Here is a 72,089-nt window from a genome sequence, read left to right on the forward strand (position 1 = left end):
TTAATCTTGATAACTCTGGTAATCCCCTCAATTTCCCTCTGACTTCCTCTGAGTACAATGTCTCAAAAAATACAGGATGGATTGCCATGAAATTTGTTACAGACATTCAATCCCTCCTCAGGGTGAATCTGTAATCACTTTGGTGATCCCTTGACCTTTCATCTAGTGACAACATCAGGTCAAAATTGCAATCGGCCAAAAACCTGCAAAACTAATGGCTTAAATATTTTGCGTTTAGTACTGACAAGCAAATGTTATCTAACATGTCACTATTGTCACTGTGTTAGTGGGAAATTGCTGATCACACAAACTAACACTAAACAGAACTTAAACATGTATGATATATTTTGTTTCACATTAGCATGCTGACTTTAGCATTCAGCTCAAACCCCCACTGTGTCTAAGTAGAGCCTCACAGACCTGCTAGCATGCCTGTTAGACACTCAGTCTTGTTAAAATGTGATCTTTAAATGCTCAAGGTGGAGGCAGAAATCTCAAAGAGGTTACTGTATCTCAAAACCTGACCAAATAAAACCAAAACCATCTGAGATGCTACCAGGGGTTGAGAAATATAATAAAGCTTACATCAAAATACTTTGTCTTTCAGGTGTTTGAATTGACACCGCATTTCAACATGCTCCCTTCAAAGTTGTGTCAGTAACGTTTTACATCAGTGCAGTTCTTTGATTATTAAAGCTTTGAGGCTATGGAGCACCTCTCTGTTGCTGTTGTTTTTGTTTTTGGTGTTGATTGTTGTAGGAATTTACAAGGTCAAACCTTGAATGTTTTTGCCTATAAGTTAAAGGATAAGTTAACAATTTTACAAGTCTGTCTTAAAGCAATAGTGAAGTGTCCGTATGAAAACTGAAACAGGTTTTGATTGCTGTAGTCAATCTTCCTGTTCATGCTGGCCATCAAAAGATCCCGTCTTAATGCGCTTTCAGTATAAGTGATGGGGGACAAAATCCACAGTTTGTTTGAAGCTTTTATAAGCCTTCAGCAGTCTGAATGAATGAAATCAAGTGAAAATCTTCAAAAGTTACTGTCTTTTTAGTAGAAAATTCCCCTTTTGGGCAGCGTTTCCCTTTTGAACTGCAGCGATAGTGACTAAAAGAAGGAATTTTGTACAAAAAAGATTTGATTTAATTTGTCTAACTAGGGCTACTTACTTTTGAACACATTTTTGCACAGAATGAAGGCTATAGATTTCGTCCCTCATCACTTACATCTTTTAATGACCAGTTTGAACAAGAGGAATGATAACAGCAAGAAAATGCAGTTTCAGTGTTCATATGGGCGCCTGACTAACGTTTTAAAACAAACTTGAAAAGTTGTTTTAAGTCTTCTTTATCTGATAGTAGTCTTTGTGTTGCCTTCATCCTCAGGCCAGAGTACACGTGGAGCCCGCTGCCTTGTAGACATTCCTGACAGCGTCTCCTCTCTCTGTCTGAAGCTTCTCTCCGGACAGCTGGGTCTTAAGCAACATGATCCCCGCTCAGCAGTGCAGCCCCTGCTGACACTCGGTGTGTATATATACAGCATTTGTGTGTGTGGTTGAGTGTGTCCAATACACATGCATGTCTTAGATATGAGAGGTGTCACATTCATAAGATTCTCTTTGAAAAACAGGCCTACAAAGAGAGAGACTCCATCTATATTTGGGAAACCTTACTCTGACATATGTTGAGTTTGCTTGTTATTGTAGACGGGGTTTTTTTTTTTCTATATTTACAGAGTAGCGGATGTGGTCTGGATGTCCAGAGCTATTAGATTGCATCAACGGAATGGCTCACAAACTGCCAACGACGAGTCACCATTCCCTCTTGATGTTTGATGTCGTAATCCCAGAAAAGTGTCTCTGAGGCTCACGATCATGTCATTCAGTCCCAGTGTGTGTGACACAATAGTCCTTGTGAATCCACAGGTTGTGTCTCTGCCTCTCAGGTTATTTGAGTTACTGAGCTTGGGTTCGCCAGGTTTATGATTCTGACTATCACAACCAGAGCAGATAAAGCTAAGGATGCGGATGAGGGGAGTTCTTTCCCCCGTGACTCAGCAGACAGAAATGGGTGTCCGATAAAAAACAAACACAGTTGTCATGGCTACAGACAATTAGGAGAATGATGCCTTTGTGGATAGGGTGAGGGGTGGAAGTTCGTTCAATTTATCTGCAAGACAAGATCTGGGAATCAGATGACCTTTATTTGGATGAAGGGATGATAAAAGGGGAAGAGCCAGTGAACCATGAAGAGCTGAATTTTGGATTTCCTTTTTCACAGCACATTTCTAACTCTCAATTTCCAGCTCACCGTAAAAACCCGGTGACTTCATATTGCCTCAGCCATGGCCTGAGGGTGTGTGTCTGTCTTTGTATTTGCTGAGGTATGTGCTCAGGTATGTGCTCACCTGAGCGTCACACAGTGAAATACCATAGAAGGTTGTTTCCAGTAAAACAAGCCTGTGAATTGCACTTCTCTGAGATAATCCCATTCCTGAAGTATTGTCTAAAATATAAAAGACCCGGTACACCACTGCCAGCATATTCAGACAGCTGCAAAGTTTTTAGCTATCAGAAAACAATAACTACAAAGCTATGACTGTGATACACAATTGGTAGATACTGCTACTATGAGACTGATCTTGGAGGTTGTTAGTAATCAAACTTGGCCTTGCTTAACATCCTGCTGGTCTCTGCTGTTTGGGTTTCGTAGGTTTTTATTTATATGAAGTCAATAGTGTTGTGTCCTGCTGGCGTCAGATTAGACTCTGACGGGAAAAGCGAGCGAGCAGGAAATGACATAACAGGTTGAAGTGAAACAAAAATGAGAAGATTCCTACATTATAGTGGCTTACAGGAAGCAGAGCGATGTCCTCATTCAGCGTGGGGAGCTGCACTGAGTCATGATACATGTCTGAGCGAGCGAGTAGGTTATGCTCCTCCGGCTGTGCTCCCAAATTGAAGTGCGGTTACTATTTGAAAGGCTCAGACAAGATCTTCATGATTTGTAAGGCCACTCAACGTAAGATTTCATGTAAGAACAGATTTCTCATCACAGACTGAATCACAACTATGCCTATTTTTATCGTCTGAACCTCCACATCTACCAAACTGAGACCCTTTCATTTTCAAACCAGGAGAAAGTTTCTTTTATCATTTTGCTATAAAATAAATCGATTATAATCTGGCAGCATCTAGTTTGGATCTGGCACAGTTGTCATCACAAAATATGACAACAAGACCATGAGAAGACTTGAAGAAGGAAGTATGAGTTGTGGTTGAAAAGCTTCTAAGTGGACCTTTAATGTTAGATCATTTTGTTACACATGTTGTTCCCAAAGGTCAAGAATGAATTTACATGCTTAAGTGCATTTACTTTAGTTTAGAATCATTTGGAAGAGCCAGCATGTAAACAGGGCCGTAGCCAGGATTTTAGAAAAACTGAAGCCACAAATGTTCAGTTCAGTTTTATTTCTGTCTGTCAATTTAATCTTGCGAAATGCTGTTTTAAAGCTTCCTCCACACTGTCATAGAAGGATCCTGGGGGCAGAATCTCCTCCTTCTATTTAACTTTAATGATATATTTAGTCATAAAAATATAAGAATCAGCCTTTAAAACCTACCACCATGAGTAATTTGTCTGTAACTGTAGAGTTTTAAGGTTGCTGAAACCCCCAAACAGACACAATACTGAAGACATGACCTCAGTGTCTGCAATTGTAGCTACAGTAGGGCCCTGCAAAATGTTTTTATGTTTACTCCAGCTTTTCTTTACGATTTCTACTTTTTCTTTACTATGTATAGCATTAAAAGTCAATTACATTTTCTCAAATTTTTCCAAATTTTTATTTTGTCCTATATTTTCCTTTCTATCTCCAGCGAACCGAGTTGTTTTTCGTGTTGAGGAAACCTCCTTTAAGAGCACAGTATAAAGATATTGATGTCTGCATCAATAAACATAAATCTCCTGAGATATTATAGATTTCGTGCTGTTAAGGAGGTGAGAGAAGTGTGTGTGGGAGTGCTGTGGAGCATAGATGATGAAATTAGAGTCAGACATGTTTCTTCTGGCCACCCGACCTTCACTTCACAGCAGCCCGCTCAGAGATTACACACTGTCTCACTGTTTACAGTGAACGCCTCTGAATCAGACATTTTGTTCCACTCTGTTTTAAAACTAAAGATTAACTGAAGATGTTTATACAAGTCACGGCCCCACACACTTGTCTTAAATCCTCTCTTTTACTGCATTTATGTTTTCCCTCACAATCTAACAATGAGTTCACTGTTGTTCTGTCCACATAACGACGGCCTATGGAGCAATGACGCCAAGTATGGCCTGACTGTATGCCAGTGCTGCGTCAGAGGATGTTTATAGAGCCTTAGCTCGGAGAGGAAGACACAGTGTGTGTCCAGATCAGCGAGGAAGTAAAGAAGACAACTTTGCATTCTGTAGACAGATGTACACAGATTATGTGACTCTCACTATCAGCTTCTAAAACGCTGCTGAGAGTCACATGGAGTGTTTCAGGATTTAATCATGAAGCACCCTGAAATTCTGCATCAAAACAAAAGAATGGGGTGTCACTGTCTAAAAACAGGATCTCCTGTTAGGTCAGTGGTGGTGGTTACTAACACCTCAGTCCATATGAAACCTCTGTGTGGCCCTCGGCTCAGGGGCCAGAGGTTTGTGTGTGTGTGTGAGATTAAAGTGGTGCCAATTTGTGAAGCAGTATTTTTAGAAAGGAAGCCCATCCGCTCCGGTAAGACTCCTCAGATCAGTCTAACCCTTTGATGCGTTCATTGTAGTGTGATCCTACTTCAAAGCTGCCCGCAGGGACGGGATGGGACGGGGAGGGGTGTGATCTACTATACACTTCATTACTGCTGGCCAGAGATTCAGCTTTCTGTCACCTCTGACCCTCAGGCATTTGTGCTCATAACACACTTCCACTCCATAAGAACCACGACCGGAGGTATTTATGTGCAGGAGGGCTCAGGGCAGGAAGGGCAACGTGTTTTTTCATGTCCCGATTTTTAAGGAAATCAGTCAATTAATATAAATATCAGATCAGCTGAGTCTGTGCTGCTTTTAAAAACGCACCTGTATAAACTGGCATGCAACTTATTTGAGTTTAATGGTTTTATAATCTTTTATTTTTATAATTTTTCATTTGTTTTACTTACTGTGTTTGACGATTCCCTGAAAGGACTGTGTTGTGTATTTCATGGTATTGTATTCTACAGGCACATGTGAGGCACCTTGTAAATCTGCTTATGAAAGGTGCTGCAGAAATAAAGTTTACTTTCTCACTTACTTTTCAAATAGTTTCAAGGAGCTCATAATAAAGTCCCTGAAAATCAATGTGAATGACTGTGTGATTGTCACGGCTGAATGTGATGTTTAGTGTTCTGTCTTCTTCATAGATTTTAACATAAACATAACCAATCTCAGAAATTTAAAGTCTTCTGTTTGCATCTGCGAATATACTGAGAAAAAAAAAACTCATAAGGTGTGGTATTTACAACCATAACTTGACTTTTTAATATCAATCTAATATCAGTTTCTCATTACAATGTAAGGCTACTTTAAAACAACTAATTATTTCATATCAGCTTTTTAACCTGCATTTTACAAGTTTCTCTTCTGAAGGACATGTCATGTTTTCTGCATATGACCAAAGCCATGTTCACTGGGTTTATTGCAGTAGGTATGTAGGTGTGTACCTGCTGTCACATTATTTCCATTGACACAGCCATTATTTCATGATAAAAGGGGCAGTAAAATTGACTTCCGGTGTGTTTTCTCTGCCTTGTAAAGATCAGAGATGTCTGATAAAGAGGCTTTGGAGCAATATGTCATCTAAACACGGCCTAAATATCAACTAAAACAAATTTCAGATTTTGTGAACACTATGAAGCAACAGAAATATGCCAAATTAAATTGGTAGTTTTTAGATGTAATGATCAAGCCTTCCCAGCCCAACAGACACTATAAACTTACCACACCTCGGAAGCAGTTAAGGTGTGTTCAAAGGCACCACTGACTTCTAAGTGTCCCATGCTTCTGACTGAATCTGCCGCGCTTATCAGTTGTGACTAAGGCCAGAAACTCTCCCAGTGACAATAAAGAGTCACATTCCACCTGACAGCAGAGAGGAAAGGGACTTTCCTGTCCTCCACTCCCTTTTAACTGTTGCATGTCTGGCATTTACTGAGGAAATGCTGCTGGTGAAGTGTCCCAGTGGGAGAATTATACTGTTACTAACTCTATAATGTGGTAATGAGATACCAACAGACCTTGACACCAGGTGGTAAAATATTTCTCCCTTAAAAATGACAAATAAAAATAGAGGAGAGCTTGAAATTATGTCAAAAATGCATGAATATTTATTCAAATAAATACACACTCAACACACATTGAAATAGAGAATAATTTAAACAACACGAGCTGTTTGCCAGTAACACAATATCCTGGAAACAAATAAATTAACAAAATGTTGCAACAAGGTTTTAGGAGTCATTCCTCCTAGAAGCGCAAACTTGAAATAGTTTTCGCCAATTCAAGGGTTCAGTCCTGCGTGTAGAGCTTCTCAAAATCTCAGTCTGTCGTTTTAGATGTTGTTCAGGATCCGCTGTCAGTCTTTCCGAGAGCTCGGTCCCCGAACAATCCTTCATCTCTGGACCGGATGACCTCGTCTTCCGTTTGGTCCTCGTATTATTTCTTTATGGTCCATATTGACACTGGAGGGAAATAAAAAATCACGCAATTAGTTTCAAACACCCCCTCTACTTTCAGCTACAGTTTATGTTTATTTTAACTCATATTTATATTCATATATAACGTCAGCTATATTTCATGGTGTGTCTCTCACCATATTAGGAGTGGTTAACTGCCGGAGTCCCCAAGGCGGCTCAGGGCGCCCTCGCCATGCGCCTCTCCTGCTGTCCAGGCGACGCTGTCTCATTGTCTTGCCGCGTTTTAAAGTCCTGGATGGCTTTTCTGTTCTGGTAATCAATCAGGGCCATGGTGATCACTGCATTCCAGCAGTTATCCTCTCCAGGGCACCGGAAATCAATCTCCTTATTGTCTGTGGTTACGATGGTGAAATAGACGAACTTGCCGGTGCGCTCCACGCAGTCCACTTTCTTGATGGACTGCAGCTTGAGCTCCTTGCCCTTGGTGCGCTTCTGCGTATCGGCGTAAATGTTGAGGCTGTCCGTGGTCAGGACGCACGTCTTCCTCTTCCAGAACTGGAGCAGATTGTCGCTCCTCTTCTCCAGCTCTCCCTCCTTGAGGATCTGGCTGATCTCCGCCGCTGACATTTTCATTGTTTATGTCTGGCAGGTTTGTGAACCTCCTGCTGTGTCAACCGAGGAGCCCAAGGAAGGAGCTTCTCTACAAAAGGTTGTGGTAATCCAGAGTGGCGTTGTGAATGAACCAAGGTGGTAGATAACTTTTATACTCTGGCCTGAGCCCTTCCCACTTGACGTCAGTTGGTTTGGGAATGCATCAACAGTTGCCAGTGGAGTAATTCAAGGCTGTGTGTGGGCGGAAGCTGTGGCGCAGGCGGGGGAGAGGGCAAAGGAAGTCCTAACGTGGACCTAATTACACAGCCAACATGTTAATTAGTAACCCACATCCTACCGTGGAGATTAGTCCAAATATTTGCCCACTTTGCACTAAGCGATTCAGTCTGCGCTCTGTGCTTAATTGCCAGATGTGCAATCTAACTGAGCTGAGCGAGCTGAGCACATGTATACACAGTCTGGCCCGGTAAATCATTTCAGAGGGATTTTTGAATTCCGAGTTAATTTTTATGATCCAGACTTTTTCCATGTCAGCCCAGTAATTCATTCCCTTTATAAGACTCAACTCTGCCAAGAAGGTGTTGTACCACCCTGCTCTCTATGACTCTTTTAAAAGTAAGACTAAACGTGTTTCGCCTCAGTGGTGTTTTACATAAATTCTGCTATTCCTGTCTGTGGATGTCAAGCCGCTGAAATGCAGCCTAACAGATCCCAAAGCACAGTTTCCATTCAATGAGCAGACCACATGTCAGCAGCTACAGGAGAGAATGGGTAACAAGGGTCAGAAAGCACAGGCAGTCATGCAGTACCTCAGCAGTTAGAGAGCCAAGAACATACAAGCAGAGTTGTTTTTTCATGTTGAAAAAAGAAAAAAAGGAAAAAGAAAAAGTCAACTATTGTAATGCTCTGATTTTACAGGTGTCACATGATGATGATGCAATCTGAGGGGACTATGACCAATAGTGAAAACCAAAAGGAAACCATGTTGAATGAATCATGCCCTTTGATATCACTTCATAGGTGTGTCCACTCTGTTATCATCCTCATATTTGCCGCTCCCATGCTGAGCCCCTTCACTATAAGAATTGACCCATCGCTCTGTCAGTCACCTGACTCAGTCACATGACTCAGTCCTGGTTGTTCATTTGCAGTGTGATAGTAGCATGCTCACTGTGTGTCACTGAGCTCCTGGAGTCTGTGTGAAGCAGCAGAAGGAGGTGGTAAGGAGGCGCATGTCATCGACTCTTCTCCTGCAGCTTGTCCTGTCCTGCTGGTGGAGCAGCTGCAAAAACCACAGTTCAGATACACCAACCATAGTTGTGCATATGTGTGTGTGTATGTGTGTGTGTGTGTGTGTGTGCGTGCGCATGGTGGTGAACGTGCATCAAGCACCCACTTCAAGCTCTCCTGTCTGCCCCTCTATCAGTTTCCTCTTACAGACTTTTTGGCAACATCTCCTCTCCAGTTTTCCCCAGGAAGTGAAATGTCACTGTGGACCATCTTCAGTACACACACACACACACACACACACACACACACACACACACACACACATACATATTTCAGTTCTCCAGTAGTTATGTAAATTGCTGGGTGCCCTTATGGAAACCACTTTGTGCACCAGTGCGTTAGCGGACCACCCATAAGACTTCACACATCAACACCACTATGATCATACAGACATTCGACAGCGCCAAAGGCGTAGCCATGGTGACTAACTTTAGGCAACCAGTCTGCTAAGCAACCCCTGCATGACTACTGACACTGGCGGCTTTTTGTGGCGGCCGGTTTAATCCTCTGATCTCAAATAAAAGGAAACCACATGTGTGCATGGAGTCAAACAGCATGCTGCCTTCGGCTGAGTGAGGAGGTGCACCGCTGCCTCTTTACTTCCTTCTGCCTTTGTTTAAGGGGCTTTGCTCTTTGTTGCCTGGCAGTGTGTGTACCTGATGTGTGTGTGTGTGTTTGTTTCTGTGTATATGTGTTTCATTTGAGGAAGTATTGTGGTGGAGCCTCACAGACATGTCCAGGCAGTGACTCAGCATGTGGTGGAGCGCCTTACTTTGGAGGAGTCTGCTTGCCAAAGGAGGGCCAGGTGTGTGTGTGTGTGTGTGTGTGTGTGTGTGAGTGTGTGTGTGTGTGTGTGTGTGTGTGTGTGCACTGAATGAAGCTGTTGGGAAAAGAGAGAAAAAAGGATGAAAATACAGAGGAAAAAGAAAATAAGAAGAAACTAAGTTTAGGGTAATAATGGGTAACGTAGACAGTAGACATCACTAGTTACTATTTAGAGTAAGTATGATTCATTTTTAGTCAATTCCTCCCTTAGTTTTTCCTCTTATTGAGTGCTGTAGGTCTTATATCCCTGTAATAAGCTCTCCACACATCATATACTGTAGACAGTGACAGTGGTGGCAGAGCTGAAGCACTCAAAACATCACAAACCACATAGTGTGACTGCTGAATTACAGCAGCAGTAAAAACAGAATGTGTCACTGTTTACCCCTGTTTCTCAGGCTTGTGGGAAAGAACGCCTATTTCTAGAGGGAGTCAGGCTGTGTGATGGATCCCTGGAGGGGTGTTGTGACAAATCAACACCTTCCGGTTCTCGGTGTCTCCTCATAGACAAAACAAACTTCCAGAGACACATTGGAGGGAGGAAATAAGATGATGTGTGAAGTGCAACAATTGAGGAGGTTATCAATCACAAAATGAGCAGACACAACATGAATAACTGAGCACAAGGTTTGAAATAAGAGATACATATCTGATGTTTTGGGGTCTTTTTTTTTTTTTTTAACCTTGTTTACTTCAGTGTGACCGTGCTTTGCAGCCACGGGCACATGGGTGTGACAAGATAGCAGGTGGAAGGACCAGAAAGACCCAGAGTTTGGCAGTCATGTCGGGGCATGAAGCTGTGAGGAGTTTACTGTGAGTCAACAGAAGTCAACTTATTCAATCCTGCTTCAATTTCTTTATGTGGGTTGAAAATAATTAAGTACATATTAGAGAATCAGATGTATGAGATAAGATTCTTTATACAAGATTGGGGCGTTGTATGTTATATAACAGGACTGCAGAGCTCTGATAATAAAAAAAGGAATGAATTGAATCTGTAACAACTAGTAACTTAAAATTTGAAAAATGTACTTGATGAGGTATTATTGGAATATTAGTGCATTTAGTTTTGTTTTATTTTTGTTTAACCTTTAAATTGGTCTAATAAAGATTTTAAATCTCAGTTGGTACACAAGCCTGAAGCAATGAAGTAATAAAGGTGTGGACTCTGTAAACTGTCACACCCAGCATTACACACAGTATTTACAGATTGTAATATCCTCTGCACGAATGTTTGCCTTTACTTCACACTGCTCAAAAATAAATGGAAATTACTGTAAAAGATGATAGCTGTTAAAATTCAAATAGGCTATCCATTTCATTGAAAACATGTATTACATTTTTGTTCATTTGTTCATTTTTATTTTAATTTCTAGTAGGAAAAAACAGCAGAGCAATGTAGAGCATTACCAGATGTGGGCCTGACTCAAGTTAGAAACTGTTTTAAAGCAGTTTTCCTGCTGTCCCACACTGAGGACAAAAGCAATTATAATATAAAACAAGACAGGCAGATTAAAGATAAAACAGAGGAGTTAGACAAAGAATATTGTTCATATAGTATATGGGTTGAAACATACTTGTTTTTAAGGGTGGATTATCAATAAAAGAAGCATTTAGCAAAAAATAATGAGAGTAAATAAATTTTAGATGTATACAGACAACTTACACAGAATTCAGAGGGAACAATAAGGTTGATTATTGAGAAATTAGTGGTTATAATTTTGATCTGTGTAAATGTTTAAATTGTAAAAAGGAGGGAGAAGTTCTGATATGAAGTGGGATTTTGTTCCAAATTGTAGTGTATGTTCAATGATTGAAAAATGATTTTTAACAATAGTTGTTATTCAGAGTGGGTATTGGGTTCAGTTCATTTCAGTTCATTGGAGGACATATAATGAATGAAGTGATTACAATTTCATGTAGGATTAATGTGAAAAGATTTTGGAATCATTCATTTCCTAACCTGGCTTTTGGATTTGCACATATTTCTGCACATTAGTGCAGTTAGCACATTACTCTATGGTTATATATGTTGTGATAGCTGGTGAAAGCCTCTCTCAGAAAGTGAACTATACATAGTCAGCCTAACAATGGGGAGCAGTATGGATCAGCTGGCTGTGATGGGCCGCTGACAAGTACAGCAGAGCCCGCAGGTAACAGCTGCATACTATGACACGTTTACAACTTTGGCCTGTCTATCACATACACACACACATACACACACACGCGCACACAGACACACATCATCTTCTGCTCCTCTGCTCTTTGGTGACATGCCCTTGTGATGAGACTCCGGAGCTATTTGAGGCATTGTTCTGATAAGCCCTGTGCGTGTGTGTCTGTGGCCACGCTGGCATTCAGCAGCGTGGGAAAAAGAACAAATGGCTGATGAGCGCAGTGCTCAGTCAGACACAATGCTGCAGGAGGAACCGTCGGAGAACAATGAAAACAGAGATGGCTGCTGTCATAGACTCGACTGTCTCATGAGGAACTGGGCAGTTATGAGGGCCAGTGGTGGAAGAAGTACTCAGATAGATACTTATGTAAAGGTAGCAATACCACAGTGTAAACTTACTCGACTGCAAGTAAAAGTCCTGCATTTAAAACCCAACTTAGGTAAATTTACTGAAATATTATCAGTTTACTCAACTTAACTCAAGGTATTAAAAGTAAAAGTTCTCATTTTGGATAAAATCGTCCCCTGTGACTCATGTATTAACTATGCTCATAATGATTAATACTATATGATTAATGCTGATGAATCAATGTGTAAGCAGCTTAACTGTTGCAGCTGCTCGAGGTGGAGCTACTTTTAACTATGTTGCATACAGTTAAGTAGTTTAGTTGAGTATTTCCCAACCTTGCGGTGGGGACCCTCCAAAGGGTTACAAGATAAATGTGAGAGGCTGTGAGATGATTATTCAGACAGGAAAGAAGAAAAAACAAAGTTCTGACACACAAAAATGGATTAATTTTTCTGAGTTTTCTCTAATCTTTGATGTGTTTTGTGAAATATTGGAGAGTTTAACTTATTTGGGCCTCAAAAGGTTTTATAAATGGAACCATGAGAAGTTTAGAGGGAAATATCTGTGAACTGCTAACAACTCATAGACATCTGAAACATGAAGCCACAACCATACACTACTTTTTGTAAGAGGTCATAAGCCAAAAATGTTTTGGAACCACTGGTTTAATCTTTAACAATGCAGTGTAACTTACAAGGTCATCATGTAAAAATTTAATCTGAAAAGTAACGAGCAACTAAAACTTTAAAATAAACGTAGTGGAGTAAAAAGTGCAATATTTCCCATTGAAATGTAGTGGAGTAGAATTATAAAGCAGCATAAAAAGGAAGTACATTCCACACTTCATGATGGTAGAGATAGAGATGCCAAAGAGGATGAAATCTACTTCATCATAATCAATCAGCCAGTTTCCTTGTTATATTTCTCATGTAACGACAGATGAACTCATCAAATGTCTTAGTCTAATAAAAGTGGCAATGCAAGAATGTATTGAAAAGTAAAGTAGAATGTATTATAGTTTTATATTTTTTAATAGATGATTCATTCTGATGCATGAACATATAAGCAGCATTATAATACTGCAGGTGGTCGAGGTGGAGGTATTTATAATATCCTGTTGTGTGGTTTTATCCATAACATTGTGTAGTTTATGTAGTGATAATATATCATTCTGTAAAATCTTATCCTGCTAAATAAATATCAATTATAGCTGTCAAATACATGTAGGAATATGTCTGAAATGTAGATGTGCCAGTACCTCAGTGCATGTAATTATACTTGATTAAGTAAATGTACTTTATAATTCTTATTACTCCCGCGTGTATTTCCAGAATGATGTTCAGGCACAGGAAACAATCACATAAATGTCAGGGCATACTAAACGCTCTAATTGTTGTATAACACTGTCATTACTTCAGCACTAAGGTGTGTGAACCACGCATTAAGTAATAACCACACTTCCTTCACACACCAAACAAGCCACATCAAGAGACTCTGGTGAGAGTTATGAGATGTGATGTAGCAAGTTGCTCTGAGGACGCAACACCTCAGTGCTGCCAAACCAACTTTTGCAAAGAATGGCAGGTATGCAGGTCTGCAATCCCTCTCCTTGCCAGGAATGTAGAGTTCACTGTCTGCATAGTTTATATGATAAACCTAGAGTCTTTCCAGAGAACCTAAACTAATCTATGGTGGAAGCAGGGCCATGGACTGGGCTTTTACACTTGACAGTTAAACCTTTTAGGCATTGTGCCATCCAAGTCTGACAGATTACTTTTAATAATGTGCAGAAATGATGCCAGCATAAAGCCAAGAGATACAGTGGAAAAGCAGATTAATTAACAAGGAAATTCTCTTGAATCTTGACTCATTTATGCAGCAAGTGACTGAACAAGTCTGAATCTGATCAATCAGCTAAAAGCCATCAATTAAAGTCATTAGATTCCTTTGAGGATTACCTTGAATTACGTCTTTCTCTGAGGAACTTTAAGACTTAACTTGAATAATGTGATGCAATATTTTGCTGCAGCTGAGCGTTTAAGTCCATAATTACACCAAATGCGTCAATTTCTGCTCTGTAAATTTTCTGAGCCACCTGCATTCACCTAATACCACCAAATAAAGCTGAGCATAGTGCAGCGTGCAAAATGTACGTATATTTAAGCCAGCTCTGCCTCAGATTGTTTTTTTTGCTGTGTGTAACCTAAATCCTGTTCATGTCGTCCAGGTCTGACAGCTTTTATCTCTCCTCGGAAGTCAAGGAGTGTGATTCAGGTTAAACATACCACACCTAGTTCTATGTCCATTCACTGATCCATTCATAAAACCAGACAGAGGTGTTCTGCCCTGTCGCTGTGCTGTGATTGGTCACGAGGCATTCTTTCCCACACATACCAGTCAGGTCAATTGGTGATAATGCAGAAGAGCAAATAAGATTAGCTCGAGTATACTGGCCATTGTTAATAACCACACATGTTGAGCACACATAGATCAACATAAAAGAACAAAGTGCGACTATTTGACAAGTCACTTAAAGAATGTTTTTGATAACGCTGTTACATTTTTTATATTTGTCACTGAGCTCCTTTTAAATTACTTTTTTCTCCCTTTTTCCCACACCTGAGCCTCTCTCAGTGTTTCCTTGCACCTTGTCTTTATGGAACAATGACTCACTGGTCGGCACAGTTTGAATGTTCCCTTCATACTGCCTTGTTTTTCCTCCCACACACCAGAGAGACATGCCAGTCAGGTAGACTGAACATGCCCAATGCATGCTGGGATAGACTCCAGCTAGGAGTAAGTAAGTTAAAAAAAAAAGTACATGAATTATGTTTTGGCCAACAGCTGCCAAAATTACTCCATCACCTGACACCCATGTGCAATTTTCAAACAGCACAGAACACAGTGATTGAGGGGATTTTGAAAGAGGCGATGCAGGAAGCTTTATTGTGCTTGTCACAAAACCACGCTGAAATGTTAGAAACAGCCTTGTTTGGTCACACTTCTGGAGGAGACTGTGCACTGCTCTCCCCAAGAATGCTTCCCTTCCCTGAACACTCCCCCGAGTTTCCTAAGAGAGCTCTCTGCACTAAGTGGCACGTCTTGTTTATGTGTGGCAGGTGCTGCCAGGAGAGGTTAAGGTGACAGCTGCCCTGTTAGCATGTTTTTGTTCATTCATTTGCTCACCATTGCTTTTTAACAGCACAGTTACATTTTTGAATTTGCTCTTGTTGTTCTTTCTAATGACTGGATTGTATAGCTTGACCGATACAGGATTATTGAAGCCAATACAGGTATTGATATTTGATTTAAAAAAGCCAATAATTATATATCTGCCAATAATGATTTCTTTTACACATCCCATGATATAAATAAACATTTTTGATGAGGCTCCTTTAAATTTTTTTTAAATTTTTTGACAGTTGTGACATTTAACAGTTTAAAAATAAACTTCTCTCTGGTGGACAAAAAAATTGAATGGTGACACTGTTTCAAAACATATCTTTGGCAATTCTGTACCTCAGTTTCTTGTCATTTATCAGAAGACACGTACGCTGATACCGATATGTCTGCAGTGAGCTGTATTGGCCTTGCCAAATTATCTGTCAGACTTTACCCCTGACATAGCAGACTTGGGGGGTTTCCATGGAGTGACTCCCATACGCCTGCTGACAAAATCAATATGTCTCAAAATAAGACACGTCTATAATGTCAGTGTGTGCATGGCTGTGAGTTGTGGTGTCAACACCACCAGTAACATTATCAGATTCAGGAGGTAATGGGCTCTTTATCACGCTGCCAGTTCAGCTCATCCAGTTCTGAACCACCAGCACAGCGTCAGCAGCATAAAGCATCTCTCTATTCCCCTCTCTTTCTCTGGAACTCAGTCTGGCTCACATCACTTCCGACCAGGAGGCGACGATACAAAAGACCCCACACAAGCGTACACACTCATATCTGTGCTCACATACGAGTAGAAGCGCTGCCAAAAGCACCTTGGGGCCAAGAGTGGGACGGTGGGTGCAGCTGCAGCTGGGAGGAGTGTCGGAAGAAGACTGCACCCTCTACACTTCTGCTGGATGAAGATGAGACGACGGCAGACGGCCTCACTTAGGGATAATCCCAGCAGTCTGAATACTTTCCTTTGTTCTGCTTCTGTGGACATGTGCGCAGTTCAGAGATCATCTCCCTTTGAGTCCAGCACTGATTTCTTCTATATTTGTTGTTGATTCATGTTAAACATCCTTTCTGTCTGTCTGTCCATGTGCACACACTCACACACGACACAATACATCAAACAACTGAGCATGCAGAGGACGTCAGAGAGCACAGAATGAAATAAAGCCTCACTGTGTTTTCTCCTTTTTTCATTTTCTTTTCATTCCCCCTTCTTTCAACACGACCAAATGAGTTAATTTATCGAATGAATGGCCTTCTCAGTCCCAGACACCCATCTCACTCTCTGGATCTCATGATGTCACCTTTCTAAAATTACACAGTGTGACTTGTGATACACCTGGCTCTGCTTGTTCTCTTAATTTGTAAATTCAAAAATATTTCTAATAATACCAATAAGACAGAACTTAGCATAACTTTCTGTCTAGTTTTCACAGTAGTACTGTTGCACATGACAGGAGTCATTCTGATACAGTTTCAGGAGGCAGAAAGTCACTGACCTACTTTTCTCCACACAGATGGATTCTCCTGCAATAATGTGAACATCCAGCTGTCTGACTGTTGAGTAATTTCATGCAATTTTCATGGAGCTGAAAAAGCCGTTTGCTTCTCAAAGGATAATTAAAGTATTTCAGTCAAGCTCCACATGTTTAATGCATTTCTTAAGAACCAGACAGAGTCTGTATAAAATTACATCAGTGATAATAATCACTATATTTTGGATTAAAACTAAATCTACATCCACATTCTTTAGTGTTAGATTCAGGATTAACATGTTCTTACACCCTTAGTTTTGTTTGTCTAATATACATTTACAGTATATGAAGTCTTTTAAGTGTATTGTGTATTACAACTTAATTGCTGAACTAGTCTAATGTTATATTGGCATACTAGATATATACAGAGCAAATTCTGTCCTCGGATATTAATTAGCTTTTTGTGATTTATGTTAATTTTATCCTGTTGTGATGTCGGATATCTATGTTAAACATTGTCAAAGTTCCAAAACTTGAGGTAACGCTTCATCCTGCTCTTAACATTTTTTGGTTGCTGAGGTTGTTGCTAAGATTTTCTATGTGTTGTTTGCATTGTCCACTTTGATATTTTGGAACAGATTCTGGCTCTGACATGTACGGATGTATTTGAGAAGTTGTCGAGTAAAGAACGAGAAAAATTTGTGAAATCCTACTACTACGACTGTTTGTTTCATGGTTTGTTGTCGTAGTTTCTGGAGCTGGCAGATGGGGCAGCTTCCAGACCAATCAGAGCAGAGTGGGCTCATCGGGAAAGGTGAAATAGCCTGTTTCAGACAGAGGCTGAACTGAGGGACTGCATAAAGGGTCAAATAAGTTACGTTTAAGTAAGGTTTTTTTTTCTTTTTTAACTGCAAATCATGCAAAGATATTCCAGCATAGCCAAAGATTAAAAACACTGACCTGGAAATGTGCATAATATGTCCCCTTTAATTTTCAGTGCAAACTATGAGCAAGAGCATCAGTCTAACTCCACTGTGCAGTTCCATTTCCCCTCTTCAGACACAATCGGACGCCTTGTTACAATGAGGCGATCCTCAAACCCCCACACAGCAGCCTCAGCATGAATAGCGTCTTGTTCATAAGTCTGAACGGCCCAATCCCCCAAATTACAGTAAGAGATTTCAATCTGTTTGTTTGCTGTGGAGGACGTAGGGATCAGAATTCACTGCTGCCTACTCATTCCCTCCATTATATCAAAAACCTTCTTACATTTCTTATCTTTTAAAAATATTATGGACTTAGTATTTTGCTTGTCATGATCTTGATCTAATCCAGGCGTCTCATGTTTTCTCACACTGTTGCATGTTGTCACTTCTGTTCCCATGAAGATAGAAGCATAATCACACAGCTATACTGTAAGTGTTGCTGGACAAGGTGACAGGATAAGAAAGCACCTGTCTTTCAGCACTTAGCAGAAATTCTGGGTTGCTAGGACACAGTTTCGCCATTCTCCTCCAGAAACTTCAGAGCACTCAGTCATTATCTCCCACAATGCATTACAAGGGTCTCTCAGAGGAGCGAACATGCTGTCTCTATCTCCAAGACAGAATTCCAGACATTCTGGTTGCCTTGCCTGATGTTGGGCAGACCGTAAGCAAATTCCTCCAGCCTGGATACCACCCCGCTGTTCCAAAGTCATCAGGCTGTTTGTGAGGAAGAAAGTGGTCCACTGCTCTCACGTCAGCATGTTGAGACTGTGACTCCATCTTTAGCTGTTAAGCTCTTGCCAATTATTCACAAATCATCACCCGATGCCGAGCTGCTCAGTAAGACCAGTCTGTACTGAAGGCCTCTAAGCAGCTCTGCTGGAGCAGTTCAGGATTAAGTGATCCTTCCTCAATCGATATTTTTCACAGCAGGCATTTTGACATGTTATATACACAGTTAATGATGGCTGAATTCCACTTAGCTGATTCAGTTTGAATGTTTTGGTAGAGATCCTTTTCACAGCATTTTGACTTGTCATGGTAGGAAAACCACAGATGTTATTAATATGATTAATGATGAATCTACTCCATTCAAATGTCCCAGTAAGACATCAGAGGGTAAAAAAGGGTGAAGTTTCCATCCAAATGTAGCACAAATTTTAACAAAATTTGCAGAAAATCACCAAGAACAAGTCATGCGTGTTCCATCCACTACTGTTATGCAAATATTAGGAAGAAATATCAAGATAAGCAGTTGGTAGTGCAAAATCTCCAGTCCAGTGCCATTAAACCATCACAGAAGAGGGTGCAATGAGATGACTCAATTAGAAGAGCAGCAGTTAAAACTCATATGATGGAAAGCTATGTGGAAAAACGTGGTGGAATTATGGAATTCATGTTTATTTTATGTGTTCACTCGAGGAACGATACAGTCACCTCACCAGATGTTTTTCTGCTGGAATTTTTCGTCTCCTCAGTGGAACCGAAGGAAGGCTGAGTCACAGTCACACGCTTCATGTACGTCATGATTCACCAATCCATTTCCATTATACAAAACCTTTAGCAATATTTTGACTAAAAAAAAAAAACTGTAGTTCTTTTAATGTGCAAATAGAATATAAGAATAAAAAACAAGTGGATAGCAATGCACTTAGTGAGCCAGTATGCACAATACCAGGTCACTGACACCAAAGCAGCTAAATGGAATTCAACCATTGTTGCTTGTATTATTTATGCTTGCACCTTTACACTGTTATATGTCAAAATATCTTCAATGAAAAAGGCATATTGTGCATGCTGGCACACTTGAATAGAACAGTCATTGTAAATGTTATTAGTTAAACCTCAGCTTTTCCTGCTAAAGTCAAAATGTGTGTTGTGAAAAAGGCCTATAGGTCCTAACAGTTAGTTAAAAAATTGAAAAAGCTTACTGACTTTTACCTGCATATTATTTAAACTGTGTAATGTAAACTGTGAGAGGTCACAAGACAAAATGGTTGGGAACCACTGCTCTACACTACTGGTAAACTCTTGAATGGGACACACACTCACAAAGGACAGAAGACACGCAGACACATTTCCATGTCGCACAACTTTAATAGAATATCTTAACTAACTCTGTACAAATTGAAAAGAAATATTGCGCAAGTAACAAATTGTGAATAAGAACCAGTTAAGGCCATTTCTAGCACACGGTCCAATGTGGTAGATTTGAAGATGTCAACCGTGGCTCTGAAAGATCTGTCCGACAAGATCTACAATCGTTCTTTTAAAAAGAGAAGGGGATGGGTTTTATTTCACTGTCACTGCTATCGATGACCAGTCACCAGGCGAAGGTGTTCAACCAAACGGCCAAAATCCAAGTGCAGTATAAAATACATTGGCAACCTGTTCCATTTGTTTTCCACAGACATTCTACTGAATCATTAGACAGAGATATTTATATATTTTAAACAACTTTAAACGCTGAATTAGATTACATGGTGTTAATAAGAATTGGCAAACAATTTCATAAAAGAGGACGGTTGTGTTTTGTCTTTCATTTTGGCTTCTTGGCAAAGAAAGTCTTGAATCCTCCACATTAACCATCCTGCACCCTGTCATAACGGACTCTAAATGACATTTGTTAAGAACTAGATAAATACCAGAAGAGAGAAACTTATGTCTGCATAAGTCTGTAATCTTAAAGAGAGTATTCACCAGAGTGAATGTGATGACTTGGGCAGCGGAAATCCAACTAGCTGAGAATCAGCCTGTGGAGTAAAATCTGTACTTCTGAAATGTCTGGATAAATTATTCTTATTATCCTTGTTGACACAAGTTGAAAGAGTTTTACAGGAGTGACGGGTAAACCAGGAAGAGCAATATATAACAGCTCTGAGGTACAACCACGTATGTACAGTACCTCCGCACATGCCTGTCACATGATCTAAAGTAGTGTTACATGTGTCCACTCAAGTGCTCAGTTTAAATGCTTGTTAGGCCCAATACAAGCGGGCAGAGGTGAGCAAAATAATGCAGAACACAATTATTCAATGTTTGAAATACATTTTGATAATAAAAAAACATGACTTGGCAGTATTCACGTTTTGTTGACCTGCTAAGCCCAAATAAGATTTGAGCCAATGAGAAATAAGCCTATAACTGCGGCTGGGCCTCAAGGGTTCCCAAAATGCACCACTTCATACAGCTGCATGACACCAGAATAAATAGTCCAATGACATGACAATGAACATTTAAAAAAGTAAATTAAATTCGAAATGATACATTGTATGTCTCTTAAAAAACACCATAACAAAAGAAAAACAACCCCAGTGAAAGATTAAGTCAAATTTGTTCAGCAGTTTCCTGGTAAACTAACACTTCTCTTGTTGGCATTAAAAAACCCTGAGTAACTGATTTATTTCCATGAAAACTAGAGTTGGGATCCATTCCTTTCCTATCTTTTTCCATATGATGATGTTCTGAGGTTCTTGGCAGTAGTAACCTACTCCACTTTACCAAAGAAGAAGACTGTCCCTATGTGACGTTATGCTGTTTAAATTACACTCAAGTCGCTTCCGCTTTGAGGTCGAATGAAGCAAAATTTTAAAAAAAAGGGGTGTGATGGGCGCAAGACAAAAGAAAAAGAAGTCATGCACATAGTAAAAACGCAGTTTGGTTTGCGTTCTATTGCGTTCAGATGAGAGTTCATAAAAGGGCGGAGACTGCAAGAGTAGGAGGACTTGCTGATTGGCTAAGAACTGATTTGACGGACAGCAGGTCTCCACCTCCCCTGATCACCACGGTTACTGCTGTTTGCATTCGGCAGGCTGGGGCTGTTCTTTCTGTGGGGAGCAGGCAGAGAGAAAACCACATTAGACAACAAGTAGACAGACACATAATGAAGCCACTGGGCATTAACTAACAACTAGAAGAGGCTAACAGGAAAGCAGATGCTAGAGAATGACAGCCACTTTTATTTTTAACCTGGTGTGGTACAGAAAAGACGACTATGTTAGAAACCTGGGGGTGGGACTACGAATAGATTGAAAGAGCAAAGACAGGAAAGGAAAAAAAGGAGGCCGTATCTATCCAAGATGTGAGTTGAAGGTCTTAAACACCTCAGACTACAAGGAGAATCAAAGATGTAGTGAAAGAGAGAGGCAGCCACATTAATAAACTAAAGCCAATATATAATGTGTGGGGGACGCCATCCTTATTTCTCCCTTACCTAGAAATGCATGGGGTGAGAATGAGTGATTATGCCTGTAATGGAAGGGAATCCAGGGGGAGAGAGAGACAACAATATGCACAAATTTAATTGTCACATTCAGAAATAACATGCTGAACACAATGAAACGTTGCTAAATATGGTGAACGAGCACGCTGAATTCCTGGAGCAAAACGAATAACTGTTAGGCTGACGGCAGCTATCATGGGAGAAAAATTCAACACAACAAGCTACTACAGAAACTAATTCACGGACAGAGCAGCATTGTTGGTCACTCCCAATAAAACTGCTCACAGTGCACGTTATGTACTCACTCACTATCAGACTGGAATAGCTCATAAATGAAGAATAGCCATCTCAACTAAACCATCAGCCCGACTAGACCACATAAGAAAGGACTCTTTCACCAAGTGTCACGACATAATAGTTCACAGATTATTTCTGAGAGAATAAGTGCAGAAAAAGCCAACACCTGTTGTAAAGTCTGACAAATACAGGATGTTTGAATGAGGTGGAGGCGGAAATTGGACGTACAATAAAAACTGCTAAAATGGCAAGTTTGCTAAAACAAAGCACATTGTACAATAATGTACAAACGCTTCTGAGAAAACTTTGTCTGGTGAAGACATGCTAATGACAGCTACTCCAGTGTAACATACACAGAGTTGTTCTGTACAGATTTTCAGTACAAAACAGTCTCATGACGGATGTCTTGCCTGTCTAAGCTGAACCATGCTAGTTAGCTTAAGGCAGCCCAGGGAAGTCAGAGCTGCAGAACCTCCTTCCATTTCTTTTTGATCTCATGTGAGAGGATCATGATTTCACCGTTAACTAGAGTGCAGATCTCCGCCAGGTGTGTACAGTCAAGATGGCAGCGAAGTTAACAAAAACAGGGATTTATTGACTCACAACAAAGGCCAAAACGTGGCCTGCAACAGCCTGGCTAGGCCCCGTTTTTAGCCTAGCTGATTGCCAGAAATGCCTTTTGCTATGTCGTAACGCATATCGTAAAATGGCAGGACTGCTGAAAAGACCAAAGTCTAAGCTTTACGATAGGCTCATAGGGAATCTTATCAATATATATTTGAATTCACAACACAACTCGCTCTCAAGGTACTGAAATTTGGCCTGAGTTTGATCTACTGTGGTAACAAGGAGTGATTGGTTGTCCCTTGTGAAAACAAGATTCCTAACTGAGGCAGTTGTTGATCACTTGCGGCCCCTACCAGCCTGTTAAGAGGAGTGAAAAGTCAGCAGTCTGTGGCGGTATAAAATAGGTTTTTCAAAAACTGTGAATCACTGCAACCATGAGAAGTCCTTGAGCATATCATAAATAAACTATCATAAATGCACAAAAAATATGAGGCTGATGGGTCCCATGTATGCGAGATTAGCTGCGGACAGAAACACACCTGCGACCAAATGCATGTCCCCCTCCAGGCTTACGCCTGGTGGAGATAATTATAGTGCAACACCAGACAAGGAGAAGTATCAGATGAACTGTGTCAACTTTGTTATAACCATGTCAGGTAATGTTTGCACTCTCCCAAACGTGTACAAGTCTGGGTCAAAACAGACTGAGATGCAAGTCTTTACCCTCATGGCACTCATAGCTATACGACCACACTCAGTCATAAAACACAAATTGGAGGAATACTGCCATATTGCCTTTTTTTTTTAAATTACAAATATGGTTAGGAATAATTAAGACATGGTGTGTGTTTAATGTTTATTCAACTGTGTACATCTTATAATAATTTTGTACATAAGTTATTGCGTACATATTATTTCTAGCAAGTTGCACTATATTGGAGTAACAAGCCTGTTGGGCTGTACTCCAGTAAAACTGAATATTTGGTGCAGGTACCAGAGAAGTGAAAGCCTCTTGGATTTATTACACCATGGTGGACAATTCATTCCTGGAAGCGGCTCAGTAAGTGCTCCATCACTTCCTGTGTTTATGCCATGACGCATGCAAATTTCTCTGTCTTCATTCCCTTCATGAGCACAAAACAGAATTATGTCTTGGTGTCTTTTAAACAAGTTGTGGATGTAATGGACCAAATTCTGATAGTTCAGAGTCGTTTTTAAGTACGTAGTAGGCTTGGGTGGTATCTATTTTTTCATACCTTCCTGACAATTTCACCGGGATATTTTATATTTTATATATATATATATATATATATATATATATATATATATATATATATATATATATATATATATATATATATATATATATATATATATATATGACAGTATATGACAGTATTTGTGCAAAAACAAAAAAACAACATAAAAGCTGAGCTGCTGGTGATAGAAGTCATTGTAGCATGTACAACATTGTCTAGATTACAATGATGTGTGTCTAACATGCAATTAGCCTATTAAGACAAGTCTCGCTGGGTTTAAATACTTATGGACCAAAGAATAATGAATAGATAGGACATAAGTGCCCTTCTTCCACAGATTCTTGCTCGATGACCTGATGACACTTGTTGCCGTGGCGGATACCAACACATCAATGGGCTGAACAGAGATGACCGGTGGGTCGTGGTGGCAGACTGGCAGCTGAATAAAATCATGAGGCTAATAAACTGCTTTTGTAGTTGGAAGAAGTAATCTCAAAATAAAGTTATATGTGGCATTCGGGACTAAACCCAAAATACTCCCAAACAGGGGCAGAAGCATTTTTCTTTTTTACTGGTCTGCAACATTATCCCCACCACTCGAGGCCGCCATCTTTTCAGCTCAGCTGTCTGTTCCACCAGTAGAGACGGACCTCTGATGACGCGTGCTGTGCACTACATCACCTCAATACAGCATCTCCTTATCAGTTTAATAGAAAGAGGAGCGTCTGTATTTTTGACTGTATTAAAATAATCATACCTTCAAGATTTCTAAATACCCTGGTATACTGTAATACCTTGATACCACCCAAGCCTAGTATGTAGTTTGAGACATTTTTCCAACAGTTATTAAGCAGCTTCTCTAACCACTCCACTAAAATTGCCACACAGCACAGCGCTGCTCCAGTGGCTTGGTTGCATGCTCGGCTAAATAAGCTACATGGTTAGCATCACTGTCACTACACCAGTAAAAGCACTTACATTGAAAAACAAACAAATAATGCAAACACATCATTAACAGGTTAAAAATAATCAAATCAGAAAAGAAGCCAGAACTCATACTGACCTTGGGATCAAAGTCTCCCTCGTCATCATCATCATCACCCTCCTCGTCTTGCTCCTGAGACACCAAAACAAGATGATTTAAGTTTTTCAAGCAACCACTGGTTTAACAGAAGTATTTACACGGACTAGTATGATTATATAGTTTGGCAGGTATATCAGGTCAAATACAGTGTTTGGAAGTGAAAATGAAATATCAAACCTCTTCATCTACATCGTCCAGCTCCTCCTCTTCAAACTGCATTAAAAACAAAATCAAATGTGAGTAAAGACCCACATGTGGTACAACAGTGACGACAAGTTCTAGGTTATGTATCGTCAAACTTTTTTTTCAGTCTGCAAACATCCCATCTTGTGGCTTGTGTGTAGGAACATGTTTGTGTTCTAGTGTAACAGCGTGCGTGTGAGACAGAGGAAAAACTCACACTCTCGTCATCTTCCAGGGCCTCTCCAGTGAAATACAGCACTGCTCTGGGAACTATTCTCTCACGGAAGAAATGACCAATCTCAAAGTCTGTGGCTAGGGTGAACTCAGAGTCTTCGTCCTATAAAACAAGAACACAGAGAGACCAGTCTGAGAGATGTAATGGGAGACACAATATAATATGGTGATTTTATGATAGGTAAGCTACATTTTACTCACCATTTCTCCATCTGGTGAAGCTGTAAGAGAAAGGAAAGTATATGTAATTTAAGCCATAAGCACCTCAATACACTGGTTTACAATGACTTTATAAGACAGTCACAGGTGGATGTTACATTTGTTTTATTATCGACTTAAAGCCTTTATTTCTATCTTAATATTTCTCATTCAGTTGTAACCGTCCGAAAGCCCATTTATGGAAACAAGTATGCCATGACATCATAATGCGTGGTCCACAGGAAGTGACAAGCCATTCGCAAACATCTGTCAGCCTCCACCACCCAGACAATGAACTGGCTAAAGGTGACATCACCCTGTGCTTCCTTTCCCTTCAACAATACTGTATTTAAGCAAACTGTTCTGTTACACTAACAAGGTTCCCTACGCGCTCTACTGTATGTCCATCAGTTTTACTCTAATGTCGTATCCCATCACAGTAAGATCAGCTTCAGTTAAAACAGCGGGCTAAACATGACTAATGCTTCATAAGTAAGAAAAGTATCTGGAGAGAGGAAGGTGCAGTGACTAATGTGTATGACAGTTGATTAGTTGTCATCAATAGTCCACTGTTTTACTGAGTAACCGCATAATCTTGCTCTGAAAGGCCTGCATGGATGGCATTACACTGCACACTTTCCTGGTCAGTTGGTGCACATTTTGGCTGATGTTAGTTGCGAGCTTAAGTCAACAACTAAAGTCATTTTGATAAAGAAATAATATTGGCACTCAAAGTTATATTCCTTTATGTAATTTCACTGGTTTGTATTTCAAGATAATACTTCAGATAATACTTGGTGGAACATACAAATATAGCTCAACTGATACCTATAATCAATATTTGAGTTAGTTGTTAAATAACAAAAAAATATATTGCTAATATTTTTTAACTAACATAAGACACAAACATTTTATAGTAAAATTGCTTTTTCAAATGTTTAATTATGACCTCAGAATGTACCGAGAAAAATATTTCACAGTTGAAAAATAAAACTTGTCAGCTCTCCATGGTGGACAAATTTTATGATAGATACTTTTTCTAAATTACCTCAAATATATCTTTAGCATTTTTTACTGACATTTCTTGTTACTTATCCAGCGTAATTTGCACCAAAACCAATTTAACTGCAATATTTATGTCAGCTTTGACGATTTATCAGTCTAGATCTGCTGACAACGTACAAAAACATTCTTACAATACTTTCTCACACATCCTGATAAAAGATACAACTGATTACAAAAAAATGCACTTCCTCTCGGGGCAGCTGTACATATGTTGTATGAGTTCATGTTGTTTGGTTGTGAAAAATGACATGAACAAATTTGTTCATGTCATTTTTCACATTATCACTATTGTCATGTCATTTTTCACTATTATGTTCAATAATTTTCATGTCATTTTTCACATCGTCACTATTATCTTCAATAATCCTGTGACAATCCATCAAAATCAATGAGCTTACAACTGAATCAGTTTACAGCATGTCGGGTCTCTCAAAGGTTCTCGAATCCAATCTAGTAAAATTTCTGTCCAATTTATAAATAAATATACAACAAACCTCATTCTCACATCTATGAACTCCAGTTAATATACACGCATTCTTTGTGTGTGTTGACATGATCACTGAGAGATGGATTATTAACTAATGAACATCTCAACCCCAGAGCTACACACCTGAACATACTTAAAGAGCTATTTATATTCACCAGTCATATCCTCAGACTACGACTGAACCAGTAAGACAAACGTTTGTCAGCCTATGAGAGCTCAGGACAACTTCTCAAAGTCAGAATATGTTCAGGCATGCCTGACAGGAATGCTGACTATACAGGAAAGATGATAATTCTTGAATAAAGAATGACTGCTTTCAAGATATTTGACATAATGGATCAGTCACTGTATTATTCACCTATTGCTTACACAGTTGAACAATTGTAACCAAACTGAAATAAGAGACTGCTGATGTCTCTCACTTTTTGGGAAAATGCACCAATATGGGTTTATTTTTTCAATTAACTCACATCAGACAGAATTATTCTAAAATGTTAAACATTTGTTCCCTTCTCTATTGTCAAAAGATGTGCTATAAATAGACTTTACAAATTTGAAAGCACAAATCAGTCATTTGTAGAATGTTTTGGCTAAATAGGTTATCTGTATATCTAGGTTATCATCGGTGGTTTCACAAGTTTGCCCTCACATTGTTTGTACATGAGTCAGTCATTAACTGCCTGCACCATAAACACACCTAAACTCCCTGAGCTCTTCTGGAAAATAATGCTAAAACCAAAGTTGATGTAAAAGTTCCAAAGTTGAGTGAGCGCAGCTTTATGTATAAAGTCCAACTTCAGTGAGCAACAGAAAAGCCGATTGTTCCACCTACACCCAGCAGAGAGCACATGAACTCAAAAGTCAGGAGTTTGGCGCCACCTGCTGTTGAATTTAGCTCAATGCCATGACCAATGTGCACGTGCATGTATGTCCTCCTGTGCGTGCAGTGAAACTAACACAATGGGGACCAACTCATAATAACACGACTCCATAGTGCTACTAGTGATCAAAACTCCACAGGGTGTTTTTAACGTGTTTCCACACTGCCTGCGGATGAGCACAGACATGTTGACTGTTCAGCACGTGTATGTGTGTGCGCCTCTCCCTGTCAGAGTTGTCAGTGATTTAGTGTTTGCTCAAGGAGTTTGTGAACAACGTGTCTAAAGCTAACACTGCAAAGATTTTAATGGTAACTTAAATGGTTAGTGGTTATTTCTACTAGATACAATAATTTCAGAAGTTACTGAGAAGACAAAAGGGTCAATGCTTCAAAGGTTACATCTACACCTCCAGTGAGATACAAGCAAAAGCTTTACTATATTTTTATGTATACAAATAAATACTGACATACTGCTGAGTGATTATTGTGTGTGCTCTCACCTTTAACAGGGTTAAAGAAGTTGAAGAATGAGTCATTGGGGACCTGTTTGGTAACAGTGCGGACAGTGCCACGGCCTTTATGCTTCTGCTTCTTCTTAATAGTTTTCACTGTCACATCCTTCCCCTTGTGCCAATCTATCTGACAGCTAGAGATAAGAGATGTACAAAAAAAGTGAGTTGGCAGTGAGCAAGAACGCTAAAAAAAAAAAGAAGCTAAAAGTAGGAAGAAGAGGAGGCCGACATGTGGGATGTAAAATCAAGAGAGACTAATATAGAAAGAGTGAACAGATTTACATCCCCTCAAACCACACAATCTCTATTTTTGCCTTAAAATTCAACATCATCAGTGTCAAAGCCACAGTTTGAACAAGCACAGTTTTTGTACTGTGGTTCTCACCCTTCACAGTCAATGATCTCTGGCCCCTCGAAGGAGAAAGGGTCCGAGGTGTCAGGCTCTGACTTCATCTTGTAGACTTTAGTGAGGACTGCATTGTTGAAGTAGCCATTGGGCTCAAAGTGGAACTCTAATGTGAAACTCTGTGAGAAAGACCAAAATAGATGATTTCACTCAGCATTTTAAATCTATTTAGTTTGTTCATTTTCATTGATATCAAGTTAATACTGACCATTGGCTGTCCTGGTTCAGAAAACTTGACTTGAATATCTTTCAGGTGCTTAAGGATGGGCTCATCATGTTCCTGATAAGAGAAGCAGTCAGGTCAGAGACTTAAGGTATTGTTCAGACACGTGGTGAAATGTGCATGAGGCATGATTCAGAGATGAATCACTGAAACATACTTGTAGCATGTCACTGAGCATGTCCACACTCCTGAATATGGTGAGCCAGAACTCAGGGATGCCTTTTGGATCTTCCTCTGGTGTGGCTTCCTCTTTCTTTGCATCCTCAATAGCAGCTTTTTCCTTTACTTCCTCCTACAGACAGTGGACAGGACACTCATCAGAATTCACTGTTCATAAAAATCTCAACTTTAAATTCTCATGGAGTCTCATTGGGACCAAGTTTTTTTTTTTTTTTAAACAAGAAAGAGTTTATCTACTATGAGCGATATGGCCAAAAATGTTATCACAATAAAAATGTTCATATCAGTCGATACTGACAATTATCACAATAAATATAAAATCATTATTTCTTCAAAGTTTAAAGGCTGATTTTTGATCAAAATATGCATGAGTAAAATTAAGTAAAATCCTTTTTCAGTCCTTTTCCCTCAACAAAATAAATATCTTAATAGAAAAATAAAGTACTGCGGTGTGATACAACACATATGTAAGATGGCTCAGATTGCAAAGTTAGTTGCACGTTCAGTAACACACGATAACGTGAGCATTTCAATTTCGACTACATTATACAAGTGAGAACAACCACAATCACCTCTGCTCAGAAGAAGTTGTGACCTGATGTGCTGAGGTAGATGTATTGTCTCATTTCCGGTTGTTGGCGTTTCTGTTACTGGTTGCGTTTTTGCTGCTTTTAACCACTTAATTTTGCTATATTCTTCATTACAGCAGCTAATTACCCACTGTACATTTAAACTTACACTAGTTCTGCTCAAGCACTCATAGCTCTCTCCTTTTAGTGACATTCTAGCTAATCCAACAGTTTTCAGATATGCTAGTTACTTTAGCTTAGCAGTTAGCAATGGCTTCTCCCTCCTCTACTCTCTCTTGCTCGGTGTGTCTTATGTTTAGCTATTCCTCTGCGTCCTTCAGTGATAATGGTAAATGTACAAATGCACCATGGAAACCCAGTCATTAGCTGCTGTAGTTAGCCAGCCCCCAGTAGCCGGTGTGCCGACCCAGCGTAGATCTGCTAGTTACTTAGCTTAGCAGTTAGCGATGGCCTCCCTCTTAGTTTAATTATATGGAACATTTGTTATATTTCTATTGAGGAAAATTATATCAAGATAATTATTGTTATCGCTTTATCACCCAGTCCCATCTACTATCTTCATGCCAGTAGGTAGATATACACACACACTCCCATCACATTTTGGTAGTGATAGTGTTTCTCATAAATACATCTCTTTCCCAACCCTTCTTTGTTCCAACTGGACACAAGCCCATTCACATATTTGTCCAAATGTGTTTTGTTTTCCGTTTACTTTAATGAGGAGGAAAGAGATGTTTAAAATTATTTTTCCATGTAGGCCTTACAATCATTCCTTCATCTATCAAGGAAAGACATTCAGAGAGTTTTACACTTAAAGCATTTTATTCTCAAGTTATTTGGCAGATTTCCTGCAAAACCAAAAACAGTGCCACATAATGGAAGTCTGGCATGTCGCACGCAATCTTACTTGGCAATGATCTAATCAGTTTGTTGTAATTAAAGTAATGGAAATTCACTGGGTAATGACATCTGATGTTTTATAACATGATCTAAATCCACAATTCCCAACTCTGTTCTAGGGGGGATAATTTAAGCGTACTACTAGATTCATTTATGAGGTTAAATTAATAATTATTTTTCCTTTGCTGAAGAAAATTAGAAGTAGTAGTAGTTGGCAAAGTGATCAGGCCCTAAAGACAAATCAAAGCTGTACTTACAGCTAGTTCCTCCTCTTCCTCTCTGTCACTGTGCCACTCACACTCCTCGTCTGTGGGTTCCACTGTTCCTGTGACAATATCTCGTCGCTGTGACACATGACACACACACACACACACATTACAACAAGATTTAGCATTTTAAAAAAAGACTTGGGAATATTAGAGTGAAATGTCTGCACAAGCACTTATTAGATAAGGCTGAATTATTTTCAGCTAGCACATTGAAATCAACACCATTTGAGAGAGACTGACACACACAGACATATATACTGCACATGCACAACATACACACAGCACAGACAGGTGCTGCAGGATTTCAGCTGCCAGTCTTCAGTGCAACTAAGAATGGCTGAGTTCTTGTCACTCGCTCTGGAAATAGCCTTGACTGACAAAAGAACAGTTGACTACTCGTTGTGGCAGTACTTAATTTAGCACCAGTGATGTGTCTTCACTGACCTCAGGTCAGACCAGAAAGACATACAACACCACCCATTAGTGCAGAGAACAAGTGGACCTCAAATCTGTGATTTTCATTCAAATGACCCAAAGAGATCTTATGTTTCAGTAGACTTTGCTTTGTTTGCAGCACCAAAAAATTAACAAAGAAAATCTAAACTTCTAGTAGTGCAGTTGGGTACAAAGCGAGGAACAATAAAGTAATGTAAAGAAAAGGCTCTGTCACAAAAACATTTACAGTACCTTGTCAAAGAGTGGCTGATAGAGGGCAGCATACTTCCTCTCTAGCTCATGGACCTCCTCGTAAAATTTAGCCTCTATGTTGGCACACTGCACCTGTAGCCTTTTCAAGGCGTGCACTCGCCTCTTCACTGCTTTGGGAAGCATGCTACGAGAGAGAGAGAAAAAAAAACATTAGAATTGATGTGAATCTAAACAAGCAAGATTGTGAACTACTACTAAACTGTAATCCTGAACCAACTGTTATACAGTCCGTAATAGTTTAAACTTGCGAGTCTTCAATTTAGGGGGTTGGTAACCACCAGAGGATCTCAAGATGGTTTTAAGAGATTGAAAAATTAGGTTGTGATAGTGTGGCAGATGTCTACAGTGATACTGTATCATTTACCAACAATGATCCATTGAACTGAACTGGTTAATGTATCAAAAAGTCAAGTCAATAACCTAAAAAACAGGTTTTGTTTTACACATGAGAAAGAATTTGTCTGATGTTATGCACATTGAGTTGACTATTGAATCTGAATTGAATAATTTTGATTTTGCATATGTTTGCTTTTGTGCCAAAGTATTTCAGTAAGTATTAAGTATTTCAAGTAAGTTAAAAACTATCAGATGATATCAAGTTCACAATCCTGAATGATTACAAATGCATTTCACCACAATCACCACCTTGGATAATACCAATTCACATTATGCACAAGTTACTGTAATTATCTTAATAATCTTTTGGATAGTAAGTACCAGTTATATCATTATGCAAGTGGTAATAATGACCAAAACATTGGCATTATCAGGTAGCTGATATATCGCCAAAGATGGTAAATAATATGAAAATATCTGAAGAGCATGGAAACTTGGTTGCCTTAAGTCAACTAAAGCTCAAAGTATAAGCAAACTACGTCCCCAGTTATTGATATTTAGAAATATTAGCAAATCTCATCAGGTTTAGGTTTTTCAAAACAGTTACAGTCATATAGTTACTGTACTGACCTCTCCATGAAGTGGAAGCTGACAGGTCTGTCCATCTGTCCACCTGGATTTTGCATCCCTTGTTCCCCTTTACCTGCTGAGCCAACACGGAACATTAATGGATGTATACCGTTCATATTATCATTACACAAATGACATATCAGAATTACAATACTGTGGATTGTGCTTTTATTTTCATTGATGATGTTGTTTAAAACACTAAACAATATGACACTATCCAACTATCCAATTAAATAGCACTCATAAATAAAAACTACCTTTGTCAAACTTGCTATGGTCCTTTGATGTTTACACTTTGTCATAATTGCTGAAGTTATCAGAAGTATGTTTACACATACAATGCATTAAACTCAGGTTGAGTGGCTCTCAATGTACTTACACAAAATAACAACACAACAATCTTCAGAAATATACACAAGGGATGACTATATACAGGTGAAACTGTGTCTTTGAACTGTAAACAGCAGACAAATAGTGCAAAGAAGTGAGGAGTGCAAGGAGTGTGTACAGTGTGTGTGTTATAATGAACATTTGGAGTTTCACCTTGATTGTAGTTTTCATTTCATACACGTATAGACAGATGAATATTTAACAGCTTATAATCAGATTGAATTCAAGTTTTTTCACATCTTATTTCTAATGTACTATGGCCAATTGAAAAAAATACACGTGTCTTTACCTTTATTGGCGTCCATTACCGATTGGCAGCTCCTTCCTCTGATTGAAACAGATTAATTAAATTAGACATATATGCTCAACATGAGTCATGACAGTGAAAACCACAGACAGAGCCAGCAACAGAATGAATAAGGGGGGGAAACACTGTCGATTGCATTTCACGAGTGAGCTCGAGTTTGGACTTGTGATTTAATCGCTGCATGTGAAACGTTTTCCACAATTACATCGCCAATATATCATGTGTTAAAGTCTCAAATCTAAAAGCGATTAACTCATAAGAGGTGAAAATAAACAAACTTTGGGACTCGTGTCAGCTCGTCACACAGACTGACAGCTGACTTCAACTGATCAGCAGCAGCAACACTTGTATTGAGCAAGCGCAGGCCGATGACGCATGGACAAGCTAACGGGCAGCTGTGCTAGGCTACGACAACCAAAGTTAGCATCGCTCCGTGTACTATGAGTAAAAGAAATGACAGTGACAGTCACAGAGTACTACCGACAACACGATATCATATGAATCTACATACTAATGTCGGCTTACTAGCAAGGACCTACAAATAACCATCTAGCATGGGCGGTGCCATAAATGTGACAGCGGCTAACTAGGCTAGGTAGCTAGAAAGAAACGTGTCAACGTGCTATGAACAACGCTTTAGTTAACAGCAACTGCGAAGGTTGACGCGTTGAATTTCCCCTTTTTCTCCCAGTCGAACAAAACATTTGGCAGCGATACTACGGTGCGGATAAAACTGACCGTTGACGTTACAGCTGCTAGGCTACCGCTAGCCGCTAATACCAGCTAGCCATCGATAGATCGCGGGTTAATAAAAGCACCAGAGTTAAAGCAAAAGTGTCGTGAAGACAGTTCACCAACAGCTCTATCAAATTAGTGCGATCACTCGTAGCGTTAATGTTTAGTAGTCTAACTTACTAACCTGAACTAGCTGTTGTGTCAGTCTTACCTCGGGCTGAGCGGAGTTCTAGCTGGTCCTTTCTATTCAACCCCCACACGCATGGTGCTGCGTTCAAGTGCTGCGCGGAGAAAATCCTTTTGGGGGGGGTCTGAGGTCCACCTAAGTGCCCCCCTTAGATGGCCCACTTGACCCCCAGTTACCTTTTAGTAAACTCTTGTACAGTGGTTCCCAACATTTTAGGCCTGTGACCCCTAAAAGTAAAGGAAGGTCTACCTGGGACCCCCCCTCACATGTTGCATTGTCTACCACTTAAGTTACTGATTATTGTCTTGATTCATTGGTTAATCGTTTTGTCCATGAAATGTCAAACATAGTGAAAAATATCCACAGTCCAAAGTTACATCTTCAAATGTCTAGTTCTGTCTGACTAACAGTTCAAAACCCAAAGATATTCAGTTTATCATCATGTTTTTTTTTTTTTACAAAGAAAAGCAATAAATTATCACGTGAGAAGCTGCAACCAACTTATTGTTTTGATTTTTGCTTTAAAAAATGACTAAAGCGATTATTCAATTATCAAAATAGTTGCTGATTAATCTTCTGTCGATCAACTACTCAATTAATCGACTAACCTTGCAACTCTAGAGAGAGGACTTATTTTGATTTATTTGAATAACTTTTAGAGGCTTGAGGAGGTACAATAAAGTAATACACAAGACATAAAGCAAAAAATAGAAGAAAGTTTTAAAAAAGTCATAATTTTTGTGTGTCCAAAACTTGTTTTTTTTTTCTGTATCCTCTCCTGTCCTATTACCCCATGACCCCTTTGATTAATCCAGCGATGCCTTGTGGGGGTCCTGACCCCAGGTTGGGAACCACTGCTCTAGTGTACTCTCTGCAGGTGCCCTTTACGCAGTCCACACTGGCTGTAAAAGCAGTAGCTTCAGTCCTCTGTCAGTATCTCACCTACACTTGATCAGCCAAGGTAAGTTACTGCTGTGTGTACAAATACATAAAAGAACTTTACATAATCAAATAAAATATTAGGTCCAAACTATATTCCATATACAATACGATCCTGTCAACTCATCATTGAAAAAGTAAACTGTGCCTATAAACACTGACCCAAGATCATCTGAGTTATGGCCCAATTTCAGATCTCATGAGTCTGAGGATACCCTTGCCACATGTGCACAGGCATGGTTGAGGTGGTGTACGACTCCATCTTCCTTATAAGATCTACTGTTTGTATATAACGGATGGAAAGTTAATTCAAGGTTTAGTTTACAATATTATGTCTTATATTTGCTTCCTTCCTTTGCTCAAATTCTGTGTCAGTTCTGATATAATCTGTCACTTCTATCACTTGTGCAGGTGGGAGTTCATGATATGATTCTCATATCTAATCAATCTAAGTACATAATATAACGGATCATCATGTCTATCAAGCTTATATCTGATTGGAGCCCTGCCTCTAATAAACACATAAAGTTGGGTGTGGTGGTCCTCACCCCAAGTAAGGCTTTTATCACAGCCAAATTCACTGTAGTCAGGAAAATAGACTGTAAACCAAGTTAAACTCAAGCTGAGATACAGCAGCTGTATTGATTAAAATTGCAGCATACCATATTTGTTCTGTCTGTGTGTGTCTATTTTGTTCTGGATGATTGAAAAGCACCGCTTAAATGCATCTGGTGTTGACAGGATGTAAGTTTAAAAATTTCACCTCTGCTCCTAGAGCCTGCAGATGTCACTGCCAATATCAAGTAGGCTAACTTCCTACAACTCCTGGATTCGCTGGAATCTGAACTCGACTGTGATTCCTATTTCTTCTGAACTCTAAATAATGACGTTGAAATACATGATTAGTACAGTGCAAGTAATTAAGATTCTATCAAAAGTTCTGGTATTGTGCTTACAAAGAACATTGTGCACATTTTGGAGTTAATGAGAATTAAGCTGACTCATGAAATGAGCGAATTTACTGTAGCATTTATGGTTTCAAAGTCCAAATAACTTGAATAGAGTTAATCTGTCGATGCATGTTGTGAGAGTTTGTCCATATTATGTTTGGACCACAAGAGGGCTTCATACACCAGCACTTCATAGCAGACAACAACACAAGTCGTGTCTGTTCACTGACTGAGACTCTCTCATTGTATAACAAGTCGACAGGTAATGTTTCGGACAAAGTGCTCTTAACAACATATAAGATGTACATATTTAAGTGGGATGAACCGGCTCCTAGTTAGTGTATTGACATCGCTGTAAGCGAAAGTTTGACAGGCTGATTGATGATTGGAGTGTGTACAGTTCAAAATGCTTTCAAACATTTGCAAAGTCTGGATTCATTTAACAACTTCTGTTTGCTCAGTAGCAAACACAGGATTGTGGTTGTAGGCTACTGGTCAACTACTAGTGTTATTATAGGAATGTGAAGTGGAGCACTCTTAGAAATTAAAACCTTTTCTACATGATGGTGATCAACATTTTATTCTAACATCAGAAGAAAACTTCAAATAACTCTTTGTGATGAAACAAATTGAACATATTTGACAAAAGGTATCAGCAACGTGTAACAACATGTTGTGAATGAGGCAGTAGGACAGAAGCTAACATTTACCTGCTTTGTGAGATAACATCAGTGTTTTTATCAGATCCAAGATACGACATTGAGGGAGATGTTAAATATGTGTTACAGAGAGGTTTCAAACTGGAAAGTGATAATAGCTTTGAGTCATTTTCTGTCAGTGTCCACAGACAGACAGACCAATTTGTTTTTCTTTGCTCGTCATTAGAATTTAAATCTCAATTTAGAAGATGCAGCCTTTTCACAACTCATTTATTTAGAAATAAGATGTTCTGTAGTAAGTGCACAAAACATGACACAAGACTAAATCTAGTCATGATCATCTGGTCATGTACACTATATTCCATTAATCCATTTTTTTTTCTTTCTTGGAAATGTCCTCTTCGCGGAAATAGCCTATTCAGTAAAAGACATGAAGTCACTAAAATCCGGCCTTCTTTCTGTTTGCTATCAACCACTGCAAAGTCTACACACTTGAGAGGAAGTGACAGCACCGGGGGCCCTCAGGGTATGATTGTGGTGACCAGGCTTTGTGCCTGTCACAGTGTGACATTTACCAGCAGAATCTGTACTCACAGAAGAAATCAAATGTGATTGTGTAGCATTTGGGTTGAGCCAGGGATTTAGAAACAAGTGTACAGTAATCGCTAATTTTTGGAAATGTAGGGTGATGTGAAATGGAAACATTGGCTAAATGTACGTATATGGAGCACACTGTAAGCAATCCCCTTAGTGTAATGTGAATATTTGAATTTCAAAATACAACAAAAATAACTTAAAGCCTAATTCAGTCGTTTCAGAGGCTTTGATAGTTTTGCGACCCTCTGTGGAAGCAAAGTCTTTGTTGAAGGCCTTGTGATATTGTTAAGACAATACTAACACCTGCGGCTCTCGCACAAAGCTGTACTTTATAGCGTCGGCCTTTCAGTAAGTCCCCCCCCCTCCCCGAGTGGGCAGAAGCACACACCTGGCTGTTTAAATGTTATGTATGCTTGTCTAGTCAAAGGGCTGTGTCAAGCTGTGTCTTTTTGAGTGCATGTGTGTACATTTCATTGTGTAAGTAGTACAAATGTTTGCTCTGCACATATAGAAGATACAAGATAAACTCTTATCACATTTCTGTGCATTCTGTCAGATGGTTGATAGCAGCCAGATCTTTTAAGCACTATCTATACAATCTATACTGCAAAAGCAGTATACTGTTAAAAAGTGAAGTTCACTGATCCATGCACGCATCATACTGCACTCTTTGTCTTAAATAGACATAGAATATCATAGAGTTCACATCTTCCATGACTTATCCGCCTCGATGATGTAATAGGAAGTGTAGCCCAAAGGTAAATGTGCCCCCTCCCTGACCCCAACATGTATAGGTCAAATGTCTGTCATTAACAGCAGTATATACTATAGTATATCCTTCTCTTAGTCTTTCATTCTTGTCTTCTCTTTCCAGCTTAGCAACTAAGCTACAGTACAGAACACACCCACATGTTGTTCAAATGGTAACATTCTCTTGGACAAATTTGTGATTTTGGGCTATTTAAAAAAAAAAAGACTTGACTCTAAATATGTGGACAGCAGTTTTTGAATTCTGTCTTGAATGGTCTTGATTTCCTCTTGATAATCAGTTTTAATTCAGACTTTTTGAGTCAACATTGGATCTAAAAACAGTAGATACAGAATAGAAATAGTACATTCTATCAATGCTCACACAGCCTTGAATCCTGGTTCTGAATGTTTGTGAGTTTGTATTTTCTCCCTATCTTTCCTCTGGTTGCACTTTTGTTCTCACAACCCGAAACATACAAGTTAGCTGAAAAGACACAGAAAAATCATCAACAGGTGTGAATGTGTTTGTCAGTTTCTGTGTTAGCTATGTGACCAACTGGTGACATGATGACAAAGTTGTCTCCTTGCCTTCTGCCTTTCTGCCTGCTTTGATAGGCTCCTGCCCTCGTGACTATGAATAGCAATAAGTGGATAAAAACAAAAATGAGTGATTGAGCCTTTGTATGTAATTGTCTTCACATTTTTGTACATTGATTAGTCAATTCCTCAGCATTGATTGGTGGAATGTGGGTATGTGTAGTGCAGACAGATCTGCAGAATGAGCTGTTTATTATTTAAAAGCTCTCTAATCAATATTTTTAACTTTGGAAAGAAAAGTACACATTTTGTTGTCTATATTAGCCGTGGTCTAGAATAGGACTGGTATGGACACCACAGTAGTCTTGTCACTGCTCTTGTTGTAATTTACTTTTCTCTGTCTTTCTTTTTTCTGTCTTTGTTTCTCACTCGTCTCACTTGCACAAACACACATGCACACACAAAACAGAGAAGAGAAAAAAATTGACATCCCTCTGAAAGTGGATATCATGATAGCACTTGTCTTTTTCCGTTGATTGAACACGTAGCAACAGCGTCTACGTTGGCCCACCTCATCCCACCGGGGTATTGGTTTTGTGAATGAAGTGGTCAAACTCCTAGATGGCAGTATTGATATGGCCAGGAGGACAGGGCGGTGTTTACGAACCATCCTGCCCCTGCATCCTCTGTCGTCCATTAAGCCCCTCTCCTCCTAACGCATGGGTAATGGCCTATCTGTACACCATAATCAGACAGACACACACACACATACACACTGACTGTAAAAAGCCATCAAAATAAGACACACAAACAAGTGCACACACGCCTAGCAGCCACATTGACACAGCTGCAGTCATTATTCACAGGAGGGGGTCTCGAGTGGGAGGTGAGGGATGAAAAATGGCAAACGGAACTACTACATCTCCTCTGAGGTGGCTGCGTCAGAAGGCCCTGTATGCGTAACAAATTCAGCAGAGCCATCGATCCAACTTATGGCAGGCTGAGTTCTCTGCTCATGCTTTACGCAATTTGAGTGCAATTGACTTTCATCTGCACCGATAAGCAATTTCAATCATGACATCTTGTTTGTTTGTTTTTTTTATATTTTTAAATTTGTTTTCCTCTGCAGTGTCTGTCATTCTGATTCTGCAACGACAGCTAAACCTTTTAGCCATCAACAAAAACAACTCATAATACCTTCTAACACACACACACACACACACAAATATGACAATAAGACAAAATGTAAAAGACCAGGAACAGTTTTTCCCCACCTATAATTCCAGCATCAAAATTTTGACAACCAAACAGGTTTTATAAATTCTGACAGTTAAGGATTTTCTGTGAAGGGCATACTAACTTTCATGTTATTATAAACTAATTATTGATGGAATTACCCTGCAAATATATAATATATATTTAATATTTCTTTTTTCAAAAGAGCAGTTATGTTTTTGTTCTAAGTGCTTTAATTTCGTGTTTCCTCTTTGCTAAATTTATTCAGGAGTGTTGGGTCACTTTTTCCTAATGTGCTTAAAGTCCTGATAGATTATACCTTGTTTTATCTTGTGCTAACAAGATTTGCATATTGGAGTTATTATTTTGAAGGAACAAGATAATGTACTTTAAATTCACATGCTTCTCTACCCTGCAGCTAACCACCTTCAGATGCACACAGATACTTAAAAATGGAGAGAACTCTGTTTTATTTTCACCTCAGAATGTCAAACAATGACTAGATGCGGATTTTAAAAAGACAACAAGCTTAGCCAGGATTGCACAGATTAAGACTTTATCAATTATCAATTATACAGTCAAGGGAAGATGTAAAACTTTAGATGGACATTTATGAAGAGTCCAGAAAACTGCTTCTCTATGAAAAAAATATAGGGTCATATATAAGGGTCTGATTAACTGCTCTCAGCACACAAATGGCAACGACTTTTGAGAGGACAGTACATCTCAAAATAACTTAATTGTATCTGGCACGTCGACTCAAATAAAACTTTTTGGTGTGTGTATTAATGAGTAACAGCTTCTAATGCAAAAGAATTTGGCTGAGTGGCTACAAAACAATCAGTAACCCCAAAGTTAAATAAATATTTGAGGGTCATTTGAGGCCCTATTCATTACTTTGGGGGCTTTGCACTTTTATAAAAACATTTCAAATGTTAGAATATTAAATAAAATTCTAGAGAAGACATAACATTTAAATGGCCTAAGTTCTTAAAAGTTAAGGTTTTCAGAGCTTTCAACCACGTCTCATGGTCATCAAACTGCAAACTCCATCCTTAAACTTAATTAAGCTAATTTAAGCAAAACTTACAAAACCCTAAAGACTGAGAAGAGGTAAGGTATTATAACTATATTTCGGTGTAAATATCTGATGTCAAAAAATTAAATCTGCTGCAAAACAACAGCACAAATGTCTGTGGTTTTGTGCTCATCAAATTGGTCCGACAGTATTTTCTCACATTTACATACAATATGTGTTGCAGCCAGTCATAGAGTGTGAAACATAGTGACATCCTGCTGGGGAGGCACTGAACATTCACACATACTTAACTGACAGTTCACTGTCTTATTCACATCAGTCAACATCCACAGGATGCTTGAGACCCCACCCAAGAACATCGATACAAGTTGCATGCATCATTTCCTTACTTGCAACTTTTCTGGTAAAAGTGCTATTGTATTGCTTTTGAAAATGTATCAGTTTTATAATGCTTTTTAAGTGAATAATGATGTAATACAGCAGAATTATAATTGTAACAGCTTTGCCTTAATTTGGTATTGGTCATTCAAAAATGCTTGAAAAGAAATATACACATCTCTCTCTGGTTAATCATGTGAACAGGACTATTATCAGACATGGATGATTTTTGGACATATGTTAATGGTGTAAACAAGTAGAGTTAGTTCAGTTATATGACTGACAGAACAAGCAGTACTAACACTACAGGTGGGGTTTATCTGAGGCTCCAGCTGCTTGATTTTCGTCATGCTGTAGTTTGGCCCTGCAGGCTGGTGGATGACAGGGGCCCATTAAGGAAAGGTAAATCTAATTAGGAGTCTCTCCAGCCACAGAGCCGTGTGTCACTGCTGGAGGGGGAATAGCCACTATTACAACGTCATTATGCTGCTTCTGTGACCCCGACACAGGGCAAATGGTTGGATAAGACTTTAACATGGTGCTTAGACTACTTATCGAAGAACAGGTTTATGTTTATGGACACTGAGGGAGGTCAGAGATGAGAAGTGCTGAGTCGTAAGAGTGTCTTCTCAGCATGTGTGGTAGCTTTAAGATAATGAACTACAAGTGTTAAACAAATCATTGTTTACAGTATGTTTGTGTGCAAATGTGTGCATGCATATGAGAGAGGACACTGTTCTACAAAAATTACAAAATACTTTTATAATTGAATAAATCTTAACATCTTAAATCTGGATTTTTTTTTTCTCCATCATTCCTTGGAGCCATTAAGCCAGAAATAAACGTATTTGTGCTATGTGTGACCAGTTAGTTCTCAAACTACTTATGGTGATTGATGGAAATCATTGTTGAATGACTTATAACTCCTCAACTGAATTTTTATCCTGCCGGGCAAATCTGACATGACACACAGAAGATATGTGGATGCATCCGGACCGCAATCACACTCATCAGATATGACATTTTCGAAAAGCACATGCTGCTCGTGAAACAAATAGTGTGAGAGAGAGGAGCACAGCACATGTTGCCTAAAGCACAGATAACGAAGTATCAACAAATCGCTTGAAAAAAATTAAAGCCACTGCTTCCTTTTACCTTCTCTTGCAGTGAACTGGTGGGAAATTTTAAATACATCATCCTCTTTTAATTTCATGTCACAACCACTGTATTTTTTAGACATCCTTGTTTCTTTATTATCATAACATGCTGTTTCTTTTCTAAATGAGCAAATGTGCAAACACTTGACAGGAATGATTTGTTATAAGTTTAGACACTGTACCTGATTTAGAAATTTCAATCATCTTGCTCTGTTCGGTCATAATGGGATCACATTAAATTACATTTGTACATTGTGTGAATGTGAGAAAACACACACTGAGAACAAACTAAACTTGACGCCAATAGCTCAGACGACTAAAATTAAAGGGAAATGAAGTGTTCATTTAGTATGAATGGAAAGACTCTGCTTCGGGTCCTAGTAGTGACAGTTTGAGCTGTGACAGGGTCACGCCAGCCTGCTGGTAATGTGTGCGGTTGTTGTGTCACAGCCGCAGCTGTAGTTGCCAGCCACCATGGCATCAGTATGATGATGGCAGTTGACATGGACCATTGAGCATCAGTCCCTCAACCGCTCGCCCACCCCAGCAACACTTTATGCCACTGCTGTCAAATTACACATGTAGACAGGCATTGGAGGAGCACTCTGTGTGATTAGCCATTCCACTTGGCAGCTGTATTTTGACACATGCAAAAACAATCACAGTCATCGCCAGTCACAGATGCTCAGATGCCTTGTTAAAAAGAGAGAGGAACAGAGAAAGAGAGAGTGAGAGAGGTGATAATTTATGCATCATTTCATGAAAGCACAGGACTTACAGGGAATAAAAATACCTAAAATACATCAAGTTATACTGAGTTTCTCAGTTGCTTGAGAGGTTTTGAGTTAATATGTGATCATGTTATGCTTTTGAGATCTGGAGACTGCCTGACCTCTCACGCCATGTATGGAAGCATCTGAATTTGCTGTGTTTCTTTCTTATTTTTTTAGTTTTTTCCTTAGTCACCTGTCTATATATTCTTCATTTACTAGAGATCTGTATTTAAGTAAAAATTAAGAATGACAAGTCACAAAATATGTGAAAGCTTTAACCATAGATATTTTTTTTCCCAAACAACTGTGGAAATATACCAGGAATCACATTTCTGACTTGCAAGAATGAATGCAAATACAATATCTACTCTGTCAGTGTTACCATGGATGCATCTGTGCTTGAGCCAAATCAAGTGCGATACAATTTGATCTTAATTATAAGAGACAATCAGATGGGTGGCTCGAGCATCACAGATGCAAAGTTTCTCTTTCCTCAGTGTGAATCTCTGAATTTCAGCTTTTCAATAATGTTTAGATATCAAATATCATCATAACAAACATCTCGAGGCAGTTGCAGGTTGCTGTGTGGAGAATATCTAAAAAGTAAGAGCATTCACTGCTATACAGACAGGATATTCACAATGCACATTAATGCACATGTCACACATGTACAGACGTGCACACGTGCAAATTCATGAGGGTACAGCTGGTCATGCAACAAGCACTACAAGTTGATATGCTCGTTTTGAGGCTGTTTACCCAACATTATTGCGATTAATAGAACAGATATTTTGTGTTTCCTCTTCTCTTTATCAACTGGATGAGTCTAATGATCCCTACAAAGGTGACCAGCATTGTTCAGCAGCGACAGAGAGAAAAGAAATGTGGAGGATGATGAATAATGGCCCAGCTGGTCTCGTTAGCTGCAATTAGCCTGTTTGAAGTCCCACAATTATGCAGGGAAAAGCTGACACTCACAATGCCACAATGCTGCTACTGAATCAATACATAATTGTAATAATTATCATTCTGGTGTCATTTGTGGGCACGTCCGACACTTCCAGAAAAGAAGACAGAATTGGATAAACACAGAGGGATGAATGGCAGAGAGATATCGCCTCTTCAAGTGCAACATTTCTAACAAAAGGTAGCCTCGATATGAGCAATGATGGGGGTCGACTCAATGGTGACAATGAGTCAGCCTAACTACACACAGAGAAAAAGGACTTTGTTACCCATCTACATCTGAGCTACTGTACACCACATCAAGAGCCCTGTAGGAGAAGGTGAATGCCATAATCTCTTAAACCTTAAAATGCATATTCATAAATTTCTAAAACACTTCCCCAATTTCCAAATCTCTCTCATGAGCACAGATGAGACACTTTGAGATTTGAATGACAGGTCCCTTAATTCAGTGGTGTTCTGTAATATAACAATATAAAGTGTTAATTTCGGATGAAGCTAAAACAAGTTTGCTTTAATTTCATTCCAATAAGTTTATATTCCACTATATTGAAGAAGATGTAAGGCCTTAATTGACAAATTGTAATTTACATGCATATATATTAAACATATATTTGTCACAGTGATATGTGTATAGACTATATTTTAAATCAGACATGGCCACATCTGACCATCTAGCGGCCTTAAGCTGAAATTGTTTTGGGCCACTCGTCTTCTTTTTCCGTCAGCCTACCTTGATTTACCAAATGACAAGTTTAGAATGTGTTTGATAACTGTGTAACTTTACTAATCTGTTTGAAAAGTTAAATAACACAATAACAATAACAGCAAATAAGCACACCCATACATGCAACATAAAAAAACAAGGCAAATATGTGTAATGGTAACATCTTGAGCTTGGTCAGAGTTGCCAAATACTGTACAGTAGGCCTATTGTTACTTTATAGGTGATTAACATGTCCTCGCTGAGAGGTAAAAGCCATCACAGTGGAGGTACCACTTGAGTATTTACACTATGAGATACAAAAGGAATAGTTTCACATTTGGTGTATGTTTGTATAGAATCTTGAGCTTGTAGTCATAAACTTTCCTGCTGTCTCTCAGCTCGGTGCCAATGCAATGCTCTGATGTACTGGCTTTAAACCTGCATTAAGAACCAGAGCGTGCTGTGGTCTGAGCTGTGCTCTGTTAGCATGAGCTTCAAGAGCTGTTTAAAAAAACAACAGGCCCAAATTCAAAAGAGGAATTTTTTTTAAGTGAGGCCAGGAATGTTTTGGCTTATCTCAATCTGTTGTGGCTTTATCCTTTGTTCTATGGATATTAAAAGCGGGTCATAAGGGGAAGGACATGGCCTTGCTGAAGTTTTAGAGGGAAACAAACAGAGCATGCACTGAACACAATATGGGAAAAACTAAAAGATTTGGACAATACATTAGTAATTATTAGTTCCTCTATGCTTTTAATGGAAAAAGAAACACACACTGCCAGTTTGGGGATAGTGAATATTACTGTTATCATTTGTAAGATAAATCCATTGGCCACCTGTAGGTGGAATGAATTCTGGCCTGTGTGGCCCCTCATAGGACAAAGCATAAACTAGACATTTGAAAACTTTCTTAGAATTATTTTGCATGTTTTATCATCTTGCATTTATATACAGTTCAACACTTGACTATGGGTTGGAAATACTCGGCTGCCATATGTCTGGGTCAGGATAGATAGCAAATAAAGCGAAGGGCAGGGAAGATCGGGAAAGCTTTCTCTCTGGGCGATTTCAACCAGTAATAGGCTATGGTTGTGATAAACTGGGCTGACACAGGAAAGAAGACATTTAGAGGGAGGAGAAGGAGCGATATCAGTTTATCTTGATCCTGATTCAGCCTGTAGCTTCACTGTCTTTCCTCAGACACAAAATCTGGTTGAACTTGAACAAACCTGGGCTGCTGTACGATCATTAGGTCTCTTGTGGTTTGGAATGCAATTGTTTTATATATTTTGTTTGGTTTATGTATACTTTGAATGGTATGATATTTTTGAATGTCAAATGTTATCTGGCTAATTGGGGTACCTCAATGACTTGTGAATTATTATGACAGCAAGTAATGTGAATTTTCTGTATTTTATCATACATCAGCCCGAGGCATAATTCGTGCGATTTCTGATGCTGCAACTACAAGATTAAAAAAAAAATACTTGAAAGGCAAAGACGCAACAAACCATAAAATGGATAATTGTTCCTCTCTCAGAATAAATGTCAAGCTGCTGCCTGTTGCTCAGACTTTTATGCCATACCACTTTCAAAAAAGGTCAAGATAAAGAAAAAAACATAATACACCTTCATTTCCAAAGACATACCAATTTACGCGTCTCCCATGCAGAAAACAGGCTTAAACAAGGTGGAAAGGTGATTTGTATCTTATTGTCTGTTTGCTTTATCTTTCTTTCTTTATACTCACTCTGTCGCCCCCCAATAAAAGAAGGGACCACTGTTGTCTGTGCCCGAGGCTACAAAAGTGCTCTTTAGCATTTTCTGCCTGTTTGTTCAGGTTGGGGGAAGAGTCACACTGGGGCCCACTTGCCTTCTCTGCACCCTTGCAAGGTTGCTACTGTGGCAGCATGTGGCCAAAGGGTCCACAGATAATCCTTTTACCTCCGCTCGCCTGTGGGCACCGTACATCACTTCACAATCACGTTAACCACCAAAGTCCTCAGCCAAAAGCGGTACAAATTCACTTGATGTGGTTGTTGCTGAGGTAAGAAACAGACCCAACAAGGAAAACGTGTTGTTCTCTCTTACTTGTGTGTGCATGTGTGTGTTTTTCCACAATCAAATCTAATTTGTGAGGAGCTGTGGAGATTGGATTGACCTGATAAAGTGACTTAATTTTCCACAGTTGACTTTTTTCTGGTCTAACCTTTATGTAAAACCCTGAGGTCAAGGCTTTGATTATTGTCTAAAGATGACTACAATGTATCCAAATGTTAGTTGAAACCACACAGGTTCACCTTACATATGATGTAAATATGAATCAAATGAACATTAATTAAGAAAACAAACAAACAAACAAAAAAAACCCTTCAAAATAGCTTTTTATCGAAATTTAGACAGATCAGGAAAGTATCATTGTCTGGTGATTTTCTATTAAAATATAGAGTATTAAACAATTAAATGATAACTAATGACTTTGAATATATTAGATATTGTTTATTGCCAATATTAAAAAAAAAAATCAACACCCTTTGCATTTTATGAAGATCACTGAGAATGTGCCAAACAGGAAAATGCTCCCTGTTTCAAAATCTAATGTGTGTACTTCATAAAAGGTCCAATACTGTGTATAGACGGCTGCAAGTTGGAGATGTGTGTGTTGATTGATTAGAGTGGGATTAGCGTGTTTGACGTCAGAAACTGCAAACAAATGACCCCATAAAAAGGGGAACCTGTGGAACCTGCTGTGGGCGCACAGCACAGTCTGAGAGGTCTGAAGAGCGCCACAACTACATTGTCACTTCAGTCACTCTTTGACACGCAAGAAAATACAATACAGAAGACTTCTGCTCCTAAAGATGCCCCTTTCAACTAGCTCCACGTCCTCCTCAAAGAGCATCCGCAGAGCAGCATCCGAGCTGGAGAGATCTGACTCCATAACGGTAAGAAATATCAATAGAGTCACTTGACATCAGCCACTTTTATTTTTTTAGACTGTAGTAGTCTATGATTGTGTTAATGACATATCTAAATGATATTCACTAACAGCTCTTACACTACTGCGCGCAGATAGCTTGGCGAGCTGCCCATTACGCAGCGGCGGTGCCCAATGCGCACCACATCATATCCATATAGAAAGAAAACATGTATGCTAACATGTGTGATGTGGCAGCAATATTTTCCTACTCAGTCTTAGCTATGTCTTAGGTATACCTTGACTGCATTGCTGTTCTAATGCGCATTTGGAGATGTAAAGCGCTCCCATCAAATATCCAAAGTGATGCTCAAAAGGTAAGATAAGCTCAGCAGTTACCTCGCTTTGTTGATGTGCCAGTGTGTTCTGTCAGTGGGTTCAATCGAAGCATTTGCGATACGCATGACTTGAATTTCTCTTTTGAAACAGTCTCCAAGATTCCTCGGAAGACGGCAAAGCTTGATCGAGGACGCACGGAAGGAGAGAGAAGCCGCCGCTGCAGCTGCAGAGGCTGCAGAGGCCAGTGAACAGATTGTATTTGAGGAGGACGATGGAAAAGCGCTTCTCAACCTCTTCTTCACTTTAAGGAACTCCAAGACACCTGTGCTGTCGCGGACCCTTAAAGTTTTCGAGGTATCACAAGATATCCGCAAAGAAAGTTCTCAGGAATTATTCATATATTTAGGTTACAATAAATTATAGCCTGCCTGTGTATACGAAAGCAAAATCTGCCAAAACATTTTTTTAAAAGATTAACGTGTTTTGAAGCGTTTATATACTGTACATATACTATGCTGTGTCATTCACGAACGGATATGGGAAAGTGCATCTTTTTACTGAACAGTAAAATCCTGATTATCAGTGGAAGATGATCACTTCCAAACTCAATTTGATTTAACTGAGGTGGAAATATGGTCAATATGGTTTAGTCAGAATGCAAATAGTGCAATATCACTGGTTGGCACTTATTTGGGAGTGTTTTTAAGATGTATCAGTCCTACTGTTTTATGTGTTATGACAATATGTTTGTGTTTAATCTTGCTTTAAAAAATCTAAACTAAATAGAAGCAGTTAGCTTGAAGTTATCAGTTGGCCAAAATACAGCTTAAATCCTTTGACAAACCAGTCAGTCATAGACCAGCAGACTTTTTCCTGCCCTAAACTCATGTTACGTTTACTTTTCATTGCCATTTTGCTAAAACTCATGTTAGAGACACCCTGTGGATTTTTAAGAGATAGTTTAAATGTTTATATAACCTTGCTTTTGTCTAAAATGAAGAACGTGTATAAATAGTGTGCATCCAGAATGCAGCACAGCGAATACAAATGCACATACCCACCCTGCCTTCGTCAGCCTTCAATAGCATTCAGTAGCTGGACTTACATTTCAGTGTGTTGATTGTGTTTCAGACATTTGAAGCTAAGATTCACCATTTGGAGACACGACCATGCCGGAAGCCCAAGGACAGCCTGGAAGGCCTGGAGTACTTTGTTCGCTGTGAGGTGCACCTCTCAGACGTCAGTACTCTTATCAGCTCCATCAAAAGAAACGCAGAAGATGTTAAAACTACCAAAGAAGTCAAATGTAATGCCCTTCACTGTTTTTTATAAAATACATTTGATACATTAAATACATTGTATTCAATATTTTGCAGAAGTAATCACTAACCCAACTGAAGTTTTTCCTCTTTTCTCTACTAGTTCATTGGTTCCCAAAGAAAATAGCAGACTTGGACAGATGTCATCATCTGGTCACAAAATTTGATCCAGACTTAGATCAAGACCATCCTGTAAGTAAAGACTTTCATTACTAGGCTGGTTATTGTTGGACCAATATGTCATGACACAGAAAATGTGATCAGTGTTTGATATATTTGATTTAAACAGGGCTACACAGACCCTGCCTACAGACAGAGGAGGAAAATGATTGGAGACATTGCCTTCAGATACAGACAGTGAGATACAGCAGATTGTCTGAATACTACACAAAATTCATAAGAAAAATATGAAAAACAGACAAAACAACTAAACTTTGTTCCTAATACATTTATACATATTTCTGCCCGCAGTGGGGAGTCGATTCCCAGAGTGGAATATACAGATGAGGAGATTGGCACATGGTAAGAGCTGCTGCATGCTCATTTTCAGTTCTGTGAATACGATGTGCATGTGAAGACTGAAAATTTACACTACCAAGCATGAAATCAATATTTACACTATAAAGAAATTTGTCTTTAACTTGACCTTCCTGCTGTTTCCATATCAGAACATTATTGCATCCACTCACTGCTCACTGAGTCCCTTTCATACAGTTTCTGAGATAGTTGGATATGATTTGCCTTGCATGGGTATTTTGGTAAATTAGTTACAAATGGAAGGGTGCTATCAAAGCAGTCTATGTGTGGCAGCTTGAGCTCGTCTGAGCGTAAAATGTATCTGTGAGATTGACAGGAATAGTTTACAAGTCAGAACAGTTTCACTTGTATCATTCATTTTGGTTACTTCTAAAAATGTATGATTCCATCAATTACAAGTTACTAAAGAGTCCATGTGATTATAGATTTGTGAGGCAAGTTTATTTATGTAACAAGAAAGCAATTCAAACTGCTTTACATAGCACTTAAAATGGAATTAAGATAAAATATAAAATAACCACACAGCAATATAAAAAGACATGTAAATAGGATTTGAAAATAATAACATAAAACAGAGGATAAAAATAATATACATTTGAAGAAAACTGATTAAATGTACATGTAAATGATTTACAATTGATTTTATTATCATTCATTGTTGCACAATACACCAATCAGAGGTTTCTACCCATTTTTTATATTCAAGAAGGAAACAAGAAAGATTTTATTTGAAAAAAGAGATCAGATTTTTTTTAATGCATTTATATCCCTAAATAGGAGGGAAGTCTACTCAACCCTGAGGGACTTGTATTCCACTCATGCCTGCATTGAATACCTTGAGGCCTTCCGTCTGCTGGAAAGGCATTGTGGGTACAGTCCAAACAACATTCCCCAGTTGGAAGAAGTGTCACGCTTCCTCAAAGGTAAAGACGGGATAAAAAAAAATGATATGACATGTTAACACACACAGCAGAGCTGATGTTTAGGGAATACACTGTTAATCAACCTATCTCTATGTCTCTCTCACCCGCCTCCTGAACACACACACACACACACACACACACACAGAGCGTACAGGTTTCCAGCTGCGTCCTGTGGCAGGTCTGCTCTCAGCCAGAGATTTCCTGGCCAGTTTGGCATTCCGGGTGTTCCAGTGCACCCAGTACATCCGACACGCCTCCTCTCCTATGCATTCCCCAGAGCCGTGAGTACATCTGTGACTCCTCTTGCTTCTCTCATCAAATCCTGCCACACATTTTGGCCTTTGCCATCGAAAATATGTGTGCTGTCAATGTCTCTAGGATAATGTTGAGTAAACCTCCCAGTAAACCTCTCGCTCTGTCTCTCAATTCATCTTGATGAAACTAACTGTTGACATGTTATTTTGAACATGTTGACAAAGCAAATACATCAACGAAGAGAGAGCATAAGATACATAAATTCACAAAAAAGTTAAAATACAAAGCGCATAGAATAAAACAACTAGTTACTGATAACAAACATTGATGAAGTGAGAAACACTTCTTGATTTAGAAATAGAGCACAGGAAAAAAAATCTACTCATTGCTATGCATAAAGTAGAATTGAAACAATAAGTCAATAAACCAATAAGTCAATTGACAGAAAATTATTTAGCTGCTAGTTTGATAATTGATTCATTGTTTGAGTCACTTTTTTCAAGCAAAACTTTTAATCATTGTCTGGTTCCAGTTTCACCAATATGAGGATTAGCTGCTTCTCTCTGTTTTTTTGTTTATCATATTAAACCGAACGTCTTTGGGTTTTAGATTGCAATCAACATTTTTTTACATTTTATACATAAGAAGTATAATCAAGAGTATGATCAACAGATTAACCCAAAATAAAAGTAATTTAAAAGCCTAACAAGAGACAAGGACTGCAAATAAATACAAAACAAATAAATAACTGTTGGTTCCATCTCTAATGTAAAAGTTAATAGATAATTATAATAGTCCTTTTCTCCCAGTTCTGACACATGAACTGTTTCACAAAGGAAGAAGTTTAAATAAGTTCTATTCTTGAGGAAAGAAAGGAAAGTCTGTGTTTGTCTGTCTGTGTAGTCTGTGCTCAGAGAAATATTCTTTTTTTCATTTAGTTCCTTTTTTCACATTTTGGGTCATCTGTAAGAAAATGAACTTCTGTCTTCAGTTCTCCAGTTTCACAATGGGCACGGAGTTATTTTTCACTCTGTAACCATTGTTTTGTAATGCAACCAGTGTAAATTGCCAGTTTGTGATCCCAAAAATCTGTATTCAGTTAAATCTATCTGTGTAAGGTTTTTTTTCAGTTTGGATCAAATATGGTCACAGTTAATTCTCTCTCTCTCTTTCTCTTCAGTGACTGTGTCCATGAACTTTTGGGCCACGTCCCAATGCTGGCTGACCGCACTTTTGCCCAGTTTTCACAGGTGAGGGGAAGATCACTGAAATTAAATTCAGGGTCTTGCAGATTGTTTCCCAATGCTGCACTACTATATTTTGATAATGGATTATCTTCTGCAGAACCTCGGTCTGGCGTCACTGGGTGCTTCAGATGAAGATATTGAGAAACTGTCCACAGTAAGGCCAGCAGTGCTTATGTAAAATGTGACATAAAAATAATTAATTGAATGTTCTTACTGGTATCCTTCCCTTTGTCAGTCACTCTCCTTATGTTTCTCCTGCCAGCTGTACTGGTTCACCGTCGAGTATGGCTTGTGTAAACAGAATGGTGAGGTGAAGGCTTACGGCGCTGGACTGCTCTCCTCTTATGGAGAGCTTGTGGTGCGTTCCGGCATGTTTTCTCTGCTTAATGTACTTATCTTTCCCAGAATTAAAAAAAAAAAGTACAATAATCACAGCCACCATCACCTCATTCTCCATCTTTTTATTTCACTTGAATCCAGCACTCTCTGTCCGATGAACCAGAGACGAGGGAGTTCGAACCAGAGGCTGCAGCGGTGCAGCCCTATCAAGACCAGACATACCAGCCTGTCTACTTTGTTTCTGAGAGTTTCTCTGATGCCAAGGAGAAATTCAGGTACTTCACTATATGTTTTGTTTTTTTATTTGGACTCACACAACATGCAAATATGAAAGAATGTACAGAGAAAGAGAGAAGATGGAAAAAATAAAAAGATAGAGAGATAGAGGTTATGTAAGGACAAGGTCAGAAAACAGCCAGCCAACCCCTGAGGCCACAAACTTTTGTAGGTCAACCATAGCAGCCAGAAGACAGCTGTTACTAATGTAGTCTTTCTTACCAAGGCAAAACGCTGTAGTTTTATTTGGCAAAAACATCAAATGTTGCACGCCCTGCAAAACAAGTAGCTTTAGTGAGTGTTTTGACAGTATTTGGTCTCTAGTAGAATATAGCACATGACATCCCTGCCACACTAGATGTAAAAATATCTGCATGTGAATGTTTGTAAAAGAATAGCAAATATGAAATAAAGTACCATTATACATTCTTATGTGGTGCTGATACAAGCAGGATAGTCCAGTTTCTATTAAGTGTATATGCATATACAGCACTTCAGGTCAAACTACGACTGGGGGAAACTTTTTTCTAGTCAGTTAAAGGGAAGTTTCCTCTGGCCAAGTGAAATATTTGGGTGTACAATTCTAAGACGGGGCAGCTTTATGAAGAGCTCAAAGATATCCTCACCTTTGAGTTCTTATTTTTCTGTTTTCTGATCTCTTTATATCTTAATCTTTGAGCAGGACATATGTGGGCGGTATCAAGCGTCCATTTTCGGTGAGGTTTGATCCATACACCAGCAGCGTCGAAGTCCTGGACAACCCACTGAAGATCCAAGGAGGCCTGGAGGGTGTGAAGGATGAGCTTAAGGTTCTGGCAGACGCCCTCAGTGTTTTGTCATGATAATGCCCATATCCAGTCTGTGACCCTCCTGCTGTTGTTTGCTTCCTCTCCGCTGCGCTCTGCAACGTCTGATGTGTGACGAGACCAGTGTGTTCGTCTTTCTGTGCTGTACCTCCTGTATGAAGCTGTTTATGATGAGTTGTCGCTTGTTGTGGCTGGCCGACAAGGTTGCAACCATTAAAACCTCAATACGCAGTGAAGGCAAAGTTTCCAAAGATGTTTAACGCCTTGCTGGGTGTGGATCCATTTGTGAAATGATGGGGGGTTTATCAACTGGGCCATTCATGCTTTTAAAGAAAAAACTGTGTTGTCTGAGAAATATGACAAAATCTGAACCAAAATCAAAGGGAACTGTGATAATGAATGTATTAAAAGATAAGTAAATGGGTATGTTATAGTTATTTTAAAATCAAAGAAACATAAATGTACAATGAAGATTAAAGTGTATATTTAAATCATATTTATTTTATTTAGAAAAAAATATCTCTGCTGTGTTACAGGCTTTATTTTCCACATATGTGAATTTAGTATTTGGGTCTCACCTATAAATCTGCTGATTTATTTGGTTTAATGCTGATTTTGTCTTGCAGTGTAAATGCATAATAAAATATACAAAAATTAAAAAAAAAACTTCCATGTAATTACTGCTTCAGTAAAAAGAATATGTGAAATAATAAAGAATCACAAATGAACATTTTGTTGTCATGTTTACATAATCTATCAAGCTTTTATTACAACTCCTGTGGAAAAACATGTATATATGTTTATCTGTTTATCTCATGCATGAGCCGACATAAATCCTTTAATCATATGGATCCTCCTTTAATGATGCCTGGTTTACATTTGTCTACCACAAGAGGGAGCAGTCCAGTAGCTCATACGTGCCTGATGTTATATTAAAATCACAGCAGATTCTTATTGAACTATTAAAGGAACAAATCTGCTTATTGCTCTCCTCCTGTCTTCAACCGCAATGGCCTATTTTACAATTTTATGATATGTTAAAAAAAACCCAATACAAAATAAACTCATGAAGGAGTAGACAGAGGAAAAAATGCTTTATAAATACATAAATTGATGTCAGATATAATATTTACTAGCATCACAAAAACAATCAGGATTAATCCAACTTAAATTAATAGAACAATTATTAATACATACAATACATTATTGTGGGCTAGGTGTACATATTATTATGGACCATAAAGAAAACTATGTAACTGTGTCTTGAACCATTGTTTAGTCAAATTTGAAAGGACAAACCTCTGAGAGTTTGTCGGGCAGAGCTCCTGCTGGTCAGGTTTAGGTTATGATGTCAGATCCTGGATCAGCAATCCAGCTCAAACAACAGCCCTCGAACCTGTGAAAGCTGCTGTACAAACAAACGGAGTTTCGGTCGAAGACCACTAGGTGTCAGTCTGAGAGCATACCCCCTTATCTTCATCCTCTGCAGAAGCCACAGTTATATAAGGAAACCTTTACACAGTGTTATAAAGGGGAAAAAGTGAATATGGCTACTTGCTAATATGTAAAATCCCTTTTTCCAGCTTGTTGTATGCAACTATTTTTGTGTACCGTAAAACAGCTCATGCAACATCTGGATGAGGTTTTACAGCTGGATTTTTGAAAGGACAAAGTGTGTTTGACATCTGCCGTCCACAATGTGTGACTGATGCTTTATCAGTTTTTGTTGTTTGTTTGTTTTTTTAGTTAGTGAGCAGCCAAATGTCACGTTGCGCAGTTTCTTCATCACTTTATCCCTCCCTCCTACCTCTTCCTCATATGATGCAGCTTCAGTGACCCAAAGCTCTGACAGCACATATTTCTGCATCAGTCAGTCAATGACAGTCAGTGCTGCTGCATCATTCTCCTCCTCTGTGTCAACCCCGGTATATGCTCAGGTAAGACAACCGTTCAGACCTGCGAATACTCCCGTTTTTCCCGACTTTCTCCCGTATTTCAGAGCCATCTCCCAGCGCCCTCCCATTTTGTTGTTTCTCCCGGGAAACTCTCGAAATTTGCATGGCCCTCAAACTTTATTATGAATAATCGTCATACACGGATCCCTAAATTTCGTATGTTTGTCTGGTGTTATCCAAGTTGCCAGATCGTCTATGAAACACAATCCACGCACACTACATACAATTTCAACTCAGCTGTCACCGCAACCTGGCAACCCACTAAACGATTCAAGGGGCGTGTGCGCAGCTGCTCTCTGCGCAGGCAGGCGGGCCAGGTAACTGCTGTCAAGATGTCAGAGCAGGACGGCGTTCCTCCTTGAGAAAAAAAAATCCAAATACACCTGCAAATGTAAGCAGAGTTGGACTGAACAGTTTCCATTTATAGCTGCTAACATAAATTGCTATTTGTTTTCTACTGCAACGACGTCAAAAAGCGACGTCACTATGAACGCTTGGCCGCCACAAGTCAGTTATCCCTGTGGTAACTTTTCTGACACCTCCTGCTTAAAACCCAAAAAAGTCAGAAGGATTAGTGTTTGTGTGATAAATTGATGTTGAAGTTTTGTCATAAATATAAATGAAGCTGGTAATTTATTTATTTGTTTGTTTATTTGTTTGTTTGTTTGTTTATTTATTTATTTATTTACTACTATTACCCACCCCAACCCCCCCAAAAAGAAAAAAAAAATCTCCTGTATTTTGAAAGACAGATGTTGGCAGGTATGGGAGAACCTCTGAGATCAGCATTCACTTCATTGTCAGACACATTTGACCCCGGTGACTAGATTTGCACCTGAGCCAGAGGGAAGCCGCAGACCTCGGCCACACTGAATGTTAATCTTAATTACAGCAGGGCGGAGACATTGACATTTTTCTTGGAGTCTGAGGAATTACGTCTATTCTTGTTCAGTCTGCGTCCTGTGTGTAAACATTGTGATTGTAGGTTACAGTGCGTAAACGTGGAAAATGCCTATGGAATTGTTCCATATTTTGTGACTCTCACTCTCTCCCTCTCTTTTTCTCTTCTTGCTTTTTCTCCCTTTAAGCACTTTTCCATAAGACTGAAGAATTTTTTTTTTTTTTTTTTTTTACCAGCCATGAAGAGGAGGAGCGAGGGGGTGGGGTGTGGGTGTAATGGGCGTGTTTTGGTATATAATACTTCTCCCTGAGAAGTTTTGCCTGTCGCCTGGTCTTTGGGACAGCCTCTCACACATCATCTCTATAGCCTCACCAACTGGGAAACTAACTCACCTGCAATCCTGCAACCAAATAACCCCCCAACGTTTTGACTACTGCCATCTGACATGGAGACCCAGCAAAGACACGGCCACCACTCACTTTGCCACACCTGCCGGAGAACGGAGAACAGCAGAATGAAGGTAACCAGCGGGAACAAATAGTTTTATACTCTCCGGTCGCACTGTTCGGGTATTGAAAGACCTCTGGCAGTTTTATAACGATATTTTCTTGGCTTTATTATTGAGAAAACCGCTTCGGGTTGAGCAGATGCATTGCGCGCATCATGTTTTGACCAATATGAGCTGCCTGACATCTCTTAATTTGCATGCAACAGAGAAAGTTCAAGATGCATAAATTACGTGGGGAGCGCCTGAAGCTTTGAGCCATTTGTGCAACAGGTTACCTGAAAGGACTGAAGGAAAAGACTTACGAGGTATTCTGTTCGTCTCTCGTCTGGATGGTGCGCCGTTCGCAGGACTCGGAGCAAACAGCTGGTCTTTTTGCCCGCAGATAGGGGGCGGTAGGTCTGAGGGTCAGTGAGCTCACTACAGGGTGAGCAAGGGGAAAATATATGCTGAGTCTGGCTTTTCTGCTAGTTAACTATCGAGCAGCCGGTCTTGCAACTTTTGGAGAGTTGTGTAAGAGGGTGAAAGCCAGAGATACTGTCTACTTTTTCCTCCAGAATAAGCACTTCTCTCAGGTGCGACATAGTGACAGTGGCTGATAACATTCAACGGGGTAAAACTGCACATTTGGCATCATTTGTCTCACGCAATGGGCTTTCGTGAGTTAGTAGGTCAATACATAGAAGAGCATCTAACACTGGAAGTCGTACATCTTGTACAAGCGTGCTAAATGCGTGTGCGTAAAGAGTGGATCCTCGTATATCACACTGAAAGGCAACATCTGGCTGTCATCGGAGAGTCTTTAGAAAATATTATATGTCATCACTGCTGAAATGTGTGGCTGCATTTGTTGACTCGATGCTTCATTCAGCAATGTGTGTGTGTGTGTTTGTCTGCAGGTCAAGAAGATGTCTTCGTCCAGTCGTGCGCTGCTGTTTGCACTGGCCCTGACGCTCTACGTTGTGGAAATGGCCTCGGCAGAGACGCTGTGTGGGGGAGAGCTGGTGGATGCGCTGCAGTTCGTCTGTGAAGACAGAGGCTTCTATTTCAGTAGGTTTCAAAGCATTTCAAGTTTTCACAATGGGCTGCATTTTATTGCATTGTCTCTGCTGTTCATTCGCACACATCTGTTTGGATAGCTGAGACTATCGCTCCGTCTGTGGCCGTGTGGTATGCGTGTTTGGTATTTTTCTTTCTCACGCACTCACACACGCACACACACACTGACTGAGAGACAGAAAGAGAGAGGGAGAGAGGGAGAGAGAGAGGGAGATTATAGCCAGCTGCGTGTCTCAAGACCTCGTCCAGGCGGCTCTGCTGAGTGTGCGCATTCTAGCCCATACTGTACCTCTCATTGCATATGAAAGGCCGGCGAGCTGTGAAGGCACACACGACTCAGCGCGACACAATGGGCCGCTTGTTTACCAGTAAAGTAATAGCACCCCAAGAGGCATACCAGTCACCTCAGCACCAGTGTTCCCAGGCCAGGCGACCACACTGATGAGTCGGAGGGGGTGGAGAAGGGAGCTGTTTTTGATGTCAGGTTAAGAGGAAAGATCATTAACATCAATTCTGATCATTGCTTCCATTGTGGTGATGATGGGAGTAGCTGTAAAGCATTATGGGAAAGCATTGTGGTAGCTGTTAATCCTCAAATGGATAAGCTTCTGTTTGCACAGTCAGTGCAGTGTTTGCGACAAACATAACTTTCCTCAGATATCAGTCTCTGAAGCAGAAAAGGTATTAGCTATGTCCCACCCACTGTTTTCACCTTTGACAGACAGGCTGTTTCTTTGTGTGCTGCTTGCCACAGAAGCCTTTCTTCAATCAGAGAGATCATTATCCAATTTGGGCCAACATAGATATGCTTCCTCCTTCTCCTTTTTGCCTTCTCATCCCCCCCGGATCACCCGCTCTTTTTCTCTCATGTTCCTCTTCCTGCAATCAAATCTAGCCTTCTCTCTCATGAGATTTCTCTAACATTGTGTGGGGTGCAGGACTTCAAACAAGGCCTTTATTGATTGCGGATAGTGGTCCCCTGTGCAACATGCTAACCCTCCACCCCCTCACCTGATTCTTCTGTACCTTTCTCTCTACTGCCTTTACTTTCTTCCTCTTGTTTTGCATTCTTTTCCTGTGTTTTGACCCTCACACACCCTCTCTCTGCACTGATCCCTTGCCTCCTGTTTTCTCTACCTCTCTGCCCCTCCTCTCCCTCCTCATCCTCTTTATCTCTGCTGACTTGACAAAGGACAAGGTCACAGAAGAGTTTCCATTTTATGTATTTGCTCACTCAAAGGTCTGTCTGAGAGCTCAGCTGTCTGTCTCCATCACTCTTCTGGTGTCTACATTGCAGGGTGTTTACTCGTGTATTCACTCATTAAAGGACTTCCAGATAGCCCTAATCAGATTATCCTCTACAAACAAAAAGATTTGTTGCAGTTGGTCATAGATTTCCTTTTATCCTCTTTGCTCCATGGACTGCTATGATTGTCAAAGTAATCCTGCGAAAACAACCTAGATTCATTTCTGATGCCAGTGTTGTGTTCTCTGCATTAGATCTCAGGCCCACCCTCCTCATCACCTTTCCTCATCCCTCACTGTGTTTCTCCTCAGGTAGGCCCACCAGGGGTAACAACCGGCGCACCCAGAACCGTGGGATAGTAGAGGAATGTTGTTTCCGTAGCTGTGACCTCAACCTGCTGGAGCAGTACTGTGCCAAACCCACCAAGTCCGAAAGGGACGTGTCGGCCACCTCTCTACAGGTCATACCCGTACCACTAAAACAGGTACGTCTCATCAACAACAACACACCAGTATGGGAAACAATGCCTGTCCCCATCTTTATCTGTCCTCCCATCTCCTGTGCCTCCATTCGCCTCTGCGCATCACCCCTATGTCCTGACACTGAGTACAGACTAAAACCCGCACAAAAGACTGGTTTATCTTGTTCAATGGTTAATCGTAAGCAGTTACCTTCCATGCAAAGTGCTGACCATCATGGAAAACATCACGACAGTCACAGCACATTATATTGAGGAAAAGGCAGAGTCACTCACAGACTTGAGTGTGTGTGTGCGAGTGAGAGAGAGAGAAAGTCTGTGAGATGCTGGGGACTGCTGGTCCGTAACAAAACAGTGTGTTCTGAGTGTGTGATTATTAGTCACGGAACAGCAAGCTCTGCGAAACTGGCATGCATTTTGATCTGTGCGGTCAAAAACACCTGACCTGGCCAGTGGAGTGTTTTTTGAAATATGCCACAAACTTGCAGGGAATCGCCAAAGTGTTTCGGGTCCTTTCATTGCGGTCACAAGACTGAGCTGTGGCTGTGTTCCAGGCCTCTTAAAATCCCTCCAACCTTCCCTTAGACAAGAAAAGATGTTTATAATGTTTCTGGTTTGGCTTGTTAGGAAATCAGTTTCAGTGGCGAGAGATTCCTAGTGATGTAAACAAAAACAAAAAATAAATAAATATTGCAAATGTCAGGGGGAAAGTAATGGACCCTCTGTCTGAAATGCAAAAAAAGAGGCTGCTAGGGAATTAGTTGGGACATGTCCCTGGTTTGTCTGGGCAGGGAGACTTGATGGGTACAGCCTGCTCCGAGGGCCAGCTGTTCTTAGGCTATTGAGCGGGCCTGGAGTGAATGAAGGGGGATAAACACTCTTCAAGTGGCAGGACCAAAACAAGCCATTCAGATGGAGCACTGGCTACTCACGCATAAATTCTAGCTTCGCTGTTACCACTCCCACTTTTTCTCAATCTGTGGAGCTCAGCACAACACTTAACACTGTTTAAAAGAGTTTGCTGTGTAAGATTAGAGGTTTTGAAATGACAATGTTTTTATATATTGTGTCATTCGGGAGGCTGCAGAGGTTAGTCAGTTCAGCGGGTCGTTGGGTGAACAACGACGTGCTCGTCTTATGTATATGAGGCGAGTGACCGCCCTTCCCTTTGACAGTATGTTAAAGAGGCTGAACTAAGCACTTGTTGACAGCTTCTCTCAGTCAAGGGAACCAAAACAAGGAGCAGTTGGAGGCAAGCGGAGTCTGTTATGACGCTCTGCGCTATAAGAATGACATTTGATTTCCATTTGACTGGCCCAACAATGACTGAATGTTTTCACAAAATAAACAAGGCTTTCCTCCATTGTAATAAGCATTGCACAGTATCTTATCACCCCTAATGAACTGACTCCCTCTTTTCCCTTTTTCCTCTATTTTCGCCTGCACGCCACAATAGGAAGTCCCAAGGAAGCAGCATGTGACCGTGAAGTATTCCAAATACGAGGTGTGGCAGAGGAAGGCGGCCCAGCGGCTCCGGAGGGGTGTCCCCGCCATCCTGAGGGCCAAAAAGTTTCGGAGGCAGGCAGAGAAGATCAAAGCCCAGGAGCAAGCAATCTTCCACAGGCCCCTGATCAGCCTGCCTAGCAAACTGCCTCCCGTCTTGCTTGCCACGGACAACTATGTCAACCACAAATGAGCCCGCTGCCAGCCCTTTGCACAGACAAGAGTTTGGAGGGAGAAAAAAAGACTAGGGGATTATAGCTTTGTCTCTGACGTCATTTCTGTGGCAGTCCACTTTGACCTCCCCTGCCCTGTCCGAGCCCACCAATCCCTCCCCCTGCTCTCATCCACTACTTCTTGACCCCCTGCCCCTTCTCTAATGCCCCCCCATCCCCGCCCACCCACCCTCCTCCGGCACACAAACATGCCTTCACATTCTTCCTGTCTGAGGTCTTTCGCTCCCTCTCTCTTTCAGTCACTGACACAAAAGGCACAAACACAAATGATGAACAAAAAGTTAACAATTCGGCTGAATGCAATTCAGGTGGATCCTTAAGCAAAAGAGAAAAGGGAAGGGAGAAAAGAAGATGAAAGAGATCTGTGGTTTGCAAGTGTCAAGAGGACACCCAGCGGAATGTTTTTTTTTTGTCCTTGTGGAAGACAACTGAAAGTGAAGAGCAGCTTGCATGAAAGAATCCATTCCACATCATTTTTCCTGAGGCAAAAAGAAAATCTCTGTTAGTTCTTTTTCTTATTAGTTTGCACCTCTACCTATAAAGGGACTTCCACACTGTAAGGAATTATTTTGTAAAATTAGATTCCTGTTCCAGCACCTTTTGATCACAAACAAAAAGCAGAAAAGAGTCTGCAAAATTGCACATTGCCACGGATTACGTCAAAGTAAAGAAAAAAATGGCACTATTTTTTTATGAACAATGAACGTGTAGCTTAAAAAAATGTCATGGTGCTAGCTTTGGGAATGGACTCAAAGAAGAGGTTGAAAAGCACGTTTTTTTTTCTTTGAATGAATATTAAAACTTTCCGTTTTAAGGAAAGTGTGACTTTTTTTTAAAAAAAAAAAAGGAAAATAAAGGATATGGGGGAGCTCCTGGCAGTGGCAATGTCAAGGGGGAAGTGTCACTGAGAAAAGATACGGGCTGTGTTGGCATCTTGGCTCACAGCGAGTACTAGCGGCTGCTCATCACTAGCTTGCCAGCATAAGCGGCAAGGGGGACCTGAGACCCAGTCCCTGTTCCTCCTGTCCCTCTGAGGCTGCCGGACACAGGGAGCAGTGTGGGGACATATATGGGACACCGTGGACTGCCTGGATTTGGACAGTACTACAGTTCTGGGACAGTACTTCCTGTTTGCCATGGCTTTGCAGACTGCTCTGACAGGAAGTAACATGGCATGGACAAAGAGCGAGTGGGATAATGATGATTATATTTTATTTTGTCTTTTTTTCCTGTTTTCTTTTCATATCAATGTTTCAATGAAAAAAAAGGAAAACCCCGTCAGTTTCTGGTACCGTGACATTCCTGTTTTTCCAAGTTAGGCATTTTTTTTGTTTCCATGGTTATTGTTATGATGTTATTTTACAGTTCTAAAGAAAGGCACAAAAATTTCGATTCAAAGGGAAAAAAACAGCAATAATGTCAACTAACATTTTATTTTTATTGTATATCAGTAGTATTCACATGCTTTTGCCTGAAAACAAATACTTGAATATATATATATACATCTATATATATATATATATATATAAATATAGATATATAATTAGTTTCCAGGGACGTTGTGTTATTTTCCTTTAGTCTGAGCTGTATCTTGCGTAATGAGCCGCCAAGCTTTTTTGTTTGTTTGTTGAAATACAAATAAGGGCACTGTATAAAGGCATTATTTATTTTGTTATAAAATATATTTGAAAAATTGGTCCAAATAATATACGTAGCACTGATGCTCAACTGACGGATTTATTTTGTATGATCTCTGTTTTCCAATTGGAGTTGTAAGGCTTTTTTGTAGATGCTTTGTACCAAAAATAATGTCTTTTTGTTCCTTTTTCGTTTGCCATAGTAACTTTAAATTAATATTTTAACAACAGCATAGCCTGGATTGCTTAGGCATGTTATGTCACAGAAATAGGCACATATTCTGAATACGTTGGTCTGCATGGATTTCCAGAAACCTGTCAGGGTTATCTGTGAAACGGGAAGCATCAATGAGTGACTTTATTATTGGAAAAATAACTGTTCAACATTGATTGTACTCAACCCACTATGTTTTGAAGCCACTTTAGTATTGATGGCGGAGGGAATGATGAGTCCTTCATTAAATCATTTCTTTGTAATTGTGCATGGTGTCCTATGATCTTCTAAGGAGCATTTTGCCTATGTGCCAGTGCCACTGATGTTTTCGCGTGTTGATTGGGTCATGAGGCCAGAAATGTCTGCTCAGTTGTAGATTTAGGGCTTCGCTTACATGTGACTGACACATGTGACTGACGCACAATGACACGAAACGTTGTGTTGTTGCCCTAATTGGAGGTAATACTGTCGCTATGACGCTAGTAACATCAAAGGTCACCTAAAGGTCATTGTCTATGGTGGAGAGCTTATCATCATTCAACACCTCACTGTTCTCTCTCTGTCTCTCCATCTCTCTCTCTCTGTCTATCTATCTATGTTTTCTTCTATGTCTTTGTTTGTAAAAGACAATGCCTCTGATCTTATGCATCAACCATATGTATCTGTATTTGCATGGAGAGGGGAGGAGGCAGGGTTGTTAGACTGCCGTTCACCCCTCAACATCTTCCAATCATCCATCCATTATGCATTTGATGAAGGGCTATCAGGCTGAACCATTTCTGAAGCAGTCAAAGCACTCAGGAAAAAAACAAAACAAAAAAAAACAAAAAAAACAATCTACGCTCTCCAAGGGAGAAGTGGAGTAGTTGCTGAGTGTAAGGGATAATCTTGTTGTGGAAGGGCAGCTGAGGTTGTTATCCATACCTGGCCACAATGATACAGCTCTCTGTGACAAACCACTGAAGCCCATGTCAGAAGCAAGGTCATTCTGTGCCACATTATAGTTTCCTCCTCTACTGTGTCATGCATCACCCCATTAAATGGAGACTTAATGGATACTCGCCATGCTGTGGTGAAGAGTCACGCCAATACTTAATATCTTCTTTCTGTCAGAGAGATCTCAATTATCAAGGCTGTGTCCTGTCTCTAATTATATTCTACTTCAGTTGTGCAACAAAGCAGGCAGTGCAATTACTATATTATTATTATTATTATTATTATTATTATTATTATTATTATTATTATTATTATTATTATTGATAATATTATTATTATATTTTCTATTTTATTCTATATTTTCCTGCTAGGACTGCATTCATTCACTATTGTAATGTTCAAACAGGCTACTCTAGTGTTCTTATGAATGGCGTGAAAGACAACCACTTCTTTTCGCTGAATATGAAGAGATATCTTGCCAAGCAATGGCAACTTTTTCTGTGTCAGTAGCTCACTCAGCCTGTGTGTATTTTATTGATTTAACCTCTGCACGCTAGAACGTCCGAAATGCACAATTCATGTACTTTCATTTTTAATATCAATAAAAAAAACATTTTATCAAACATACAACGTCTAAAAGAGTTACTGCTTTGTTCAGTGTATTTGCCAGCCTCGGATGTTTTCTGTATGTTCAGATTGCATGTGTGTTTACACTTTTCTGTGCGTGTTGAGCTTGAGGGCCATTTTTGAAATCTTTTAATATCAGTTAAACCTTATGTGCCCTGTAAATGATTTATTACATCTTAAGGCCTTGCAAAGAATCTCCAGCTGCTTTTAGCACCCTCTCTTTTCCTCTCACCCACCCTCCCCTCTTTTTCCTCTCTTTTCTCTCCATCTCTGCCTGCCTCCGTGTCTGTCCGTCTGTCTCTGTCTGTCTGTCTCCTGCTCTGTCATAGGGCAAAGTGTGCAAATCAGCACTCACAGAGTGGCAAGCAGGCTTGCCGCAACTCCTCAGTCCTTTCTCTGCTGCATGCCACACTAAACCTGACCTGCTCTCACTGCCTCTGACACACCCTTGCGCACATCCATCCCTCCATCCTCCAGCAGCTTGCTAACTACTGGAGCTAGCTCCACTTCAGTAGCTAAGTTTAGTAACCGACATGTCTCAAATTATCACATGCATATTCTGAAAATGGCACGACCTTTCATTGTTGACATGCATGCACATACCCACCCATGGGATGTCTGTTACTGGGCAGATTTACAGTATAGTATCTTTGTTCCCAGAATGGAACAGTTTTGGGCACAGGGGTTATCTCGGTGCAGCAGAGTTTACTGAAGGCTTTCAGTGCTGTTATACGTAGGCAGAGTTTGAACTTTACAGTCAGAAATGGAGAAATCTACTTTTCTTTGGCTTTAGTGCAAAGTTCTGCCTTACAGTGATGAGATGCACATGTGTTGCTTCTGGGAAAGTGGAGAATCTGGTCGGTTATCATTGTAGAGGAGCCCGTGTTCTGTGTTTTATGGTCATAAATTGCTCAATTAAATTACCTTTGCCTGTCTCATGAAACCTTATTGCCCTACTAAGGAGTCCACCCTCATGCAAAAAGAGGGAAAAACACTCAGCTGGAAGTGTATGCTGTCAAAAACAGTTCATTTCTGAAAGATGGCTAGAGGCTGAACAAGTTCACACATAATCGTGTATGTACTGTACCTGCATGCAAACACAGGCAATGATCACATATTTTCACCTCTCTCTGCAAATGGATTCTGCACTAATACTTTATTCCCCTCACTGATAAATGTGTTATTGGTGCAGTGGTGTTAAAGTGTTGTTCCCAATAAAATATTAAATTCTCGCTGACTTTTTTTTTTTTTAACCTACTGGCAGGTGCTTGCGCATGTGTATGTGTTCTCCAGCACCCGTTCTCAGACTGAGCCCATTCCCTGCAGGTGTTTATACAATAGCATGACTCTCTTGTACTTGGTGATGAGATCAGGGACTCTCTGGTCCTCGGGGCTCGTCACGTCAATGCTGTTCTTGACGGGACAGCATTTGGCACAACATAAGTCAGTCAAAACAAGCCAAACCCAGCCGCAGTGCGCCAAGTCATATACTTGTTTTCCTGACTATTGACTTTGATGGGTAGGTTGGTTAGATCTTGTCAAGATCATTAAAGCTGATACATCAGCGGTGTGGCATCGTAAAAAAGAAAAGGAGGAGATTTCAATGTAGTTAGACAGATAGAAAATTACATTCATATCTATTGAGGTATTGTATTAATGTCCTATTCATGCAAAGACCTCAGCAGAACTAAAAAAGATGTCATTTCTGTCATTCATTTTTCTTGTGTCCAAGGTATGTGTGTAATTTTGGAAGGTACATTTTTAACTTGTTGTCAAATCTAAATTTACATCTGCTTCTAAATCTGGTACCTATATATAATCACTATAACATTATCCTAAATAAGTAAACAATAGCAAGAGCGCAGAAATGCCACCTCAACCTAAACTGGTAGAGCCAGATAAACCATAAATCCCAACCCACGCATCCATCCCCATCAGAGAGGCCTCCTGAATTGTGGAGCGGAGTGTAGATGTGGGTGGCACAACTCTCCCAGGCCTGACATTGGAAACTGCCAAAGAGCACACTAGAGTTAGTTGTGGTTGGCCGGATGCACGGGATGCATGTAAGGCCAGGCCAACTATTGAGGCACAGGGTTTGGCAAGCCCAGACCATCACAGCCCAGCGTGGCCACACAGGCCAATTAAGACAGGCCTTCTCCTCTCCTTTCTTCTCCTCCCCTCCTCTGTCTCTCTCTCATCTTTCCCTTTCTCTTTATCTCTCACTTTCTCTCTTGTACTCCCTCTCTCTTTCTCTCAATCCTCACAAAGCGTGCTCACACATTCCTCTTTTCCCACTTTGCCTCTCTAATTGCTGTGGACTGAAAAGAGGGATGGAGAGAGGGGAATGAGATTGAGAGAAAGAGACAGAGAGAGGGAGAGTCAGAGGGAAAGGGGGTCATACCACAGAACCTCTATGGCCAGGACAGACTGTACTGGCCCCCTGGAATAGTCAAAACTCCTGTGTGCGGTGTGTATGGGGCAGAGCATCCAGCCTTCTCTCTCTCATTAATTACACAGAAATATAAACTATTTGGCTAATTTCCCCCAAAGAGCTTAATCCCATGACGAAAAATATAATTCAATCTACATCCTTGCATGGGCTCTGAGATGGTTACAGCAGAGCCAGAGCATAAAGAGGGGATTGTGTTTCTTCAGTGCCCCACAAAACTATCTAATTGTTGATTCCTAATCAACCAGGAGCTGCGAAGAGGCTTTCCTAATTATGTAACCGTAGGTTCTGACAACAAAGAAGTGGAAGTTTTAGTTGATTTTGCACAAAGTAAAACTGTGTGAGGAGAAAAGAAGAGGGTTGGGGAATTGAATTTTCCACTTGATTAAATCTATGTTTGTTTATGTTGACATGGATTAAAGGTGCAGTGTGTTGAATTTAGTGGCATCTAGCGGAACAGACTTGGTAGAAATGGAACATAATATTCTGAAGTGTGTTTTAATCAGTGAGTAATCACCTGAAAGTAAGAATCATTGTGTTTTTGTTACCTTAGAATGAGCAGTAGCCCAGGACAGACAAACCAAACACTGGCTCTCAAGCCCACCTTTTGTGTGTTTTTTGCGGTTTTCAACTTTTTTGTGTGTTTGCGTTTTTTTGCGTTTTTTGCATTTTTTGCATTTTTTGCGTTTTTCACAAGTTTCGCGGCAACCATACATTCTCCTAAACGCTTGGGGGGATGGGGGGGTGCAATCTGGAACCTCACTGCTTGATGCCACTAAATCCTACACACCTCACCTTGAAGGTGTCATAATCACAATTCTTTACATACAGTAGTATATCACTAGTTAGTTAAGTGCAAAATACAGTATCAAGGGTATGAGGATGAACCTAAAATAAACTATTTGAGCGTATAAAAACAACTGCATATCAGTGTTTTTCTTTGGTCTATGTCTGATCGTCTCCTAAAAAGTATGAGAAGGATCCATACAACCCACTCACACACTAAACATAGAGCACTTTGAGTGCTACATTTGTGAAGTTTTGCAATTTTGAGGCTTTTGGTGTCTTTGTCAACACACCAGTGAAAGGTCAGAGATGGCAGACACAGCGGTGAGTGTGGATGTGACAAAATGTGTGGGATAGACTGTATTCTGGAGGGCCAGAACATGGGAAATGAGGTGGTTAAGCCATACTAAATCATAACAAAAGGGGAAGTGGTTTCCAGTGTGGTCACTGGGTCATTGCATGACAATTTCCTTTTTCTGGAAAACAAGGGGGTCACAGCTTTACACTGAAATATACTCTGTGTGTGGTGCAGAGACCGCATGGCCTATACTTATTCACAGGGGTCAAATGTTGCCCTCTGTGGCCTCTTAGTTTTAAGGTTTAAAACAATCTAAATTGTCAAAAAGGCAAATTAAAACATCAATCCACATCTACATTTTCCAACAATGGTGACCTTTATCACTTTTGGCATCTCTGAAATATTCATGGATTTGTTAAAGGCTAAATGTAATTGAAGGTGTGGCAGAAAGAGTGAAGTGGGTGGCAGTAAATGTTTAAAAGCAAAATGCTGCACTTAATTAAACAAGGAGGTCAGCATCTTGTAACGTTTAAGGTTTCTGAGTTTTTAACTTTAACATTATCCAGGTGGGTCCTTACTTCACTCTCTCAGGGCATTCATCATTGTTGCACGTCAGTGTCACTATGTGGAGGTCACCAGGCCACTACCTGGGACTACACACACACATACACACATGCAAACACACACACACAGGCACTGCCTTCCTGCCAGGCTCATTTCGGCACATACAAAGAAAGACAGTAAAGGATGCAAAACTGTGGCAGATACGCTAAATTTACTGGATACAAACATTTCAGTTAATTTAAAAAAAGAAACAATTTTAACTTTGAGACCAGAGGCAGACAATCAGTGATGCTAGCACTTGTTATGGTGGTAGAGGCAGAATAAAGCAGGCTGCACAATAACCAGGGACACTCCCCTCTATGTTTGAACAACATATAATTACAGATCAGGATAGGAGAGCCCATTCTGAGGGGAAAATAGCAATCTCTCTTAATTACAAGGCAGGCCATGATCCATACCTATCCGTCACTTCAAATAACTCTGTTGGATGACTCTGTGTTGGAGTAGCTGGCAATAATATTTCTGTTTAGGTAGAGATAAACAACACAAGCAGCGCTGAAAGGGCTACCAGATAAACTGAAATCTATGGAGTGACATCAGTAAAAATCAGCTGGTGAAACAATGCTCTCATTTCACAAAACTTTAGATTTTTGCAAGTTTCTACATTTGAAACTAAACAAATTTGATACTTGACTTGATTGATTTAAAAGAAGAAAAATCTTCCATGTGGGAACAACAACGTCTGCTAACTTCTGTTCTGCACGTTTCCCCGTTTTTATAAACCAGATCCCTGTGGATGTTATTATGTGCTTTTGAATGACAAGTGTTGAGTTGAACGTTTGTGCAACAGTTGAGTCAGTGCCAGGGTGTGTGACCAGCTGTCATGCTCACACACACATAAACAGGCTCCAGTCTCTAGTCTCCAGTGAACAGTGTCAGCATACAGCTATGGTGGAGGTTCCTCTCTCTCTGGCCAGATGAGCATTCTAGTTATCTTCCCCACATAAACAAGATAAGCTCCATTTCTTTGGCCCTCGCCAGGGCCCAGGGGTTACAGAGTTCTTTCCTTCTATTGCTCTCTTTCTCTTCCTCTCCTTGACCTTTTTCCTCCTTGTTTTTCTGCAACTTCTGCTCTCTGTGTTGTAAAGATTTCTGCAGAAACTCAGACTGCTCAAAATTTCCTCACTCATAAAAATTATCCCTTGGTAGCGAAAATGTTTAATTATATTTCAGATGATCCTGAAAACAACCAGTTTTTCTAAGAATGACAGACATTTCAAATATTGTCATACCCACACACACACACACACACACACACACACACATACACACACACATACACAGAGACAGACAAAAACATGACAGAAGAGTGCAAATATTTGTAAGGAAATTGCTTCAGAAGGACATTGCAACTGTGCCATTTGGCTGCCCCAAACCATTGTCCGTTGAGACTTGCCATGGAAGCTGGCAGCGGTTGTTTGTGTCTGCTGTGCCATCCTTCAGCTCAAGACTGTCAATTTCATTCTCATGGTTCAGTAATGCGGATGGGACGACGTCCAGAAATGCCACAACTGAAAGACTATGTATACACGCGTGTGTGTATGTGTGTGCATGTTTGTGTGTGTGTATTTAAATATAACAGCAGTGCTACCAGTCTGGCACACAACTGATGACAGCTTTCTCTGTGAAAACACACACATATACTCACTAGCATTTACACAAACATAAACAAACAGGCGTGCATACACATACATATATGGGTGAACACATGCATCCATTACTAACACATGCATGCACACTTATACACATGCACACGCAAATCTGGACACATATGCTCCTATACACACACATTTGTGTTCACGGAGCCCTGCTAATGATGGGTGGCAGTATGATGTTTGTGTGTGTTCCAAAAGAATTGGCATTACTACTAGGGCCAAATCAGCAGCCAACAGCAGCAGGCTATTAACAAAACTGTTTCTTTGTTTGCTTTTTTTCCTCTTTTTTTTTCTTTTTTTTTTCTTGAGAGGCACCAAGCAATTAATGGTCTGCCTATGGGAGACCAGTAAACTGTGCCACAGTGGAGAACATATGCACAATGATGCAAGACATGACAGAAAAGAATAGATGATATTATGCCTGGCCAGCATTCATCATTCAGAACTTTATTACGGGATGGATCAAAGAAAGACCATGTTCTGGGACAAGCTGACATCCAAAAGGGCGAGACACACTTTTGACCATCCTGACCAGTGCTACCAAGTTCAGAGCCTCCAGGCATGTACAAGAATGAGAAACAGGATGATGTGTGAGTTTGTGGTGGGAGGTAGGAGTGCCATGTTGAATGAATCCCATTCAAAACATGATAGAAAGAGAGACAACTAGGAGCAGACGGTTTGTTGCTTTTTCTCAGCCAGGTCTTTCTAGGAAAAGACTCATTTCTAATCTTAATGGTGCAAAACAAGGTTTTCATGAAGGTGAAAAAAAACAATTAGAAATGACAGGGAGAGAAGAAAATGTGGTTCATCCGTGACTGGGAGGTGGTAAAACCACAGCATTCAAATAGAAACAACAAACCTAGTAAATGGCTGGACTGTGTATGAAATGCCAGAGGGCATTT

The 72,089-nt window shown here is 39.9% G+C and overlaps 4 protein-coding genes across 11 annotated transcripts; 2 read left to right on the forward strand and 2 right to left on the reverse strand.

Annotated features, from left to right (window-relative positions):
- Positions 1-6,365: 6,365 nt before the first annotated feature.
- On the reverse strand, positions 6,366-7,443 carry phlda2 (pleckstrin homology-like domain, family A, member 2). Its single transcript, XM_067589271.1, has 2 exons — positions 6,874-7,443; positions 6,366-6,742 (listed from the first exon to the last, which is right to left on the reverse strand). The coding sequence occupies exon 1, from the start codon at positions 7,328-7,330 to the stop codon at positions 6,914-6,916; it is 417 nt and encodes a 138-aa protein (XP_067445372.1). The 5' UTR covers positions 7,331-7,443; the 3' UTR covers positions 6,366-6,742; positions 6,874-6,913.
- Positions 7,444-19,664: 12,221 nt separating this feature from the next.
- Positions 19,665-34,563, reverse strand: nap1l4a (nucleosome assembly protein 1-like 4a). Of its 7 annotated transcripts, XM_067589279.1 has the most exons (15): positions 34,461-34,563; positions 33,497-33,534; positions 32,818-32,893; positions 31,831-31,975; positions 31,132-31,218; positions 29,362-29,496; positions 29,190-29,261; positions 28,961-29,100; positions 28,564-28,709; positions 25,635-25,654; positions 25,417-25,536; positions 25,194-25,229; positions 24,996-25,049; positions 21,801-21,835; positions 19,665-21,414 (listed from the first exon to the last, which is right to left on the reverse strand). In XM_067589279.1, exons 2-14 carry the CDS (start codon positions 33,510-33,512, stop codon positions 21,830-21,832), a joined length of 1,053 nt encoding a protein of 350 aa, XP_067445380.1. In that variant the 5' UTR covers positions 33,513-33,534; positions 34,461-34,563; the 3' UTR covers positions 19,665-21,414; positions 21,801-21,829. The 7 variants fall into 7 exon arrangements, with proteins under 7 accessions (XP_067445380.1, XP_067445376.1, XP_067445373.1 ...); XM_067589275.1 differs by lacking the exon at positions 21,801-21,835 and having other exon boundaries at positions 32,818-32,890; XM_067589272.1 differs by lacking the exon at positions 21,801-21,835.
- A 13,327-nt stretch (positions 34,564-47,890) lies between these two features.
- On the forward strand, positions 47,891-54,777 carry th (tyrosine hydroxylase). Its single transcript, XM_067591102.1, has 14 exons — positions 47,891-48,086; positions 48,334-48,417; positions 48,530-48,733; positions 49,511-49,685; positions 49,802-49,890; positions 49,988-50,055; positions 50,170-50,220; positions 51,013-51,158; positions 51,304-51,439; positions 52,594-52,663; positions 52,758-52,814; positions 52,923-53,018; positions 53,141-53,274; positions 53,958-54,777. Exons 1-14 carry the CDS (start codon positions 47,985-47,987, stop codon positions 54,115-54,117), a joined length of 1,572 nt encoding a protein of 523 aa, XP_067447203.1. The 5' UTR covers positions 47,891-47,984; the 3' UTR covers positions 54,118-54,777.
- Positions 54,778-57,200: 2,423 nt separating this feature from the next.
- igf2b (insulin-like growth factor 2b) lies at positions 57,201-65,378 on the forward strand. 2 transcript variants are annotated; one of them, XM_067589281.1, is made up of 4 exons: positions 57,201-57,457; positions 58,342-58,492; positions 60,059-60,231; positions 61,682-65,378. In XM_067589281.1, exons 1-4 carry the CDS (start codon positions 57,383-57,385, stop codon positions 61,919-61,921), a joined length of 639 nt encoding a protein of 212 aa, XP_067445382.1. In that variant the 5' UTR covers positions 57,201-57,382; the 3' UTR covers positions 61,922-65,378. The 2 variants fall into 2 exon arrangements, with proteins under 2 accessions (XP_067445382.1, XP_067445381.1); XM_067589280.1 differs by lacking the exon at positions 57,201-57,457 and adding an exon at positions 57,874-58,017.
- The last annotated feature ends 6,711 nt before the right edge of the window (positions 65,379-72,089 follow it).

The sequence above is a fragment of the Thunnus thynnus genome, chromosome 5, assembly GCF_963924715.1.
Source record: "Thunnus thynnus chromosome 5, fThuThy2.1, whole genome shotgun sequence".
NCBI classification, from domain to species: domain Eukaryota; kingdom Metazoa; phylum Chordata; class Actinopteri; order Scombriformes; family Scombridae; genus Thunnus; species Thunnus thynnus.

Coding starts and splice junctions, on each gene's coding strand:
- phlda2 (XM_067589271.1), bottom strand. CDS start 7,330: ATGAAAATGTCAGCGGCGGAGATCAGCCAGATCCTCAAGGAGGGAGAG.
- nap1l4a (XM_067589272.1), bottom strand. Junction 31,219..31,830: donor ATCAGCCACTCTTTGACAAG/GTACTGTAAATG, acceptor CATGTGTCACAG/CGACGAGATATTGTCACAGG. Junction 25,050..25,193: donor TGGACGATGTAGATGAAGAG/GTTTGATATTTC, acceptor TTGGTGTCTCAG/GAGCAAGACGAGGAGGGTGA.
- th (XM_067591102.1), top strand. CDS start 47,985: ATGCCCCTTTCAACTAGCTCCACGTCCTCCTCAAAGAGCATCCGCAGA. Junction 50,056..50,169: donor ATTGCCTTCAGATACAGACA/GTGAGATACAGC, acceptor TTCTGCCCGCAG/TGGGGAGTCGATTCCCAGAG. Junction 51,159..51,303: donor AGTGTCACGCTTCCTCAAAG/GTAAAGACGGGA, acceptor ACACACACACAG/AGCGTACAGGTTTCCAGCTG.
- igf2b (XM_067589280.1), top strand. CDS start 57,889: ATGCTGAGTCTGGCTTTTCTGCTAGTTAACTATCGAGCAGCCGGTCTT. Junction 58,018..58,341: donor AGAATAAGCACTTCTCTCAG/GTGCGACATAGT, acceptor GTTTGTCTGCAG/GTCAAGAAGATGTCTTCGTC. Junction 58,493..60,058: donor AGACAGAGGCTTCTATTTCA/GTAGGTTTCAAA, acceptor GTTTCTCCTCAG/GTAGGCCCACCAGGGGTAAC.